We start from the raw sequence: 71,651 nt of genomic DNA, 5'->3' as shown, positions 1-71,651 counted from the left end.
TCACCCCTTGTACCTAAGGAAACGGAACTTAAAAACGTGAGATGCTAATCATCTCAATGAGTGACCCTAACTACTGAACACTGTTAATGATAATAATAATATGACAAATAAGGGAATTGAATTAATACCAACAATTAATAAATAAATAATAATAACAGTTGGAAATAATAATTTTCCCTCAAAACTCTCACTAATCACTCCGTTGGAAATGTTCCCTTTTTAAAACAATTTCACAAAACCTAATATTCGTACCTCCCAAAAACCAAGGGATCAAACCATTTGATAAACAATAAATAAATAAATACCCCAATATATAATTAAAATATAATAAATCATAATAATTAACTTTGAACACTTTTGGGGTTTGGAACTTTATCTGAAATTTTACACTTGACGCACCACACCATATACCGGTGATGCCCTCCGATACCCAGCGTCCTGAGCACCGACTGGCGGGGAGATTAAAGAGAGAAACTTGCAAACGGCACTTCGGCGTCCCGACAGTACCGTTGCTGAAACCGTCATCCCGGCCAAGGAGAGGGGCGGCTATGGCCAATATCAAACTTGCCTGCCCACGGTCCAATGGCAACTCACGGGAGACATAATAATATTGGCGCGCTGAACCACATATACATATACCAGAATACCAATACTGTATGAATGCGTCTAAAAATAATTATTAAATCAACTGTACCGTTTTCCAAAATTACCGTGGGAAATATATTAAATTTTCACACTTACCTTCCCACATATTTTCATTTAACAATTCAGTACGAAAACATCGATAATAAATAAACCATAATTTTTCTCGTAATACGAGGTTCAACAATTAACATACCGTGGGCATAATTATAAAATTAAACCACCATTTTAAACAAATATTTTCATAAGATATTTAAACCAATTATGCCCAGAAATAATACTTAAAACCACATACGACTATTACCGAAATATACTTTGCTCATGCGTAATAAATAAATTAAATCACAATAAAACCATAATTAAATTGTACCACATGAGCATAATTTAAATACCAATTAAACACCAATTAAACATAATTAATTACCCAAAATATTTTTAAAGGTGGGTCACTCACCTGGAGCATGCAAATCAGCTAAGATCCTCCGTAGGATCAACTCCACTACTCGCGCGTGCACCTAAAACATCCACAGTACATCAACCCAATAAATTAATATTTTATTCGGATAATTCCAAAATGGGTACCCGGGGAGCAAACGCAAACGACATCTAAAAGTTACGAGTTATATACCGAATCGAAGCTTGAGTGATGAGGATCACAGATTCGGTCTTACTTTCCAGTGATCGGACCCGAGGTGGCCGGAATCTCGCTGGAAAGCTTTCGGGATTCGACTCCTCAATTCTCCCAAACCATCACGAATTGGCAGAAAAGGATGCCAGATTTGGATTTAGGAGGTCGGAAACAGTGGACAAGGACCGGTGGTGCAATTGGGTACTCGCCGGAACAGTAACTTCCGGCGAGCCGCAGCGGTCACCGACAACCATTGCCGCCGCCGGCGCGTGTGGTGGCCGTTGGCTGAGATTTTTGGTGGTTTTGTAGATCGAGGGGAGAGGATTCCAACGGGATCGGCGGTGAGTCAAATAGAGGCCGGACGGCGGAGAAATCGGGGTTTGAAGATTTTCAGCCCCTCGCCGGAAAACTCTCCGATCCCGGGGTGTCGGAGGTCCGGTGGCCGTGAAATTTGGTGGGTAGGTCGGACTTGAGGAGGTGTTGAGGGGTGGCTGGCGCGTGTGGCCTAAAAATGGCAGGAAATAGGGCAAACGGTGGTGGCCGGCAGTGGAGGGAAAAATCACCGCCGAACTTCGCCGCCTCGATCCGGGCGCGTCCGGCGACCAACGGCCGCGAGATTTTGGGGTTTGGCCGGAAGTGGGGAGAGGCTTCCGTCTGGCCGGCGCGTGCAATGAGAATCGACCGAAAAATTTGTCGGAATCCGGCGGCTAGTCGTCTCTCTCTCTCTCTCTCTCTCTCTCTCTCCTCTCTCTTTCTCTCTCCTCCCCAAGATTTTTGTCAAATAAAAGACACCATGGTGACACTGTTCATCCACATGGACCAATCAGGTGATGACACGTGGCGTTACTGTGCACTTAAACCAGATATAATAAAATATTACGATATCCGGCGAATTTCAAACGTCCATAACTTTTTAACCAAATGTCCGATTTAAGCGTGCCGCTAGTCTATGAACTCATATCGATGAGTACTTTACAACCATACAAGAGTCAAAACAAAATTACACCACAAGAAAAAGTCAACTCCCGACACCTTTTGGAAAGTTTGCACCTCGACTTGTTTTGCCCATAACTTTCAAACCGTAGCTCCGTTTTCGACGTGCTACTAGTCTAAGAACTCAGGGCATCATGCACTTTGCCACGGTACCCTGGTCAACTAGAAATTCCAACTGGAACAAAAGTCAACTTTTGACCCCCTTCGGTCAACGTGCACGGATTCCGGTGTGATTTGGGACGGGGTGTTACAAAAGCCTTGTTGATGAGGCATTTGGTGATGTTGATGAGGCATTTGGTGAATTTGAAGTTGAAAAATGGAACTTCTGTAGCCAAGCAAACCAGTATATTTCAGAACTTCGTAAACCAATTATCTGTCGTGGAGTTACAACTAGAGAATGAAAAACAGACACTTTTACTTCTTAGCTCTCTTCCAAATAGCTGGGAGACACTAGTAGTGTCAGGATCCTCTCGGTCAACGTCAGTCAAACCCAATCAACCTCGATCAACGTATAAAAGTTCCGATATGATTTGGGACAGGGTGTAACATGTAGTCTCTCTCAGTAATTTGGCCCCCAACGGCAAACTTATCATGGCCATAGTAACTGATGCCCTATTTAATGAGGAAGCTAGGAGGAAGGACATTGGCAATGATTAAACACATGCCTTTGTCACAGGGAAACGGGGGAGACAACAAAAAGGTACTCATGACAGGGGGAGAGGTAAGAGCCAAAGTAGAAGTAGATCCACAGATGGAAGGAGGCCAACATACAAGTGTCATTATTGTGGCCGAGAAGGACACTTGAAGAAGTACTGTAAGAAGATGTTGCGAGAGCAGGGGTAGAAAAACATTCAGCCAAAGAAGGATGGTGAGACTTTAGTCACTGTCATTGGAGAAGTGGCATATTGTTCCACACATGAAGAATCATGCCTTCACACTTCAAGCGAAGAAGTCGAATGGGTAGTAGATATTGCAGCATCCTACCATGTTACTCCGCATATAGAGTTTTTCAAAACATATAAAGCAGAAGACTTTGGCACAGTGAAGATGGGAAACAACATGTAACAGCCTAAACCACCCGCATGCGATATTGTCCTCTTTGGGTCTAGGAAATCCTTTTACAACAGCCCTCAAGGTTTTAAAAGGCCTCGCAAGGGAAAGGTATCCACACCCTCTTTTAAGATATGCTTTATTCTTCTTTCCAACTGATGTGGGACTTCACATAACAGCTTCGCTAAGATCATTGGAACTGGTGATATTTAGATAAAGACCAACATCGGACATATAATTACTTTGAACAATGTTCGATATGTTCCAGACCTTCGGCTCAATCTGCTTTCAAGAATAGCCTTTAACAAGGCAATCTTCGGCAACCAATTTTACAATGGCACATGGAAAATGACAAAAGGTGTTATGGTTCTCGCTCCAGGACATGTTTGTGGAACACTTTATAAGACTCATATGAAGATTTGTGCAGATAGCCTCAATATTACAGAATGAGAGGTATCTCAAAATCTATGGCACCAGAGACTCGGTCACATGAGTGAGACAGGATTGTCTACCTTGACAAATAAGAAGCTTATCTCTATTTCCAAGGATGCCATACTAGATCCTTATAATCATTGTTTATATGGTAAGCAACATAGAGTCTCATTTAAGACCTTTTCAACGAGAAGATCAAAATTGCTTAGTCTAGTGCATTCTGATGTTTGTGGACATTTGGAAGAGAAATCTTTAGGTGGCAACAAATATTTCCTGACCTTTATAGATGATACTTCTCGGAAGGTGTGGGTTTATTTTCTAAAGACAAAGGATCAAGTTTTAGATCACTTCCAAGAGTTCCATACCATGGTAGAGCATGAGATAGGAAAGAAGCTTAAGTGTCTTCGCTCAGACAATGGAGGTGAGTATACCTCCCGAGAGTTTGATGCCTATTGTAGAGGACATGGCACTCGGCATGAGAAGATGGTCCCTTCCACTCCACAACATAATGGTGTGGCTGAGAGAATGAATCGGACTATTACAGAGAAGGTCAGAAGTATGATCAATATGGCTTAGTTAACAAAGTCATTCTGGGGAGAAGCTGTTTCGTGCCACCTGCTATCTAATTAACAGATTGCCATCAGTACCATTGAATTTTGAAATTCCAGAGAAAGTGTGGTCTAGTAAGAATCCCTCATAATCTCATTTAAGAGTATTTGGATGTTTAGCCTTTGCACATGTATCTCAGGCGCTTAGGCAAAAGCTTGACGCAAGAATTACTCCATGCATCTTTATCGGATATGGAGATGAAGAATTCGGATACAGATTATGGGATCCTAAGGTAAAGAAGGTTATCAGAAGCACGGATGTGGTATTCCAGCATATATGTTTACAAAGGTTGTTACACCAGAGATGTTGAAGCTATGTAGAGACATAGCTGATTTAGATGGTGGGTGACCATCAAGTTTTTGAAATGCGGCTGGAGGGGGAGAATTGTGGGGTCCAGTCTTTTTATCTCCTAAAGCCCAAGCCTATTAGGGTTTCAACTCTAGAAACCCTAGAGATAGCATTATAAATAGATGCTCATTTTCAGTCTTGTATAACACACAACACACAGTATAGAAAATACAGGTTTTCTGAGAGAGGCTAAGAGAAGTTTTTTGTTGTATAAATTTTATAGTTATAATACATATTGTTCTTCTCAATTTTCATGCCTTTTGTCGCTCTTTATTTTTCTGTATTAGTTTTGTGTGTCTTTCGTGATCAAAGGATCACAACATGGGGATCCTCTCATAAATTTGTTTTCTCTAAATTAGAGGAAATGGAGCTCAAAAGTTTTCTCAATCCAATTGTGCATTTCTATATCTCAGTATATGGATTTCCTTTAATAAAAAAAGGTTATATGTCTATATGAGGGTGATGATTTTTCTTTTTTTTTTTCCTTTTTTTTTTTTTGGGTCGGTTCTAAACTCTTGAGTCAAGGCAGCCACAGGTCATTATTAAAGAAGGCAGACTTAATTTCAACTATGGTTCTTAATTTATTTTTTTCATCCAATCTTCTCATACAAAGTACACAAATATGCATCATGCATATAAACAGAACCAGGCTCTTTGCCTGGGAATGAGTCGGGACTTTACAATTAGGCTGTTCCAAAGGAATGACATTTTATAGTTAGAAAAATAATTAGCTGAATAATTGGCTTGGATAGTTAGTTAGAAAATTCTTTTGCAGGTTACATTTGGTGAATATCGGGAATGTGCAGGAAGACATTCACATTCGAGCCCATTAGAAGTATGTGGACAGCAAAAACTTGATGCCGCATGTCTTTCCAAAATTTGATTATTGTATTTGTGCTAGAATATATGTTGACTATATTGAATAAACGATTGTTGTTTTGAAAGAGTTATACATGAATATGTCCAGAACTAATAATTTATTTGTTTATTTTTTATAAAATGCTTTGAATTCCAAAATATATAAACACTAATTTTCAATGTCAGTAAACTCTTTTCAATATTCGCAACCTCAGATCTGGATCCCTCATATCTATTGACAAATAGCCATTGCTTGAATATCCATATGCTCGAAAGTGTAGTGCCACGGTCTCTGCAGGTTTGGTTGCTTGCATGGATGATCCGGTCCTTGTTTGAAAGCCTTGTTTTCGAACAAGTATATAATTTTGTTGTTGTATCTCTGAGAAATTCAGAGTTTCTGTCTTTGATATGTTGAGTTTGCGTTGTATGTTCTCTATCATTGGAGATTAGACACTATTTTGATGTGGATTTTCAATTGAACAATTTGGGAACAGAGGAAAAATGGCTGTTTTATGGGGAGTATCTGTTTAAGTGCTGTGGTTTTATTTTTTTATTTATTTTATAGTAAAAGTAAAAGGAAAGGGACTGATTTAGAAGTGGAAGCAAGGTTCTTGTAATTATAGATCAAACGGTTTAACTTGATGGTGATATATCAATCAATCAATCCAATTCCATCCATCTGGTCATCTGTATTAGATTTGCGAAACAGAATGGCCATACTCTGTTTTGTTGTGTTTGGTTTATATTTGATTGCACTCTGTTTTGTTCTGTTAAGACTTTTGGATGGGTGCTGGAAATGCAAGTGTAAGAAAATAAGTGGCAGTTTATTTGCTGTCCTTTATAATCTAGCAAGTTTATTTGCAGGAAATTTAAATTTAATGTTGTTCTTTATAATCTAGCAAATTTATTTCCTGGAAATGTAAATCTAATTATGTAAGTCTTCAAATAATTCCTTTTGCTGTTTAATTTTCAACCTCCATGGGATTTGGAAATATGTAAGAAATTCATCATCCATTATTACAATTTAAAGGTTAATTGTTTTTCCCTTCTCAGCGGCTGAAAGCAACCTTTGAAATAAAACTTTGAATTTCTTTATGGAATATCAAAATACAAATATTATCCATAAATGAAAATTAGTACTGTCTTGCTGAGAGTTGCTATATACGTTCTGAATGAGCTAACATATGGCAAATTTGAGGATAATACCTACTAGGACCTCCACCAAGAAACCACTCCTTGCCCCATCCCGGGGTGCATGAAAGTGTGGTATGTCTAGGGGAATAGTATTACACTTAAATTTCCATCTTCCTAGTTTGGAAATCATATTTTGCTTGTCATGCTTTTATTTTCATGTTTATATCTAACATGGTCACCGTATAATTTATCAAATTACTACTTAATTGAGGTGTTATTAGCCGTTAACTTTTTTTTTTTTTTTTTTTTTTGCCCCGCACTGGTGTAGTGCTGCCTAATTTTGTCGTAGAACTTTCTATGGACTGTTGTGCTTCTCTCTTGACAACATATTAACTACCAACTTCTGAGATGCACTTTTGCTCGTCATAGATGCAGGTAACCCTTGTAAATATGGTGAATGAAGCTACTGCTAACATTCTATCGTGATTTGTACAACTGCCATCTTGTTTCTTTTTTGTCATTCTTTTTCATTTTTTCGGTTGGTGTTATATATAAATGGAAAATATGTTATATATGCGAATATTATGTACATGGTATATAGTACTATTGCTTGCCTGATAAGTATTTTTGGTGTAATAATATGTTTGGCATAATAATTTGAGTAAAAAAGGCACCATTAATGCTTAATTGCAAGTATTTTCAATACGAGAATGTTTCATATGTCTACTTTTGAATGATCTAAAGTGTTTGGAGTTGTAATATCACTTTGTTTCTTTGGATCTTAACTGTTGGATATTTCATATTTAGGCTGGATCTTAACTGTTGGATATTTCATATTTAGGCTGGATCTTAACTGTTGCATATTTCATATTTAGGCTGCTTTGACATTTGTGTGGTCGTTATGATTCATTTGATGATCTCTGTGATTAATACAAATTAAGGGGGATGTATTCAATTTAGAATTTGAAGGATTTTAAAAGTCTTTTAAAGTTTTGAGGTATTCGATTTAGATTTTAAAGGAGTCCATACAAATCTAATGATATTTGTCAGGACCCGTCCAAAATTCCTTCCCCGGAACCCTAGACAGCCCTGATCCCAGGGAAACCCTACCGAACCCTCCAACGGAAAATCCGGCAGAGCCTCCCCTAAGGGATTTACTTACCACAAATTACCTGCACTGAAAACACACTTCTAACAACATCCCCTTATTCCTCCCACAGTCTACAAATTGTTTCCACAAATTTCAGCACTTCAATATAAAAAAAAATACAGTAATCCAGTGCAAGATAAATACAACCAGAGTGAAAGAAATAGTACAACTGCAATAAAAGAATAAACGGGTACTGCCGAACTAAAGCAGCGAGGAAGATCAAGTTCGCTCCGAATGAACACCGACAACCTGGTACCTAGAGGAACGGAATTTAAGAGTGTGAGATGCTAATCATCTCAGTGAGTGATCCTATCTACTATACAATATAATATCACAGTAATAAGTATATAAATAATAATTAATTGGAAATAATAATTTCTCTCAAAACCCTTACAATTCTCTCAGTTGGAAAAGTTCCCCTTTTAAAATCTTTTCACAAAACCCTTTGTTCGTATTCCTCGAAAACCAAGACATCAAATAAATACCAGAACAGTAACAATTATAATTTTAATTCCAATACAGTTTCTAAACATTTTATTTTTAAAACACAGTTCTGAAAATCATTTGATGCACCCACTATATACCAGTGGCGCCAACAGTACCCAGCGTCCCAAGGTACCGCCAGACAGGAGGTTATAGAGAGAAACCGGCATACGGTCGCGTGGCGTCCCACTGCGCCGCTGCTAACCTGGTGTCCCGGCCAAGGGGGGTGGCCTACCCTCATCCGATGGCAACCACAGGACAACCTCATAATATCAACCGCGCACTAATCACACCCACATGCGCGCTAATCACATCACCTGCGCGCTAATCACACCCACCTGCGCGCTAATCATAACCGTGTGCACACTAACCATATCACATATAAACAGAACACCAGTACGTGCACGGTGCATCCAAAAATCATAAAATCCACATATTTAAATTATATAACAAATTTCACATTTTTCATAAACATAGCGGGCATAGTCCATCCGCTTGAACCCGGAAATTCTCCGTACTTTCTTTATAATCAACACCATAAATTCCATGATTTTCAAATCCACCAATTCAAATATCCACATTTTCTCAATAGCATAAATACTTCTCGAAATATAATAATCAAATCTCATAATATTCCATGGGCATATTTTATAAAAATTGAAATCACCAACATAACCAAATATTTTCCTTGAAATATTTGAAAATCAAATCGTGCCCAATTTAATATTAAAACCACACCAATTTCAAAATCCTCAAAACCATAAAATAATTTCACATGGCATAAATTTATATAATGCACATGTTCTTAAATCCAATAAATTCATAAACAATTCCACAATAAATCCAATAAATATTTGGCACATAGAAATTAAATTCCAAATATTTAAATCACACATAATATATTCACCAATTAAATTCCCCAAATAAATTGGAAGGTGGGTCACTCACCTTGTGCACGTATCTCAATCAAGATCCTCCGCAGGATCGACTCCGCTACTCGCACGTGCACCTAAAACATCCACAGTACCAAAACCACAAATATTAATATTTTATTCGGGTAATCCCCAAATGGGTACCCGGGGAGTGAACACCAAACGATAACTAAAATTTATGAATTATATACCGAATCGAAGCTCGAGTGATGCTAATCACAGATCCGGTCTTAATTTCCGATGATCGTACCCGACGGGGTCGGAATTTTATCGGGAAGCTTTTTGGGTTTCGGCTCCGCAATTCTCCCAAACCGTCGCGAATTGGCGGAAACGGAAGTCGGATTTGGGTTCCGGAGGTCGAACACTGTGGACTGGAGCTGGCCGGAATTTCGGGTACTCGCCGGAACAGTATTTTCCGGCGGGCCGCCGCGGTCACCGGCAACTGTCGCCGGCGGCGGCGCGTGCGGTGGCCGTTGGCTGTGAAATTTTGCAGACTTGTAGATCGTGAGGAGAGCAATCCAACGGGACAGGCGGTGAGCAAAACGGAGGTCGGACGGCGGAGAAATCACCGTTTGAAGATTTCCGACCCCTCGCCGGAAAACGCTCCGATCCCGGTGCGTCGGTGGTCCGATGGCCGTGATTTTTGGTGGGTAGGCCGGACTTGAGGAGAGGATCAAGGCTAGCTGGCGCATGTACTGTAGATCGGCCGGAACAGGGTCGATTCACGGTGGCCGGCGGTGGAGGGGAAAAACTCGCCGCCTAACTTCGGAGCTCCGATCCGGGCGCGTCCGGCGGCCGTTCGCCGTGAAATTTGGAGGTTTTGCCGGAAATGAGGTGGGCAATCTGGATGGCCGGTGCATGTACAGTAACTAGGCCGGAAAACATGAAAATGACCGGCGGCCGACGGGTCCTCTCTCTCTCTTTCTCTCTCCTCTCTCTCTTTCTCTCTCTTCTCTCCCTTTCTCTCTCTTCCCCGAGAGTTTTAACAAATAAAAACCCTGCGTGACATTGTTCATGCCACATGGACCAATCAGAAGCTGACACGTGGCGTTACTGTGCACTTAAGCCAAATATATTAAAATAATACGGTACCCGGCGAATTTCAAACGTCCGTAACTTTTTAACCACATGTCCGATTTAAGCGTACCGCTAGTCTATGAACTCGTATCGACGAGTACTTTACAACCATACAAGAGTCAGCTCAAAATTACATCACAAGAAAAAGTCAACTCCCGGCACCTTTTGGACAATTTACACTTCAACTTGTTTTGCCCATAACTTTCAAACCGTAGCTCCGTTTTTGACGTGCTACTAGTCTACGAACTCAGGGTGTCATGCACTTCGCCACGGTACCCTGGTCAACTCGAAATTCCCACCGAGTCAAAAAGTCAACTTTTGACCCCTTTGGTCAACGGTCAACCTTGGTCAACGTGCACGGATTCCAGTGCGATTCGGGACGGGGTGTTACAGCCTTCCCCCCTTAGAAAAATTTCATCCTCGAAATTTCCGCGTGTCACTGGAACAAACAAGGGTTCTGATCACGCACCTGCGCTTCGGGCTCCCATGTCGCTTCCTCGACTAAGTAGTTCCTTGCCAACCAATCCATGCCCAACACTACTTCAAGTCCGGATAGATCCAACAGGATCAGGTCTGCTTCCATCACTTGATCTGTGAAATCGTCGGGCGTAGTCCTGGCTCCCTGCTGCATCATAGCAAACACCCGGCCTTGACTTGTCTGCTGGGGTCTCCTTCCTCTACCTCGACTCGATCCTGAAGACGGCTGGACTGATCCCGAAGAAACTCCTACTGGCTGACTCCCCTGGGAACTCTGTCCTGGAAATATCCCCGTATGCTGTGTCCGTCGACCTGCTTCTAGCACACTGCTGCTACCATAAGGGCAATCCCTCCTTATGTGGCCTGGCTGCCCACACCGAAGGCATAAACCATCCATCTGACACTGCCCAGAATGATTCTCCCTACAAAGTGGACAAATCCGCGGAGAACCAATGCGTGACTACTGATACGAGCTTGCATCCACACTGATCGAATGGCGAGCTGGCTGGGGCATGCGATAACTATCTCTCCTCTGGAATCTGCCTCGTGGGCTTAACCCATCACTGTCTAAGCCTGAGCTATGGCTCTTCTTAGCTGCCCCCTGTCGAGGTACTCCGCTATACGAACCTTCGAATGATCTGCGCCTCGAGGGTCTGTGTATCTCCTCTTGTCTCTCTAGCTCGAGCGCTGCATCCCTGGCGGACTGATAGGTGGGATGTACTGATCCAGAAAGGGTGTAGCTGATGCTCTCTTTCAATCCGTCTATGAACCTCACCTTCTTCGTGTGATCGTCGGGAATTAGGTGCATGTAGAATTCTGATAGTTCTCGGAATCTCCTCTCGTACTCTGTCACCGTCATGTTCCCCTGTCGTAGTTCCTCGAACTCTCTCCTTCTTGCTTCACGGTAGGCAGGAGGACAAAACTCAGTAGAGAAGGCCATCTTGAACTGATCCCACGTATGCCTTGCACGAACAACTGGGCTAACTTCTCGGGTGAAAAACATTCTCGTACCGGTAGGAAGTGTGCCGACTTGGTGAGACGATCAATGATTACCCAAATGCCGTCATACCTTCTAGGTGTGGAAGGAAGCTTGAATACGAAGTCCATGTTGAGTTCTTCCCACTTCCACACGGGAATCGGTAAAGGTTGGAGTAGTCCCGAAGGCTTCTGTCTTTCTGCTTTCACTTGTTGACAAAGCAAACACTTTGATACGAAGTCTGCCACTTCTCTCTTCATACCAATCCACCAATAATGTCATCTTGGTCATAATCGAACGCTAACCATAAAGTGCTTCTGAAGCATGCATCCTTAAACCAACAACCAACTCTCGTAACTCGATCAGCAATTCAAAAGGTAAGATTAGAACTTAAGTCTAATTTCCTCAAATACTGGTATCACCAAGTTAAGGTTGAGATTAATTCACTTGTCTTCAATTACCCTCCTAGTACTTACAATTATAAAACCCTTGCTCCTCATTGATTAACCAATAGTCTTAACCTCGACAAACATCAATCTTTCTTTTAACTAAATTCATCAAGGTCATGAATAAAATTCTCAAGATCCAAATACCATTCTTGAAAACCCTAAGTTTTCCCCATTTCAAATAAATTCCATGAATCCACACCTCAAGCAATAAAGAATTTAAATCTTAATTCTAGCATCACCACCAATACTATGAACAAATCACTAGATCCTTAACCCATAAAAGTATTCCACACTTCTTAAATTCTAACTACGTCCCAAAAATCATACTCCTTATCATTGTAAATTATCACCAACAATATCAACCACCTTGAATCGATAAAGCACCACCAATACGAACCTTAAATCTCCAGGGAAATAAGATATCAAGATCTTAGCTTCTAGAATGAAAATAACCCTGCTTAAACATCCAACCATGCCTAAGGAATCATCCTCATCTCATTAACCTCATCAACCACCAAGTAGAACTTTAGTCGCTATCCGGAGCTTGCTTGATTCTCTAAACGCTGTCGTACCTTCTCTTTGTGAACGATAGTTTAAGCACGAAATCCATATTTACATCTCCCTACTTTACTTGTCGGTGACTTAAGTACCTTTATTCGGATCTTGCAACTTCCTTTATCGTGCCAAACCACCATGTCATCCAGTGAGCATTCCATACGTCTTTATACCCTTGGGGTGTATCGCATACATTGAATCACGTGCTTCCTTTAGGATCTCCTTTTTGAGTCCTGCTTTTGATTCTCGACTGGCGATACTTAACCCTTAAGTCGCTCTTGGAAAAACCATAACATAAAACAAATGATAAAATATATTTTTCAAATATACCTAACTTGCATAGGCAATTGTTAAAACTCCACATTGAAATTCATATCTTAAAATCCATAGCATAAAATAAAATATGCACGCTTGTAATGGAGGTACGTACGACACCTTCTACATGTTACGTAATCCATGATTCCAACTGTCGCCGACACTCTGCTACCAATACAAACCAGGGTGGTTGCCTATATTGGCCGTCCAATTCCCCGGGTTCGTAGGCAACATGATCATGGGGCTAGCTCTACATGGACCACATTGGTTCGCCGCCTCCATATGGTGCAGTACAATATCAACAATATAACATACAGATACATGTACGAGCACAAACCAAAAATACTTGAATAAAACACCTTTAATTTCAAATACCACTTTGAAAAGCATTTAATTTTTTGATAAACGATCGAAAAAATATTTTGACGCCTTGAAATTGATCGACACACATCCTTAGCCAATCATCCTTCTTCTCCATGAACGAAATGGATACCATTCACGATGATAAACTTGACCTTCAACAAGAAAAGGCATCCTCGACCATCGACTAAGCCATAGGAATTTCCCGTTAGGCTAGATGATCCTAATTGACACCCTCGAAGATTAGAGTTATTCAAACTCGGGCAACGAATTTACTTCGAGACAAACAGAAAGAACGCTTTCACACGGGTAAAACGAGAGATTAGATATGGATGGGACACACAACAATGCACAGTCCCTTAGGAATACTAGAACCTAGAGCTCTGATACCAACTGTCAGGACCCGTCCAAAATTCCTTCCCCGGAACCCTAGACAGCCCTGATCCCAGGGAAATCCTACCGAACCCTCCAACGGAAAATCCGGCAGAGCCTCCCCTAAGGGATTTACTTACCACAAATTACCTGCACTGAAAACACACTTCTAACAACATCCTCTTATTCCTCCCACAGTCTACAAATTGTTTCCACAAATTTCAGCACTTCAATATAAAAAAAAAATACAGTAATCCAGTGCAAGATAAATACAACCAGAGTGAAAGAAATAGTACAACTGCAATAAAAGAATAAACGGGTACTGCCGAACTAAAACAGCGAGGAAGATCAAGTCCGCTCCGAATGAACACCGACAACCTGGTACCTAGAGGAACGGAATTTAAGAGTGTGAGATGCTAATCATCTCAGTGAGTGACCCTATCTACTATACAATATAATATCACAGTAATAAGTATATAAATAATAATTAATTGGAAATAATAATTTCTCTCAAAACCCTTACAATTCTCTCAGTTGGAAAAGTTCCCCTTTTAAAATCTTTTCACAAAACCCTTTGTTCGTATTCCTCGAAAACCAAGACATCAAATAAATACCAGAACAGTAACAATTATAATTTTAATTCCAATACATTTTCTAAACATTTTATTTTTAAAACACAGTTCTGAAAATCATTTGATACACCCACTATATACCAGTGGCGCCAACAGTACCCAGCATCCCAAGGTACCGCCAGACAGGAGGTTATAGAGAGAAACCGGCATACGGTCGCGTGGCGTCCCACTGCGCCGCTGCTAACCTGGTGTCCCGGCCAAGGGGGGTGGCCTACCCTCATCCGATGGCAACCACAGGACAACCTCATAATATCAACCGCGCGCTAATCACACCCACCTGCGCGCTAATCACATCACCTGCGCGCTAATCACACCCACCTGCGCGCTAATCATAACCGTGTGCACACTAACCATATCACATATAAACAGAACACCAGTACGTGCACGGTGCATCCAAAAATCATAAAATCCACATATTTAAATTATATAACAAATTTCACATTTTTCATAAACATAGTGGGCATAGTCCATCCGCTTGAACCCGGAAATTCTCCGTAATTTCTTTATAATCAACACCATAAATTCCATGATTTTCAAATCCACCAATTCAAATATCCACATTTTCTCAATAGCATAAATACTTCTCGAAATATAATAATCAAATCTCATAATATTCCATGGGCATATTTTATAAAAATTGAAATCACCAACATAACCAAATATTTTCCTTGAAATATTTGAAAATCAAATCGTGCCCAATTTAATATTAAAACCACACCAATTTCAAAATCCTCAAAACCATAAAATAATTTCACATGGCATAAATTTATATAATGCACATGTTCTTAAATCCAATAAATTCATAAACAATTCCACAATAAATCCAATAAATATTTGGCACATAGAAATTAAATTCCAAATATTTAAATCACACATAATATATTCACCAATTAAATTCCCCAAATAAATTTGAAGGTGGGTCACTCACCTTGTGCATGTATCTCAATCAAGATCCTCCGCAGGATCGACTCCGCTACTCGCACGTGCACCTAAAACATCCACAGTACCAAAACCACAAATATTAATATTTTATTCGGGTAATCCCCAAATGGGTACCCGGGGAGCGAACACCAAACGATAACTAAAATTTACGAATTATATACCGAATCGAAGCTCGAGTGATGCTAATCACAGATCCGGTCTTAATTTCCGATTATCGTACCCGACGGGGTCGGAATTTTATCGGGAAGCTTTTTGGGTTTCGGCTCTGCAATTCTCCCAAACCGTCGCGAATTGGCGGAAACGGAAGTCGGATTTGGGTTTAGGAGGTCGAACACTGCGGACTGGAGCTGGCCGGAATTTCGGGTACTCGCCGGAACAGTATTTTCCGGCGGGCCGCCGCGGTCACCGGCAACCGTCGCCGGCGGCAGCGCGTGCGGTGGCCGTTGGCTGTGAAATTTTGCAGACTTGTAGATCGTGAGGAGAGCAATCCAACGGGACCGGCGGTGAGCAAAACGGAGGTCGGACGGCGGAGAAATCACCGTTTGAAGATTTCCGACCCCTCGCCGGAAAACGCTCCGATCCCGGCGTGTCGGTGGTCCGATGGCCGTGATTTTTGGTGGGTAGGCCGGACTTGAGGAGAGGATCAAGGTTAGCTGGCGCGTGTACTGTATATCGGCCGGAACAGGGTCGATTCGCGGTGGCCGGCGGTGGAGGGGAAAAACTCGCCGCAGAACTTCGGAGCTCCGATCCGGGCGCGTCCGGCGGCCGTTCGCCGTGAAATTTGGAGGTTTTGCCGGAAATGAGGTGGGCAATCTGGATGGCCGGCACATGTACAGTAACTAGGCCGGAAAACGTGAAAATGACCGGCGGCCGGTGGGTCCTCTCTCTCCTCTCTCTCTTTCTCTCTCTTCTCTCCCTTTCTCTCTCTTCCCCGAGAGTTTTAACAAATAAAAACCCTGCGTGACATTGTTCATGCCATGTGGACCAATCAGAAGCTGACACGTGGCGTTACTGTGCACTTAAGCCAAATATATTAAAATAATACGGTACCCGGCGAATTTCAAATGTCCGTAACTTTTTAACCACATGTCCGATTTAAGCGTGCCGCTAGTCTATGAACTCGTATCGACGAGTACTTTACAACCATACAAGAGTCAACTCAAAATTACATCACAAGAAAAAGTCAACTCGCGGCACCTTTTAGACAGTTTACACTTCAACTTGTTTTGCCCATAACTTTCAAACCGTAGCTCCGTTTTTGACGTGCTACTAGCCTACGAACTCAGGGCGTCATGCACTTCGCCACGGTACCCTGGTCAACTCGAAATTCCCACCGAGTCAAAAAGTCAACTTTTGACCCCTTTGGTCAACGGTCAACGGTCAACCTTGGTCAACGTGCACGGATTCCGGTGCGATTCGGGACGGGGTGTTACATATTCAATTCAGATTTTGATGGATTTTATAAAAGTCCATTAAAATCTAGATGTATTCAATTAGGACTTTATAGAATTCTTTTAAAATCTGGTGGTATTCAAAAAGTCATTGATTTTAAAAGACTTTAAAAAATGATGGATTTTAATGGATTTGAAAGGATTTTAACAGGGAAATTGTGAAGAAAATTATAGATATGAAATCCACCTTTAAATCCAAAGATTTCATTGGATTCTTACAAAATCTTTATGGAGTCTGTAGAATTCCATAACAATCCATCAAATCCTTTAAAGTCTATAATTCATTTTAAATCCATCAAACTCTAAATTGAATACATCCCTCTAAGATTTTTTTGTCAAAATTATATATTCCTTAATCTTGTCCATTATAGCGCATTGTGGAAATTCCACTAGCTTTTAGGAAATATCCTGGATTAAATAAGGAAGAATATTGGAGAAAAAAGACAACCATTCATATTAATCTATTTGCGAACTAATCACTTTGTCTTTGACTTGTTTCATTTTTTATTTTGTTGGTAAATGGGAATTAAATGTATACCTACTCGAATTTGCTGGGAAAGTAAACCAAAAATAAGTAATTAAGTTGTATCTCAAGGAAGCTTATTAGATGCAGTACTAACTAGTACTGTGTCTCATTGTCCTACTTCATAATACCCAAAGTTTAAATGTTTGAGGGTGATTTACCTGATATCATAACATGATTTTCTAACTTGTATCCTGTTTAAATCCTGCTAACTACTCTTATTTATGTTAAATTGTTGTTTTGTACATGTAAGACCCGATATTTATGCTTCACGCTCAGTAGTTTCTGACATTTTATTTTCACAAATTGTGCTAAAACTTCCTATATATATGGACTATGTTCTGTTTCTCCTAAGACAGCATATGACTCTCAAAATTTGTTTATATAATAGAGTTTACCCTTTTAATTGAAAGATAGTGAATGAAGCTATTGCTAACATTCCCAATTGGGTCACACGCTAGAACTGCCTGTATTCTTGTGCTCCTCTGTTCACCTTATAACTTGGCAGGTTCACAAAAAAATCTGGGAAAGCTAAAAAATCCACCCTAAGAATTATGACATGGCTCACTAATCTGAAGGTTTGTACGATAAGATTCTAAGATGGAGATATTTTAGGATAGGAATCACTAGTACCGGACAGAGACAGATTCATATATTTTTCAAAGCATTGGAATTAATGTGTTCAACTACCTAAAATTATTGAGTTTCTGATGTTGATTGACTTTGAGAGCAAATAAATAAATAAACAAAAACAAAAAACAAAAAAATAAAACTGTATATAGGAAATTCACTAACAATATACTAAATAAGTTTTCTTGGTATTATCTCAATTTGTTCTTCAAACTTAAGCTATGGAACTATATATTTGTACTTATATTATTTATATGTATAGTTTTCAAGTTCAAATCCTGTTTTTTAAGGAAACCAGAGTGTTAATATTTCACTTTGATTTAATTATATTTGCTATTGAATTATTTATATGGTTTTTATTCTTTTTTTCCTTTTTTCCCCCTTTTTGATAACTTTTTTGGGGACGTACTGTTTACTACACGCATGTAGTATTTGCATCCTCTATCATCGTCATATGTACAATTTTTTATTCATAATTTTTTTTGGATAAATCGGGGAGGGATATTTCTTGATAATTTTTTTTTTTTAGTAGGTTCAAATTTTAAGTTGGAGTTTGGAAATCCAAAACAAAATGACAAAAGGTGAAAAGTAAATGTAGTCAAGGCTAATGACCATGTACTTGCTTGGTAGTTAGGAATGGGTTGTTTTCCTTTTGGAGGACCATCATTTGAACTTTGAAACCACAAGTTCTATGTTTCCTACAATTTAGAACTCCTAGTTTGCCCATCTGAGATGTGAAGCCTCATTTTTATTCAAATTAATGTTCATTTGAAGGTGGACTAGTTATTAGAAAATATAACATTGTAATTCATCGGCTGTGAGGTCACCGTTTCTATTGATGCAACAAGCTGTGATGGTCACTGTTTATAGTGACAATTTATATTAATATGGTGGTCACTGTTTATAGTGACTTAACAAGCTGTGATGGTCACTGTTTATAGTTACCCAAAAATTTCATATTGATATGGTGGTCATCGTTTATAGTGACGACACAAGCTGTGATGGTCACCGTTTATAGTGACCCAGCAATTTATATTAATTTGGTCATCGATGATTCATTTATAAAAATTTAAGACTAATTCCTGAACCATAATATGACTACCTTACCCAAAAAAATAAAATAAAAAAATAGCTTAAGTAACCCACATCACTAATAACCAGTAATTATTAGTAGTGATGAATAGTAATTTTGGTTAAAAATTCTGAATGATTGTTGTCACTACTTAAAGAAAATTGAATTTTATTTTCTTCTGCTACCACATGGGTCATGAATGTTCACAATTTGTGATAGCTATTGGTGTTTTCAACGATAAGAATACCCATGAAGAGCAAAATGACTTTAGGACCCCTGGCAGACGCATCCTTTTTGTTTGTGTTTAATTTTTAGGATTGCACCGCAAAATCGTTGAGAATGTGGGTCCAAATGTGCCCAGCTATCTAGTTTGCCATCAGTAGAAGACTTGGAATTGGAACTCATTGATAATGCAAAGGTTTTATAAGCTTTTTTATATTGTCTGCATTGGCTTTGTGGAAATTCTCGTTTCTCTGTTCCTCTGCTCTTTTTTTTTTTGCGATTATCGTTTGTTTTTATTTTGCTGCTGTATCGTTTTTCATTTCTTTGTGTTTACTTTTGTATGGGTTCTAATACCGACAACAGTATATCGGACTTTATTAACAATAAAATTCAACTTAGCAAAATGACTTGTAAAAAATAAAATTAGAACAGATTGAAATATAAGTACTAATTAAATGAAAGCTAGAAATGAATTCATAGAAAACTAGGATGCTAGAATGTTAGAATTAAAAAGAATTAATAAATAAATGAACTAGAACATGTTGAAAAGAAGAAGTTTATTGGAATTTTGGTGTTTCAAACGGTGGACCTGGCACAATTAAGGATGGAAAAAACAAGAGGATCCTAACTGTCAAAGGGTGCCCTCCACCTAAAGCTTGTTAATGATGATAAAAGCCATGATATTATAAGTCCTATCTTGATCAAGTTTTATTTTCATCCCATCAAATCTCCATCAAAGGTATAGTTTTACTCCATCACATTATTAAATTATAAATCCAATTTAATCTTGATAATATATTTATCTCTACCTCCTAAACCTTTTGTTTTCTGGTTTAGATAATTCATAAACTTCATCTTTGTCTTCTAAGTTTGTTAATTTTCTGATACAAATAACTTCACGACAATTAAAAAAAAAAAAAAAAATAGAGAGAAGGGTTTACATACTCTGCTCTTGAAGCTGCTTAGCTACATATTCCACTCCACTCAATTTATACTGCAAAAGATTTTTCCACTAGGTACATGGTTAAAGCTTTGTGATTGTCTGTTGCATTTTGTGATCCAATTGAGTTTTATCAGTGTATATATAAAAAAATTTTCAAGTAGGCGAGGAAGCTCATTAAGTGGTGGGTGTGCAGCATATTAGTAGACACGCAACAGCCAATTTTTCACTGTTGCACATCCTGCAACATTTTATGAGAGGTGTGTCACCCACCACTCAGTGGACTACCTCACCCTTAGTGGGCTACCTTTCCCACTGTAACATTTCTTTATATCTATATATATATATATATATATTAATACAGTTTATTGTTTGAGTTGAATCTGGATTATTGCTCCCTAATTAAGGCAAATACAGTTGCAGCTGTTGGTCGTCATCGGGGTTTTATCTTCCTTTGCAGATCTGTAGATGCAATATAGACAATCTTTAAGCAAATCTTAAGAAGGCAACGGTGGAGAATTGGTGAGTGCAGCTAAAGATAGCGGTGGTGAAATTTATGACATTACTCACTAATTCCAAGGTCGTTGATATTTTAATTAAGGTGGGGCAGTTTTTGGACGAAGGATCACTAGAAGGTGGCAGAGACATGTTCCTATATTTTTTAAAGCATTGAAATTAATGTGTTCAACTACTTAAAATATATTATTGAGCATGCGATGTTAATTGACTTTTAGACCCAATACACAAAAAATAGAAAATAAATTTAAAAAAAAAAAAAAAAGTGAGCGGCATATAGTAAATTAACTAAAAATATGCTAAAAAAAAAGTTTTCTATTGAAAAATGAAAAAATCATTAAAAAAAAAATACTACTGTATTTTGGGTGTTTCTCATGAATTTGTTCTTCAAACTTAAGCTATGGAACTATACATATTTAAGGTGGAAATACATTCTCTTTATAAATAGTTTTCAAGCTTAAATCCTGCTTTTTAGGAAACCAGTGTGTAAAATTTTCCTTTTGATTTTATTATATTTGCTGTTTAAGTCTTTGAATGGTTCTAATTTTAACTTTTTTTTCTTTTTGGTTGATGATTTGGGACCTACTTTGCTACACGTAGTATGTGCATCCTCTATCATTGTTATTGTAGCATGTACAAATTCAAAATTGGAGTTTTGTGCAACCAAATAGAAAATGATCAAGGTGAAAAGGAAAGGCAGTTATGGCTCATGACCTTGCGTTTGGTAGTTAGGAATGGGTTGTTTTCCTTCTGGAGGTCCACATGAGCTGTGAAATCACAAATTCTATGTTTCCTACAACTTATGGCTCCTATAATTTCAGGTGTGAACCCACATTATTATTCAAATTAAGGTTCATTGAAGGTGGACTAGTTTTTAAAAAATAACATTGTTATTCATCACTATATATATGTATATATAGTAAAAGGCTGTAATATTGGTTGCCGATTATAGCAACCTTACAATTTATGGTAGTGGATAATTGATTTATAAAAATTCACTACACCAAAAAGACCAGGGTTCTAATGACACCTAATAGACGACACTAGAAACAAAAAAATTATACGACACATCATACAAAAAATTAAACGATGCAACAAGCTTGTCTATTTTAATGTGGACAAATAATGGGTGACTTTTTTTAAACAAAAAAGGTCACCTGAAATATTTTTAAACTATAAGTAAGCCATATTACTAATCAGTAATCCGTAATCACCAGTATTTGTAAGTAAGCCACATCACTAATCAATAATCACCACTAATTATACAAGGAGTGATGAATAGTAAATTTTGTTTAAATAAAATGAACAAATAAAAGAAAAGGAATAATCACCTCTAATTTTACAAGTAGTGATGAATTAAATAAAAGAAAAAGAACAAATAAAATGATCACTAATCAATAATCACCACTAATTATACAAGTAGTGGTGAATTAAGTAAAATGAGTAAATAAAAGAAAAAGAATAATCACCACTAATTATACAAGTAGTGAAGATTAAAATAAAATGAATAATAATTAAAAAAAAAACAGATAAAATAATGACCACCTTGACCCGAAATTTTATGCTATCAAACTTGTTAAGGCTTAAGTTCCACTTAAAAGGTTAATGTTATATAGGAAATAATCTAATTCTCTTATATACCTTTAGAATACCAATGTTTGATTAATATGAGATTGATTAATATGAGATTTATATTTGCACACCCTACAGACGCATCCTTTTTGTGTTTAATTTTTAGGATTGGAATGGGCCTACCAACTTAGAATTATTGAGGGTGTGGGTCTGAATGTGCTGCACTGTCTTTTGCCATTGGTAGAAGACTTTTCTTTCTTTCTTTTTTTTTTTTTTTTGGTGAATATTAGTAGAAATCAATAGTAGGAGGCTTGGAAGTCAATAATAATGCTAAGGTATTATAAAGCTTTTCATAATATTAATTTCTGCCATTGGTTTTCTAGAAATTCCTCTCTCCTTGCACACTACCCTCGCACTTCATTTGCTGTAACCTTCTTCGGATACGCAATTCTGTCCCTAATTGTTTTATTTATCTTTTTGTTCTTGTTTATTTGCTTTTAAATTCAGAATATTCATATACTCAATACCTAACGTAACATTAATATGGATGGCACATCATCAAATATATATATTTATTTAAATATCAGACTGCACAAATTAAATGCTAAAGAAATTGAAATGGGAATCGTGAAGATGTAGTTATAAGAAAAGTATTTATTGTTTATATACAAGTTATTTGTGTGTGAAAATTACAAGAATATTTTTAATTACAACTACTAAAGTTTAGGACGAATTCAAGTAATAATCCTTTTGGGCTTTTTGAACAATCAAATATTAACAAAGATGAAACAGTTTTTGTATTTAATTTTTTAGGAAATCTTTATGAAAAAAATTACTACTTAATCGTCATGTGTTTGGTTTTCTTAAATGCAAATTTAATTTATTTGTTTTTTCTTAATCCATATTTAGATAGCAATCGTTTTTTTCTTTATGTATAAATGAGTACTCTGTATATTGCTAAAAAAATTATTTATTCGTAATTTTCTTTAATAAAACTCAATTGTTAATATAAAACATTATTATATGGTGGTTTTCCGTTAAGTTCTCCAAATTTTTTATTAGGCTATAAACCACCATAGCAAAAAAATCCAATGTAGTTTCTGTGTTTATAGTTCCGTACGTATGACTGACGCTCCGATCTCGACGATGATAAAATCTGAACCTCTATCTATTTGGTTAGATTCCAAGTTTCTCGCCAAAAATTTTCTGTTTATTTCAATGCTTGCTTTTGCCACTTTATATATCTATATCTATATATATATATATATATATGTTTTTTCCATTTATTTTATTTATTATTTGATCTAATAGAAAATATTAATGTCAAATCATTATATCTAATTAAAAACTTTTAATTTGACAATGTATATTATTAATTTAAAAATGAAATTAGATAGATTTCTAATTTTTTTTTTTTTTAATAATATTGTGGTGAGGGGGATTTGAACTCAAATTATTGCTTGAGGAAACAATGGTTTTTACCATTTGATTGTCTTGTAGGGGCTATATTTCTAAATTTTTTTTAACAAAGTTTTCTCTCCATGTTATAAGGCTGGTTTTGTCTCTCCATGTATAATTTTTCTTTGACCTTTTTATTGATTGTATTTCCATTATATTGAATTACGATAATTTTACAAATTTAAAACAAAAAAGAAAAAAGAAAACCATAAAAAAAAAAATGTACACAATAAAGGAAGTGATAAATTGCAACAAAAAATGAAATGTGGTTAGAATATTTATGTAATTTGTAAAACTATAAAGGCTTATATGCAAAACTAATACGTGCTTCTTTATTTAGTTTTGTCATTGTTAGAAGACTAGAAGTCAATGTCGAGTACAATGATAGTGGTTGAATGTTAGGTAAAATAATATGGCCTGGTTTTATAGGAAATCCTCTTAACCTTCCACACTCTTAACGCTCCATTTGGTGTAAGCTTCAGTAAGGAACGCAATTCTATCCATTACATTTTCCCATTTTCATTTCATTTATTCTTGGTGTTTGATATCATCTCCTGATTTTGTTTTTGTAGTTTTATTTTATTTCAATGAGATTTTTTTTTATCGTGGTTTAGTAAATCTACACTTAAAACAGACCGGGAAGGTTCTGAAATTATTTATAATCAAGTACATCTTTTTTTTTTTAAATAATAAAAATTATAATAATTCTTGCTTTCTGTCGTTGTTTTCTTTAACTGAATCTTTTTTTTTTTTTTTTTTGTATCTTATTCTTCTTATTTTTGTTTTATATATAGTTTGCTTCTATTCCACTTTACATTTTTTTACCATTGTTTGTATTTTTTTTTTTGGGGACAAAATCTCTTTTAATGTTGGTAAGCTTTTTCTCGAAGAACACGTAAGTAACGCATATTATATTACTATAGCGAATAAAAGTCTAAATCATAATGTACAAAATAATATCTATAGAAAAAAATATATATCGTAATGTAAATATATGTAATTTTCTTTCTTTTAGCTAAACTACACGAAATTAAAATATCTTATTTTGTATGCAGTCTACAAGCCCACCTTCAGAAAACAAAGCTACGCACTTCTTGGTTTGCGCTTGTCCCCTTATTTTGTTTCTGTCGCCGACTCGCCATCTTTCTGCTTCTAAATCCTATCATTCACTTTGCAAAATTTAAACCAAAAAAAAAATTTTAAAAAATATTATTCAGCAGTTCTTTTGTCAGTGTGAAAAATCAGTTCCTCTGTCCCTTCGTTTTATGGTCCTTTTTTTTTTGGGTGGATTTTCTATTTTTCCCCTCTCACTTTGCATAATTAAAGAAAAAACAGAATTATAAAGCAGCTCCAATTAGAGGGGGAAAAAAAAAAAGGCAGCTGTTGATGTGGAAAGTCTGTTGCTTCGTTTTCTGGGTTTTTGTTTGTTTTCTTTATCATATATTTACCGGTTTGCTCTCCTTGTTTGTTTTGATTTCTCTGTTGTAGCTGTTTTTCATTCTTACAAACCTTGCGTTTTACTTCGCCAAAAAAGAAAAAGAAGCGTACTTCTCTTGAAGCTCCACACAGTCGGCATCGCAAAAGATATTACCACTCTAAAATAATATACAGGTACATGGTTTACTTCCCCTAGCTTCCTGCAAATTGACATTTTGTTTTATTGTAATTCAATTTTAGAACCTCACTTTGACCATTATGTATGCAATTTTATCCATTTCATTTTCCTACTTTCATTTTCGTTTCTCAGTGGTTTCATGAGTAAGTAGTTAAATGGTTATTTTATTTATTTATTTTTTTCCTTTCTTGGGATCTTGTTATTTTCAATGTTACTCTAAATATATTTTGTTTTTAATCTATGCCTTTCATTTCTTTATCATTTTTTTTTTTTGGGAAATTCTGTCTATAATGTACATTTAATTTATAAACTATTATAATGTGCATAATTTGAATTTTTGTTTCCCAAATATGAAATTAAAATATTTCATTTTCCATGCAGTCTTCATTTTCCATAAAACCCTTTACAAATAACATAGCAACCGACTTAAATTATTAAAATAACAAATAAAGCCCTCGACTATGATTTTTTAATTTGACGAAAATACCCGTTTGGCATACCCATAATACCATTTTCCAAAAAATTTAATCCAAAATTTTTTTATTATCTAAATATCAAAAATATTATTTTCATTAAAAATATTTTAAAAATAACATTTTCATCAAAACAATATTTTTACAATGATATTTTCTTAAAAAATGATTAAAAATAATACTTTCTTCAAAGAAGTATTAATATTAATTAAATAAATTTTTCATTGTGGAATTTAAGTAACATTACATTTTGAAATCTTTATATATTTTTTATAAGGCCAGTTTGTCTTAATGTATAATTTTCCTATGACTTGTTAACAGTTTAAGGTTTTTTTTTTTTTTTTTTTTATAACATCGAGAATCATTTGTAAGTGTCAAATAATTCATGAGAGGGCTTTTAAAAGCATAATTTTGTAAAAACATGTCATATAAGTTGATTGTATATAAATATTTAAATCTCAGTTTTATATATATATATATATGACATTTAAAGAAAGAAAATACTTTAATAAGATTTCCAAATTTAGACAACCTAGATAATTTGAGCCACAAAATTTTAATTGTTTTAAACAGTTTAGAAAATTGTTTCTTTGTTATCCAATTATTTATGAAGTGATAAAATATTCCCGACAACATATATCGATATATATACACATATCACTAATAAAGCAACAAGCTTCATCGAGTTTCTTTTAATAGTTAATTAGTCAAAAGCATGAAAAGATAATATTACAAACATTTTAAAGAAATTCAACCCGTGTTATAAGTGACTTTAGTTTAATGACCTGATAAAAGACTGGTTGAGATGCATAATTTTGATCTAATGAGAACCGTACTGATATTATATTAACATTTTTGCACCTCCTTCCACTCAATTCCCCGTACTCATACATTCTATTCTAAGTGCTATTTTTTTATATTCATGCTTGCATTTCATTTTTCTGGTTTCTATTTGTCATTCTGATTTGTAGCGAGTCAATCCTCCTTTCAACTTGATACTTTCTGCTTCTCTTTTGTTTCTCTATCTGACATAATTTTGTTTACTTTCATCTTCTACTTTGCAATATATTCCAAACTACCAAAAAAAAAAAAAAAAAAAGCAGGAATAGACTGCACCTGAAGGTACAGCTTGAGCTCATTTATATCCACTACCAATCAACTCTGCAGGTACTTAATTCCCTTCATTGAACATGTTTTCAATTGTTGTCAAATATGCTTTGGCAATTTTGTTTTGTACAATTTTATTGGGTTTTACAGGAAATCAGCATGGGTTTACTTATAGCGGTTGGTTCAAAAATTTGCGAGTATACATTTGGTACAGTTGCCCGTAAATTGGGCTATATCTATCACTACAAAAGAAATGTGGACAACGTCAAGTCTAAAATTCAGCGTTTGAAAGGTGAAAAAGCCAGGATGCAGCACTCTATTGAGGAGGCTGGACGAAATGGCGAAGAAATCGAAGGTGCTGTGGAGGAGTGGATAAATGAAGTAACTGGGATCATTGAAAAGGCTAATGATGAATTTTTTAAGGATGAAGATTATGCAATGCCTCTGTGTTCAAGCAAGTTGTTTCCGAATCTGGTATCACGAAGGCGGCTCAGCAAGATAGCAAACTCCTTGGCAGAAACTGCTGGTGATGAAATGCAACCAGCAAACACATTATTCCAAAAGGTTTCTTACCGCCTTCCACCACAGTCGGCTGCCATTGATATGACCAAAGGAGGCTACATGATTTTCCAATCAAGAACCTCCACCTTCAACAGAATTATGGAGGCATTAAGGAATCCTGGTGTCAAGATGATTGGAGTTTATGGTATGGGCGGTGTTGGCAAAACCATGCTTGCTAAAGAAGTTGCCAGAAAAGCTGTTGACGATGACAGGCTATTCAAAAAGGCAGTTATAGTCACTGTATCTCAAACTCCGGACCCCCACAAGATCCAAAAAGAAATTGCAGATCAGCTAGGTCTAAAGTTTGGTGATAATGAGAACGACAAAAATGTAAGAGCAAAACGACTACGTCAGCAACTGGGGCGAGAAGAGAAGATGTTACATGTCATAGATGACATCTGGGAGAAATTGGAGTTGTATGAAGTTGGGATAGCCTTTGGGAATGACAAGAATGATTGTAAAATTCTTCTCACCTCTAGATCTCAGGATGTGGTATGTAATGATATGGATGCCAACCTGAATTTCGTCCTTGATGATTTACGCTTTGATGAAGCAAAAGATTTGTTTGACAAAATAGTGGGTGATCAATTAATCAGAAATCCAGAAATACAAGCTTTGGCAATTGAGATTGTCAAAGAATGTGCGGGCTTACCAATTGCGCTCGAGACAGTTGCAAGTGCATTGAAAAAGAAAGACTATCCTATTTGGAGTAATGCCTTGCGAGAGCTACGAAGATCTGCCCCAACCAACATCAAAGGCATGAACAAAAATGTGTATTCCAGCATAAAGTTGAGTTATGACTTTTTGGAAAGTACTGAAGCAAAGTCATTACTCTTGATTTGTAGTTTATTTCCTGAAGATGCAGTGATTGGGACCGAGGTATGGTTGAAGTATGTTATGGGTCTGCCGGAACTATTTCAAAGCATCAAAAACTTAGAAGAGGCAAGAGAGAAAGTGCTTGCACTGGTTGATATTCTCAAGGCTTCTTCTTTATTGTTGAATGTTGGTTCCAACATGGACGAAATAAAAATGCATGACGTAGTTCGTGATGTTGTCATCTTAATTGGATCTGAAGAATACAATATGTTTTGTCTTAGAAATGTTGATGAGCTGGAAGACAATAAAAAACTCAAAGTTGCAACTGCAATTTCACTACCAAATTTTGAGGGTGATGCTCATCAACTTCCAAAAAGCTTAGAGTGTCCGCAGCTTGTGTTTTTTCATATCTGCAATCTGTCTTTCCAGAAGAATCGAAACTTCCAAATCCCAAACCATTTTTTTGAAGCAATGAAGGAGCTTAAAGTTTTAGATTTGACTTCTGTATGTCTAAAACCGCTACCTTCATCCTTTGAATTCCTTAAAAATCTCCATACTCTGTTTTTGAATAACTGTGAGATAGAAGATGTGGCTTTAATTGGAGAGTTAAGGAATCTAAAAATTCTTGACCTTTCATATTCCAAAATTAGGAATTTGCCAGGACAAATAGGACAATTGACTCGTCTGCAATCATTAGGTTTGAGCTATTGTTCCAAACTTGAAGTGATTGAATGCAATGTCATATCAAATTTAGTACATTTAGAAGAACTGTATATGTTCGAGAGCTTTACAAGATGGGATATTGAAGTAGGCTCTGGAAGAAGAAATGCTAGTCTTATGGAGTTAAAGAATTTATCTAGACTGACCACTTTATATTTAGACATACCGGATGTCAATGTTATGCCAAAAGACTTGTTTAGTATGAACTTGAAGAGATACGGCATATTAATAGCCGGAGGACCAAGATACTTGGACAAGTCCTTTGCTCCAAGAAATCCATCTTCGAGAAAATTGGAACTAATTGAGCTTAATATAAGCAGATTTCAGGAATTTCATGGTCTTGAAATGTTAGTGAAAAGGTCAGAAGTTTTGAATCTGTATGGATCTACTGGTCTGAACAATGTTATACATGAATTAGACAGAGAGGGTTTTCCAGAGTTGAAGCATCTAAAAATTGTGAATAATGATGAAATGCAATACATCATTGGTTCCATGGATCAGAGATATCATTCTCAGAATGCTTTCTTTCAAAGTTTGGAGTCATTACGTCTTGAAAATCTAAAGAAATTGGAAAAGATATGGCATGATGAACTCTTAACAAATTCTTTTGGCCAATTGAGAGTTGTAGAAGTGAAAGATTGTGAAAGATTGAAGAATCTCTTGTCATCCTCCCGTGTCAGAGAGATTGAGAAAATCAAAGTTATTAACTGTAAGATGATGAGTGAGATAGTTACTTATGGAAGGAAAGAGGGTCATCCCCACTTAATCTTTGCGAAGATTGAGTTTCCTCATTTACGTTCCTTGATCTTAAAATCTTCTCCGAATCTTGCTCATTTCCCTTTTTCCGAATTGGAAGCTGCCTTCACTGGTCACAGGAAAGAGGAGGAGCCGTTAGATGTGAATCGCCCCCTGCCCTTTTTTTATCCTATGGTACGTTTGATTCTCTAAATTTCTGACTTCTTGTCGTTAGTTTTAAAGTTAATTAAAATTCTGAATTTTTGGTTATTCAATTTTGAAGCAGGTTAACGTACACTAGCCAGTACTATATATTTATTTTCACATGCATGATATATGTTTGTTTTTGTTGTTCAAAAACTTAATTAGAAAGATAATTAGCCATTTGTTTTTAGACATTAACTGAAATTATATTAGATCTAGCGATATAAAAAGGTAGAATAAAAGGTAGAATTGACGAATAAATCATAATATAGTGATAAACACTGGTGATTATTATGAGAAAAGCACCTCATATATAGCACTTCTACGGGTTCCACCACCACATCAGCTGCCACATTGTTGGTGATGAATATTGAATAGCATTTTTACTAGCTAGTCGAGATCTTGATGAATGATTATTCTCTACAGGTTGCATTGCCTAGCTTGAAGGATTTGGAGTTGTCCACCCTGAACTCCGAAAAGTTATTGCCAGACCATCCTCCAGAAAACTTTAACATGCAGAATCTAACAAACTTGAAGATTCATGGTTGCAATAGTTTGAAGTATCTCTTGTCTTTTGCTATGGCCAGAAAGATTGCGCAGCTTGAGCATCTAGAGGTACGTGGATGCAGTGTTATGGAAGATGTACTAGTCATAAATGACAAAGAAAGGATGGAAAAAGAGAAACTGCTTCCCAATCTTAAGTTATTAGTGCTCGACGATCTCCCAAACTTGGAAAGATTTTGCTCCAAAAGTTGGGCGGAGTTTTCATCCTTGGATAGATTGAGGATAACAAATTGTCCAAAACTGGAAATTGAAGATTCTATTTTGAAGCTGCCTCGGTTGAAAGGATTGATATTGAAGCAGATTAATGTTGCCCAGAAAGCATTGTGGAACTATCAATATGAAATTGATCATGAAGGTCTAAATGTGGATGATCAAGAACATGCCGCAATATTTCTCTCTTTGAAATTCCTAATTCTAGATGAGGTGACTGATCGTTTGATGGATTCATGGAAGAAGCATTACCATCCTGCAGGAAGAGCCTTCCAGAATTTGAAATGTTTATTGGTATTCCAATGCCATACGTTAAAGAATCTAATCCGAGCCTCAATATCTTTCCAAGCTTTGAGGATTCTGGAAGTGTCAAAATGCCATGGAATGGAATATCTGTTAACACCATCAGCAGCTAGAAGTCTGACTCAACTTAGAAAAATGTTGATAGAAAAATGCGAAAAGATGATTCAAATAATAGCAGATTATAATGGAAGTGAAGCAGAGGAGGGTACTGAAATTGTTTTTCATCGGCTGGAAGAGTTGGTACTTGGTAATCTACAAAACCTCAGGAGTTTCTATTCAGGGAATTGTGTAATGAGATTTCCAAATTTGAAACGGTTAATTTTCAAATATTGCCCTCAGATGGTGAGTTTTTGTGATGGAAATATTAGCACCCCAAAACTGAAGAAATTAATACTATCTATAGACGAAGATGGAGATGAAGGTGAAGATGTAGATGTAATTTTTGATACAGTTATGGAGTTTGACTTTGACTTTGATGAAGTAGTGCGTTCTGACAATTACGAATCCAGTTCTTTCCAAACGCAACAGTTAGAAGAGGGTGACATTAATGCTGCCACAAGAAAGCTATTGCTGAACAACCAAGGTTGAATCTCATTTACCGAGGTCGAATCTCATCTACTACAGTCAAAACTAACCAAAGGTATGAGTATGACAAACTTTTTAGTCAATTCTTTGGTATAACTTTGTAAATTTGGAAAATGATCGTGAAAGCCTTTAATCTTTTATCTGTCACAAATTTTTGAATTTTATTGTTTCTAGTGTACACACTGGGGATTATATTTCATAAAACTTTATTATCATTGTTATTCTTGTTATTGTTTGTTGAGGGTAAAATAAATCACTTTTATTATATTAATGACTTATACAAAACAACTATGTGAACACAACATAAAACAATCATACATGCAGTGGGACCCACACACATAATAACCCCTGGGACACTAACACATAAACACCTAGCATTATTTACTAACTCTAACATGAGAGCTCTCTCTCTAGGAGCCTGCTCTACTCAATTGAGTAGCTCACATTGTATGGCAGCTCATCTTCTCTTTATGTAGCTTGCCCATGTTGGTTGCTGAACTTACTCAAAGCTTCTGGATTTTTATTCAGAGTTGGTGCTCCACATTGCAAGCTTGGATATCTTCTTTACCAATTCCAAAGCTTTACTTGCTGTCCATGTATATCAAACATAATAGATCATTCTAAAAACCCAAGTCAATGTTGAATATTCTTCATTGTTACTAGGACCAAGTACACTTTACTTCTTACCTTGGATCACATAATTAACTAATAAAGATTAATGGAAGTATGCGGATATATCATATTAAGTTCAATACCAAGAAAAGGTTCAGAGATTATGAACAACTACATTGTAATTAAATGCAGGTAGGATATTCCTCGACTGCTGAATCTGGAATCATTCAAGACTTGGACCTTAATTTCTGTTGCGCCCATAAGTATCAAACTAGTGGCTAGCCTTTTCTTTCTTTCTTTCTTTATTTATTTATTTTTGGTAAAGAAACTAATGGTTGGCTTTTATTATCAGGAAAATTAATTTGGTTGACCATTCTGAATATCGACAGCGAGGAGCTCTGGCAGGTGGAATAGTAAAGGATATGAGAAAACAAGGTCATAGAAGTTCCAAGTTTTTGCGTTACCCCTTTCTACCTCTGATGCAAAACTTTGTTGTCAAATAAGAAGCACCATGTGGGTAATTTTCCTGTTAGATATTTTGAGACAAAAATGTGGTTCTCTGAAACATTACCTATATTTGTCATCCATTTAATGTGAGGTAGCTCAATTTATTTCCATATTTCATTTGCAAAAATTTAAACTGGAGCATATGAGTTACTGAGGAACTTTTTACTACATATTATAGTTTTTGAGATCGTAGCAGATTTCTCTCTTATAAACAGAAGCAGGTTTCTTTCATATACCTTGCAGATATAAATAAATAAGGTAAAGTTCGTAGTAAATTTTTATACCAAGTGCCAACGCTAATCCACTTCAAGTAAAGGTTTTTTGGATTATAGAGAAAGAGGAAAGGTTTTCTTTTCCTTGCTTTTATAACTTAAAGTGGTACATCTACTATGAAGTTATGGCTAAACTGTCAAGTCCAACGATTAAATAAAAAGCAAAAAAGATTGCGAAAAAGGTATAAAGATTTCTGAACTGTCAATAAAAATTAAACCTATGAAGCCTATTTCATTGAACTATCAATAAAAAATAGAAATACATAATTGTGGTAACAAATACAAAATGCAAAACCCCTCATGAATACTTCCATAACTCACTCAACTACTTTTAGGATTCTCATTTTACGTAGTGGCTCTATGGTAGTACTACCCGGGGTGCTGTGTTTTTCCTCCTTTCTTCTTTTCTTCTCTGAGCTTCAGTCATGGTTAGTCTGAGAGCAGCCACCTTGAATATTGATTTTGGTAAATGCCTCTGACTGCAATCATCATTCATTTTTTTTACAGAAGATGCAAAAATGGACAGGATCATTGTAACTGATTATGCTAGAAACAAGTGAAGCTGTTTAGGAAGCATAGTTGCTTGCTCTATCTTGCCTTCGAATGCGCTTGACTTCAGGAAGGTGATTGTATCGATTCTTGACAGCCCTGCTGGCTGAATGACAAGATTGTCCAGAAACATCAAACTAATACTTGCAAGCATAAAAAAGGGAAGAGAGAGATACACACAAACAATATTCGGGAAATACTTTCAAAGTGAACACTTTTAGAAAAGTTTAACTATTTTATGTTTTTCATGATGGAATATGTTGGTTTGCTATTACCCTTAATTGTAAAATCTTGGAAGCACTTACAAACTCAGGGAAAAAAAAAAAAAAAAAACACTAGAGTGGAGAAGCAGTAGAGGAACCATCAATTATGATTACAGAACACTGGTACCTTGATTGGCCCAAGTAAACTATTCAAGCTTCCAAGAAGAAACGCTTGTAATAATGGTCATCCAAAAGTTTACACTAGGGCCAAAAAGAATGTTGAAAATTACCCTGAGAGATGAACAACCAAGATTGTTTCAGAAATGTATAGTTCTAAATTGTAAATAATCCACAGTAAGTTTCACATTATGAACTGCATCTGAATGGCAAAATAGTATACACTAACATATAGTCCCTGTTTGTCACAGGTTTTTGACCATGGCGAATCAGCCACTAGTCCCCCAGTAAACAGAAGCCAAAGCTCTGCCAAGCACAAATGAAGAGCCTTCAAAGTTTGTAAGAAACAATAAAGGTAATTATGAAAAGAAAATCTTACCTACAAAACTACCATAGAAGCTGATATCTTCCACTCTTTCTGCGATTTAAAAATCCCTAATAGGCAAAACAGTAATTAAAGAAAATAGTTCATTTTTAAGGATACTATAGATTAACTGTTAAGAGTTCAATGGGTTGCAAAAGGTAAAAGAATAAAGCAGAACAAAAGGCAAAAAAGTATAATATGATCATCTTCTGAAATCTTAATTGAATGCAAAAAAGAATTTCCATATATCCATCCCAAAGTTGCACTGTACAGAGAACCAGAAAAAACAAAAAGGGAATGTACTTACATTAAATATATTTAACACAAAAATAGCAAGGAAAATAATACTGCTTAAATATTTCTGTACATGGGATTGATTTTCTGGGAAAACACTTTTGGCTAAGCAGAGTTGATTTAGAAAAACACTTTGAACCGAGTTGGTTCACAGACGAAGCGAAGCTAGTGCATTCTTTCATTTTTGCATATAGATCAGGTCAAGAAATAAAACTAAAACGAAGTGATTTTGAGACCGTCGTGTTTTTTTTTTTTTTTTTTTTCTTTTGGATACCAAAAAAAAAAAACAAAATGAGCTGTAGTGTTATATATATATATATATATATTGAAAACTATTATATTGGAATCTTAATAATATTATTTTTAATATATTATTATTATTATTTTGATAGATTATTTTTTAATTATTCAGTTAGGATTATCAACACCTAAAAAAATTTGCTTTGTTAAGACTCGTGTGAGAGCTCAGTGGTTAGCATACCACCGCCGGTCAATGGATGCTGGGTTCGAGTCTTGGGGGAAAGGGGATGCCTGGGGGAGCCTAGCAAAATATATATATATATATATATATATATATATATATATATTTGCTTTGTTGACATAAAATAATTGAATTCATTAATAAAAAAACAATTAAAATATAAGATTGATAAATTGTAGTTATTTAAAAAAAAAAAAAAAAGTTTTGTGTGTGTGTGTGTGTGAATGCAAGTTAAATTAGCCTAATCTATGCACACAATCTTTTATCTGTCCAAAAATTTTGAATTATGTTGTATCTCTTATAATATATACATAGGAAATTTTATGTCGGTAAAACTTTACTTTGTTGTTATTGTTATTGTTATTATTATCAAAACCAAATACACTTTATTTTAGTGACCTTTCACACTTTTAGCATTTTGGCCCCTACATTTTAAAAATCATCACATTGCCCCATAAAATATGTTTTTTTTTTTTTTTTTTTCATCACTTCAGTCCAAATAGGTAACAATATACAAGGGGAATACAAACACCCAATGGTTAAGGAGGCAAAATTAACATTATTGTAAAGAACATGTGACACTATCCTTTAACTTGGTTATCAATACATTATTGTAAAGGACATGTGACACTATCCTTTAACTTGGTTATCAATTGGACTTTTTGTTTTTTTTTCCTCTGGATCATAGGTTATAAATTGGATTTAAGGTGACACAAAATATAATATTTCAAGGGACAAATATTGCAATTTTAGAAGTGATTTTGAGTAGGTGGGTCCCCTTTATTTGTAGGTAAACCATTATCTTGGATGCCATACTAATTGATGAATGCATATATAGTATAACATAATAAAAACAGATTTCCTGTTCAATACCAAGGAAAAGATTCAAAGATTACGAACAAGCACATTGTGATTGCGTTAAATGCAGGTGGAATATTTATCAACTGCTGAATCTGGAACCATTCAAGACTTGTACATTAATTTCTGTTGCCGCTGTAAGTACTAAACTAATGGCTATCCATTTTTTTCTTTTTTGGGTAAAGAAACTAGTGGTTAGCTTTTATTACCTGGAAATTTCATTTACTTCCTGAATATTGACAGTTGGGAAGACTGGCAGGTCATAGAAGTTTTTCAGTGTTTTGCATTACACGTCATTCTACTCCCAATGTAAAAACTCTATTTTGAAATAAAGAAACAGAGAGATGTGGTACTCTGAAACATTCACCATAGTTGTAATCCATTTATATGAAATTGTTCAATTTATATCCATTTTTTGATTTGTAAAAGTTTAAATTGGAGCTTTCAAAGTATGCCTTCCGATTGATGGGAACTTCCTTCTTACATACTGCCAATTTTGTAGTTTTAGATGATAGCATATTTCTCTCCTATGTATCAATAGAAGCAGATTTCTGTCATAGTACCTTGGACATAAAAATAAATCTGGTAAAGTTCATAGTAAAATTTTTTATGCCATTCGCCAACACTAATTCACTCTTTAAAATTTTTATGCCATGTGCCAACACTAATTTACTCTTAGTAAAGGAGGTTTTTCTGGGAACAAAGAGAGGAAAGGTTTTCTTTCTTTTCTGTTATAACTCAAAACATAGTACATCTGCTGTGAAATTATGGCTAAACTCGTAAGTGTTAAGGTCAAGTAAAATGAAAATCAAGATTACAAAAATGGTACAAGACTTTCCGAACTATCAATAAAAATTAAACCTTTGATGCCTATTTCCGTTGAACTATCGATAAAAATTAGAAATACATAATTGTGGTTAACGAAAACAAAACACACAACCCTTCCCCAAAAAGAATCTGTCTATAACTCACTCAACTACTTTTAGGATTCTCCTTTTACGTAGTGGCTCAGTAGTAGTACTACCTGGGGCGCTGTGTTTTTTCCTCCTTTCTTCTTTTCTTCTCTGAGCTTCAGTCATGGTTCGTCTGAGAGCAGCTGCCTTGAATATTGGTTTTGGTAGATGCCTATGCCTGCAATCACCATTCATTTTTTACAGAATATACAAATATGAATTAGATCTCCATAACTGATTATATATATATATATATACTAGAAACAAGTAAAGTCGTTTAGGAAGCACAATTGCTTGCTCTATCTTACCTGACAATGCGCTTGACTTCAGGAAGGTGCTTGTACCGATTCTTAACAGCTTCATGATACTCATGTCTCTTCTGTTCTCTTGGAAGAAGCTGTAGTGCAAGCAACAAATGGTTCAAGTTTTGAAAAGCAAAAAGGACTTTGAACTAAAGAAATCAATGACTAAAATTTAGCCTCTTCCAAAAACTATTATCTAGTTTTTGAAACCTATAATGATTATGCTTGCTGTCTACTGTAAACTATATAAATGACAAACCTAAACACTCATAAAAGAAAAAGAAAAAGTAGTTATCAGGTCATATCAAAGTTAGGTAGACTCGGCAGTAACAGATGAGGAAGTCATATTAAAACAGGCCAACAATGGAAACATGAAGAGTGAAAGAGAATCTTACAACTCCCAATTGTTCTGATGCTTTGGCCTTCCAAAGTCTAAGGTTAGTGTCGTCGCTCCCAGAAATAACATAGCTTGCATCACAGCTGAACTTGACACAAAATACCCTGTATTCAAAGGAGGGTAATCAAGGTAGCAAAAGTAAGAAACAAAAACTTCTCAGGCTATAAGGCACAATTTTATTTCCGTTTTCTTCTGTCTGAAAATTCGAATATAAAATTCAAGGTATTAATTGTACAAGAAATGGGGAAGAATTTGATACTTCTTTTATATTAGTTTTCAATAAATCCACAACCAAAAAGTGAAAACATGGCTCATCAGAAAGGGAAAATGGTAAAAACCTTTGCATTCTCTTTGTATGATAAATTTCTCGGCTATGACCTCCATTATACTGGAAAATTCTTACCTGCAGTGAAAGAAAATTTTAATAAAAGACTACAATTCAATGATGAAAGGGAATATATTCATTAGCAACAGGGTACTCACAGTTCTATCATAAGACCCAGTCACAAATTCACGACCAGTTGGTGAATAATCAATATCCATCCTGAAAATGAAGGAAATTTGTTGCAGTAAGTTTCCATATTAATTCCAAACAGATGGACATTACAGGATGTGAAAAAAAAAAAAAAAAAAATCACTTGATTAATAATGGTTTCCCAACTTACACTGCAGAAACATGATCCTTATGCACACACTTAGCTTCATCCATCTTTCTAGCATCATAACTATAGCAGTTGCAGTCCTCATTAGCCTGCTTCGGCAGAGCATGATTAGAATCTTATTGTATAGAGGAGAAAAAACAGAATATATATTTATGGCGCACAAGAAACCAAAATAACAATCAATCATTCTATCAAAATAATTGTAAGGTCATATTAATATCGTAAAAGCTTTAAAATGATGCATGTTTGCAAAAGCAAATAACACTGCTAGCAGTGAATTAGCTACCAAAGTAAAACAATTCAAAAAGTGATCCGAGTGTCCAATATCAAGATATTTCATCCAAGATTATTCTAGATAAGACCTATTCCAATAACCTGTCCAACTCTCATAATAAAATTTGATAGTTAAACATCTCAAAACTTAACATGATGCATGAGATGATATAAAACAAATCCATTAATGGACACAACTGCCATAAATATACAACTTTTACTGAACAAGATTTAATACTGTTCTTACAGCAGTGAAGTTTATAGGCTCCATCGGGTTCCACGAAATGGAATTGTTTCTTGTCTGCCACAAGAAAAATACAAGTAAGAATAGCTACAGAAAGTTGCAAGAGTTGAGAACAAAATATTTGAGTTAAATGAACCCATAAGTCAAAAAATAAAAATCACAAACTGAAGACCAGTGAATATAATAATGTGCCATTAATACCCTCATTATAAGCTTTGTTACTTCTGATGACATTCGCAAATCATACAGGGTTATGCTGCGGTCGCTACAAAAGAAAACATAAAGAAAGTTAATTTAAAGTACAACTATACAAGATTAGAAATGAAACATATAATGATAAACAAACAAATGAAACATGTTTTCATGGCAATCAACTTCCTAAATAGCAGAACTCATTGTCAATTTGAAACCTCACTACATGTTTTCAAGTACTTTTGATTTGCATTTATAAGATCATAATTCATGGGATTGTTGAGCTTGCTTGATGATAATTTGATACTTAAAACAATGTAATATTTTGCCTAAAAAGTAGACATATAAGATTATGGATGACCCTTTCTACAATTAGTAATCTCTGATTTTCATGATATTGACGAGTAGGACTCCTTAATCATTCCCATTTCCTGTTGAACCAAAATAACTGAACAGAAAACATAAGCTGGCATAGTACTTAAATTCTAGAACATATAAAGAGCAATGACATAATTATGGATATCCCATACGTTGCTGTTGTGGCCAAGACATTTGGCTCTCCAGGATTGAACCGTACAGAGATAACTGTGTCTGTTCCCCATTCAAAACTCCTTTCTGGAGCAGACCTATACATCAAAGATACATTGTCAAGGGAAGGGAGAATAAAGGAACTCTTTACTGGATAAGAAGAATACAAGGTTAGGTCACAACTTATTATGATTCCATATATGCACTCCAGCTCCAGCTGTGGCAAAACGATCACCATCCCACTGGTGATCAACAGCCCTGAAAATCAAAAAGTAAAAACTTTAAAATGCGATACTTAAAGACACACCCATATTGCATTTCACTTGTAAAAGTATGCAACATCTTCACTGGAATTATGTTTAAACGCTTACCAAAATGCATTCTTCCAAACATATTCCCCCAGTGGCTGGATGTATGATTTATAGCTAGTTAGAAGGCAAAACAGAAAACCCATCTAATGAAAACATATTACATTACTAAGTAGGCACTACCTCAATAGATTTATCAGATGAATCATATGATTCCGTGAGGGAAGAAACAGGTACATTCCAGAGCCTTACACTGAACAAAAATGGGGGGGAAAAAAAAAAAGTTCAAGCAAAATGTATAGTGGATAAAATCTTCAAGAGTAGATCTATGACCTTAAGTTCCAGCTTACGAATGATAATAGTGATATACAGATACACCCAAGAGATAGTTACTCACATGCAATCAGTTCCACAAGAAACAAGGATGCGTCCATCTGTAGATGCTGCTAGACCTCGGACAGCACCTCGGTGACCAGGAAATTGACAAACTGTCTTCCTTTTTTCCCATAAAGAAGTACATATATAAATTTCAAATAATGTCTAAAATAGCAATATAACCACCAATAAATCCAGAAATAATAGAAAATGACAAATTAAAGAGAAGAACCATGGATATCTAGTTCATTTCTCTATCTCTTCATCAATCTTTCATAAGTAAAAACAAAAGCTGATGGCAAAAGACAAGATTCAGGAAAAACCAAGAAGATGCTTCGCAGTTTTCCAGACCCAAGCCTGTCCCACATTTATCTTTACCGACCAAAGTCTATTTACAGTAGATATTGATGAAGCAAGAAGCCTTCGTCTTAGAGGATATGATAATATGTTAAAACACATATAATAAGCATGTACATGCAACTTTTACAGCTGAATATACATGTCCACACCCATAAGCATATAATGCACCTAAAACTACTCCATGTAAAGTAAAATGCATAAAACCAAGAATCTAAATTGTCCTATAAAAGAGGAAAACTCAAGTCAGCGGTACATGTAATTACCTGGAAGCTATGTCCCATAGACGAATATCTGCAAACACAAATACACAAGCATTTTCGCAGTCAGGGAAATTCAACTTTTTGAAGTACGATTTTCAACCCAAAAAAAAAAAAAAAAAAAAAAAGTTGCCGTAATAGCAAATATGTAATGGGGATGAAACCAAAAAGGCAACAAATTGGTCCAGAATAAAGGCGCAATTGTACAATGCAAACTTAAGACTACATTTTTGGTACAAAGTAAACCAAAAAAAGTAAGCCACCCAGCGTTCATCATGGCAAATGATAGAACCACAAGAAATTAAATTAGATTATTGGATAGCATGACACTATATATTTGCGCACTTCATTTTTATCGTACTAAAAAGCAAAACAAAATCTCTCCATTACGCATCTTAAACAACTACTTGGCATCACTAAACAGAGAGGAGGCGAAAAAAAAAAGCATCGATTTTTTTGTTAAAAAAAAAGAAAAAAAGAAAAAAGAAAAATCAAAATACCTCCATCCATTGAACCCGAAAATATTCCTTTTAAGTGGTTCGGATTCTTTGCCATGCAGGAAACAGCATCTACATGCCCATCCATAGCTCCAATAAACGGCCTTGCAAAAATCTACATTACCCATAAACCAAAAAAAAAAAAAAAAAAAAAGAAAAAAAAAAAGCGAAAGCCATCAATCAAAGAAGCAAAAAAAGTAGAAGCCCAAATCTCCAAATATTGAATGTAATCCAAATCAAAGCCCAAAAATCACCTTCTCCAATTTGGCAGCGTTTAGAGCCCTGACATACTCGACGGCTTTCTCTTGGGTCCGGATGTTGGGGTCGTAATTACGGAACACCCTCTAATCAAATTGAATGGGAAAAACAAAAAGAAAATCTGAGATATAATGAAAAGAAAAAGTAGATTTTGGGTTGAAGAGGGAGTGAGAAATAATGGGTAACCTGTAAATCTCCACTTCGTTCTCGAGTAAAGTCTTCGGTGGAGCGAGAGATTACTTTGACCTTCATTGTTGCTGTTTCTGCAGATTCTCTGCTCTGCCTTTGGGATTCTTCGATAAGAGAAGAGAAAGGCTGGTACTTCGTTAGGTGCCTAAAACCCTTACACAGAAAAATAAACCCTGCCCAAGAACTATAAGAAAGAAAGAGTGTAAAACATGAAAGAAACGGAGTCAAACTTTTTACCCCAAAAAAAAAAAAAAAACAGAGTCAAAATTTTAAATTCATTATTTTTTTTTTTTTTATATTGAATCAATAATTAAAAAGAAAAATATTTTTGTTGGTGAATAAATAGCAATTTACTTAAAAGGGCTCCAATTTGAGCTTTTTACAAATAAATAAGTAAATGGGATAACTATATTTTTACCCCACCGAATTATGCAACTTTATACCGCGACACCAAAAAATCCTTCAAATTGCCTTCCTTTTTTTTTTTTTTTTAAGAATTTAAATAGCCTTTTAAATTATTTTTTTTTTTTAACAATAATGTTTGATAATATATGTTGATAGATAAATTTGATAAAAAAATTTAATTAAAAATTAAACATGACGGCCAATGTAATTATTTAGAATTTGCTAGATAATGTTACAAGTATTAAATTTGTTTACCATATTTTAATTGGATAACACAATAATAATTCTTAAAAATCATAAAAAATAAAATTAATAAAATAATACTAAATTATTTTGATATCAAACATTTATTTAATAAATTTTGATGAATCTAAAATTATAATGTCAAAAATATTAATAATTTTGGGATAATGTTAAAAGGGTTTTACAATTTAAGGGGCTAAATGGAAAAAAGTAGAACAGTTTAGGAGGTGAAATGTAATTATACAAAGAGGAGGCACGTGAGAACTCATATCCTCCTCGGCCTCTCTCTCTCTCTCTCTCTCTCAGCCACTACCCACAGAGAAGAAGAATACTTGGTTCCCACGAAATCCAACGAACTTTCTCTCCGTCTGTCTACTCTGTATTTGTCGAAGAATGCTCCAAAAATAAAAAAATTAAAAAAAAAAATCTCAAACCCTAAAACCCATTCAATGCCCCAATTCATAATCCTAATTCAATTCCCAAAACCCTAATTCCCTAACCAATTTTCTAACATTCTTCAATTTAAAAAAAAAAAAAAATTGAATCTTTCCCAAACGGGTCCAAATGGACGACAATTCGTCGTCTTTTCCGGACCACAAGCTCTGCGGTTTCCTTTGTGCTGTTCTCACTCTTAATTCCCCAATCCACTCCGATACGTTACGTTTCGGCACTCGCTTTCGAATCTCCCGAGAGAACTCCGAGCTCGGATTCAGGTCCCATTGTGGCGTCGTTTTAACACCCGTTGGTTCAGTACCGAAATCAGTACTACAGGAAGTTCATGATTCGGAGCAATGCGAGGCTGTGGAAAGCGAAATGGTGAAGAATTCCAATGGGAATCGCAGAAATTCCATGCGCAAACTGGGGATTAAGAGGAAGAGGAGCATAGGGTTGGTGAATGGAAGTATAAGCGTGGTGCACCAGCTTCATGCTTTGGTGATGAACAAGTGCTTAGCAATCGATGCGAGGATGGTTTGGGCCGAAGTCGTTGATGGCGGCTCGGAGACCAGGGCAGTGTTGCTGGTTGATGTGTATCTTCCTGTTGCATTGTTGGCTGGATGGCAGTTTCCGAAATCCGGTTCGGTTGCCGGTGCCTTATTCAGACACTTGAGGTTCATTCCAATTTTTCTCTAGCATTCCTTTTTTGCTTAATCTGTAGAATATATTTGCTTTTTAACATAAATTTGTTAGATTAATGAGTAAAAACCTTTATGTGCAATGGTAAATTTGGTAGCTTTAGTCTATACCGGGTAGAATCATTGGCTGGCAATCTTCTATTGAGAGAACCTGGTGCTATTACAGCAATTGGGTTTATGCCCAATATGTGGTCACTTGGTTATGCTGGTCTACGTTATCACTTGGACCCATGTCATTAAACCTGAGTTGACCTATTGATTTTGTGGATATAAACTGGAATTTTTTATTATTTTTTTTTTTTTGGGGTTATTTTTTTATTTGTGAAACTGCAGTTGGTTGATTCAGGTTCAATGAAAAAGATTCGACATTCACCTAAATGTGGGAAACCACCTATACTTTCGGTTTCATCCTAATCATTTCAAGAACGTTTCTCTCTGCAGTTGTGACTGGGGCGAAAGAAGCTCAATGCTTGCCAGTGAAGATTATTGTAAAGCTTGTCTCGGAGCTAACAGGGCCTTATGGGATCTCTCTGATTGTCATGTTCTGAGATGTAAGCTGCATCATAGTGTTACTGATTCTTCAAAGAAAAGGCTGTTTGAACTTCATGAAATTTTTAAGAGCATACCTAGTGTGACCAATAACAGACATCCTGATTATTCTTCTAGAATACAACCAGAAGATGACTGTTCTACAACTGGCATTTGGGAAGTATCTGATGACATTCTGATGAATATTCTAGCTACACTTGGCCCAATGGAGCTTGTTAGGGTTGCTGCAACCTGTCGCCATCTAAGGCTCCTGGCTGTATCTATCATGCCATGTATGAAACTAACGTTATTTCCTCATCAGCAGGCAGCAGTGCGGTGGATGTTACACAGGGAGAGGCATGCTGAAATCTTGCCGCATCCTCTATACAAGGCCTTGTCAACTGAGGATGGATTTTCTTTCTATGTAAATACTATTTCTGGTGAAATAGTCAGTGGTTTAGCTCCCACCATCAATGATTTCCGTGGGGGAATGTTCTGTGATGAACCTGGCTTAGGCAAGACTATAACTGCTCTTTCCCTTATTTTGAAGACACAGGGAACACTGGCCGGCCCACCTGATGGTGTACAAGTCACCTGGTGTACACATAATGGTAAGAGTTGTGGATATTATGAGCTAGAGGGTGATCATCTTTCCAGTGGTAATATGGTCCCAAGAATGAGGGCCGTAGGCCAGAAAGCTCAAAGAGGTATAGAGGAATTCAGCAATTACTCATCCAAAAGAGGCAGGCTAATTGTCCTTGATGCAAAAACTGCAGGATTTGATCTTCCATGTTCTGGTAAACGGGTCAAAACACCAACAGCTGCATGCTCTAACCCATCAATGCATGTGTTGCGAAGCACTAGGAGTTTGAATCACATCAAGAAAAATCTTCTTTTCACATTTGAAGGAGCATCTGACTCATCCAGGAAAACAAAGGGAGGGCAAAACTCTAGAAAAATAAAGAATTCTTCAGATGGTCAAGAAGTTGAGAGGTCGAAAGGACTTTCAAACAATTGCAATGAACCTGGAAAGGTTACCATGAATTACAAGCATGATGACACTTGGGTTCAGTGTGATGCCTGTCACAAGTGGCGGCAGCTACATGAAAGTAGTGTAGCTGATGCTAGTAGAGCATGGTTTTGTAGCATGAACACTGATCCTTTATTTAACAGTTGCAATGTTCCAGAAGAATCATGGGACAGTTGCCAGCCGATTACGTATTTACTAGGATTTCACACCAAAGGAACATCTGGAGGAGAGGAGCAAAATGTTTCATTCTTCACTAGTGTGCTTAAGGAACATTATGCCTTGATTAATCGTGTAACAAAAAAAGCTTTAACTTGGTTAGCTAGACTTTCTCCAGAAAAGCTTTCGCAAATGGAAGTGATTGGTTTGCGAAGTCCTTTCATTAGTACTTGTGTGGTGCCTGGTGAAGTTGATCATGGGTTTCACAAGATATTTCAAGCATTTGGTCTCAGAAAAAGAGTAGAAAAGGGTATTGTGAGGTGGTTTTACCCGCAAAATCTTGACAACTTGTGCTTTGATGTAGCTGCTCTGGAAATTGCTCTCTCTGTGCCATTGGATTCAATCAGATTATATCTGTCGAGAGCAACCCTCATAGTTGTTCCATCAAATCTAGTTGACCATTGGAAAACCCAAATCCAGAAACATGTGAGAGTTGGTCAGTTGCGAGTTTATTTCTGGACTGATCATAGAAAGCCTTCTGCACACAGTCTGGCTTGGGACTATGATGTTGTCATAACTACTTTCAACCGCTTAAGTGCAGAGTGGGGCCCTCGTAAGAAAAGTGTAATGATGCAAGTGCATTGGCTTAGGGTCATGTTGGACGAGGGGCATACCCTTGGATCAAGTGTTAGCTTGACAAACAAATTGCAAATGGCTGTCTCATTGATGGCTTCAAATCGTTGGATATTGACAGGCACCCCTACTCCTAATACACCCAACAGCCAACTGTCACATCTTCAGCCATTGCTTAAATTCCTTCATGAGGAGGCTTATGGACAGAATCAAAAGTCATGGGAAGCTGGGATTCTTAGGCCTTTTGAGGCCGAGATGGAAGAAGGACGATCAAGATTGTTGCATTTACTACAAAGGTGCATGATTAGTGCCAGAAAGACAGATTTGCAGACTATTCCACCCTGCATCAAGAAAGCCACTTTTCTCGATTTTACTGAGGAACATGCAAGAACTTACAATGAATTAGTAGTTACAGTGCGGCGTAATATATTAATGGCTGACTGGAATGATCCTTCTCATGTTGAGAGTCTGCTGAATCAAAGGCAGTGGAAGTTTCGGAGTACAACTATTAGAAATGTCAGGCTATCTTGCTGTGTTGCTGGTCATATAAAAGTGACAGATGCTGGTGAAGATATTCAGGAGACTATGGATATTTTAGTTGAAAAAGGTCTTGATCCCAGTTCCGAGGAATATGCTTTTATAAAGTATAACCTCCTATATGGTGGCAATTGTGCAAGGTAATATTTGGATTTGAGGTTCTTCATTCTTTTTTTTCTTTTCTTTTTTTTCTTTTAATTTTTTTCTGGAAAATATTTGTTTTAGTAATCATGGATTGGATTATCCTTTTAGATGTGAAGAATGGTGCCGTTTGCCTGTTGTTACACCATGTAGGCATCTTTTATGCCTTGATTGTGTTGCCCTGGACAGTGAAAGATGTACATATCCTGGCTGTGGTAACTTATATGAGATGGAAACTCCTGATTCACTAACTCGTCCAGAAAACCCTAACCCAAAGTGGCCTGTACCTAAAGATCTTATTGAGCTACAACCATCATATAAACAGGTAGGCATAGCTAACAACTGGTGTTTTTAATTCTATATTGCAAATAATGTTACTGATAAATACTATTTGTTGTTTTATGCAGGATAACTGGGATCCTGATTGGCAATCAACATCTAGCAGTAAAGTTACTTATCTTGTACAAAAGTTGAAAGCATTGCAGGAAGAAAATAGGGAGCTCTGTCGTCGTAAGGATGATAATAATGATGCTAATCACATTGAGGAGTCGCTTTCTCACTCTCAGATGAGCAACTTCGAAGTATTGGTACAAGAGGTTGATATGCCCACATTGAACTGCAAGACTCATAAAATAAGTGCGGACAAAGTTTTGATATTTTCTCAGTTTCTGGAGCATATCCATGTCATTGAACAGCAGGTAGAATGCTAAATATTGAATCTGTTTTTGTGATCTTTGTTGTGAAAGTGATAGATTTTTTACTTTATTTTCTTTTGCCAGTTAACCATTGCCAGTATTAAATTTGCTGGTATGTATAGCCCAATGCACTCTAGCAACAAGGTAATCATTTGTTTTTTGGCACCCTTCTGTAATACCTTTTGGTATGTTTTAATATCTTGGTTAAGTTGCTTTCATTTTTCCAGATGAAGTCACTGGCCATGTTCCAGCATGATGCAAGTTGCATGGTGCTCTTGATGGATGGAAGTGCTGCACTGGGTCTGGATTTGAGCTTTGTGACACATGTATTTTTAATGGAACCAATATGGGATAGAAGGTAGTCTTAACATCATGCGCATTTTTATATCATTTTATTCTGTTATACAGTTATACCATTCCACAAAAGTTTTTTTTTTTTTTTTTGTTTCTAATATTGGAAAGGAAATATTTTCACCTTCTGCCTTGTGGTTGTATTGGTTGGAACCTTATCAGCATGGAGGAACAAGTTATTAGTCGTGCTCATCGGATGGGTGCTACTCGTCCTATTCAAGTGGAGACTTTAGCAATGCGTGGTACAATTGAGGAACAAATGTTGGAGTTCTTACATGTATGCACCTCCTTTATTGATTTTTTTTTTTTTTTTTTTTCCTTCCCCCAAACATCATCCCACCTTTTTGAATTTTAGCTGCATTTGTAATAAATTATCTTGCTTTTCATATGGGGTAAGGTTTATTCTTTTTGTAAATAAATATTCACTAGCCTGTAATTTGTATTACTTTTTATTTCATTATATGAGCTAATTTGATTAACCTCTTGTGCCATATTTACATTGCCTAGTCCTTACTGCCTTTATCGCTGAGAGAGGGAGAGAATTATTTTGAATCAAGGATTATCTCTTACTTAGATATTGATAAAAATAAAAATAAAAAATCAATTCAAAATTGATAACAGAGGAAGGTTCTTTTTTCTTCATTTTTGTTCTCGTACCTCAGTTTCTTGATTGATTATCCCATCACCTTTTTCTCCTAAATGTTTCTGGGAATATTATTTGTTTGTTTTAAATCATTAATGTATTAAAATTTCCTCTTCATGTTCCTTAGGATGATGATGGGTGCAGAAGATTTTTGAGGGAAGAATTTGGAAATGTGGACAGCGAAGGGTCAAGAACGCATCGTTCACTGCATGATTTTGCTGAGAGTAATTACCTCTCTCGGCTTGGCTTTGTGCGAACAAATCATAAGATGCAATAAGGTTTGTGCATTATATGTTTAATTGTTTATTACATATTGCTAACATAATGCTATCACATCTTGATCAACAATTTCGCAGATTGAAATATCATCCCTTCATCATGCATCTGTTATTATTATATTTTGCGGTCATATAAATGTATAGGACCATACATGCTGTGCTTGTTAAGACATTTAATTAGGATTTGCGTATGTAGAACCTAATTAAATGTCTGAACTTGTAATTTCCACTAAGTAGTCCTTGGATTTTAGTTCAATTGGACAGCAGAAAAGGAATTTGGGTTTGCAAAGGAACTGATTGCTTATGAATAGTGGCTGTAATCTGCAAGAATACTAAAAGATGGAACAAAACTCTAATGTGGCTGACTAACTGTAGCTGTTTTATGTCTTTTTAGAAAACCTATCGAATGGATTAATTGCCCCTGGTTCTCTAAACTGCTATTTAGCATGTATTGATTTTGTTAACTCATCATAATCTATCATTGTTTTTTCACTTGGGTCACAGGAATTTGGTAGCTTGTTGGATGGTTACCGAGAATCACCACTTTTGTTACTTAGACCTGCTGTTTAACCCGCCGCGGTATAAAGATTTAATTGATCCAGAAGTATGGACATGATTTTTAGTATATGATTATTTTGGAAACAATTAGTGTCCTAGAGACGATACCAAGGAGATGGAAATCATGCATGTACATTTGGTAGCTTGCATTTTGAGAGCATCTTCTGGTAAATTTGTTGATTGAGATTGGTGTTAAATGTGCCAATTTCAAAATCTTATTGCTGATGAAGAGTTGAAAAATAGTTTATTTTTGGGATTTTAAGGAAAAGGTGTTGTAATTGTATTGGATGGAGGAGAGGATCATGTATAGAATTCTTTTCAACTATGGACGAATTTCAAGAAATAATTTGTAAGATGTCTAATGCAAGTATTTGTGGACTGAATGTCTTATTTCGTCCATTGATTACATAATGCTTAAAATTGAGTGAATCGAATACTTTTAACAAATAAAGATTGTTTTTGCAGGATAATTCACGGGTAAAAACTACTGTTTGTTTTCTCTTTGGAATCCCTAAACCTGAATAAAAAATAAAAAATATATACATAAAAATACAACAACAAACAAAGTGGATTAATAAACATAAAAGGGAAAAAAGAATAGGAGTGTATTTTTGCAGTTGAGACTTGAAAATGTAATTGACATTATTACATTAATTATATCATAACGTGTTAAAAGAAATACCAAATTGGACAAATGAATTGTCAATTTTAATTGTTAAACAAATTTCAAAATGGATTAAATAGAAAATGAAACAAAACTTAAAAGTATATGTAAAAATAATTAATAATTATGAACAGGCAGATCCGAGGAAATAGAATCTGATACTTTTATAGCCAAATGCACTTTGGAAACACCGAAAAGATTGAAAATAAAAAATAGCAATAAATAAATAAATGATCAGCAAATCGAAAATTTAACTTGTGGTATTGAATAGTTGAAAAAATGGTAGGAAATGAGAAAATCTTAGCGCGTTACTCACATATGGATGGCAAAATTTTATTTTAGGAAAATAATTGTGAGGGTTGCTTTCTGAACGATAATACACTTTTTCAAGTGACTTTTCAAAGTCAGTGTCTGATTTTGTACGGTGTTACCTCTATTTGTCGCAACACAAAAAAATAAAAAATAAAAAATAAAAAAATAGAAAAGAGGTTCTGAGAGCTGCACTTGGTAAGTTCTGTATTGAATCTCGTTCGAGATGAAGCTCTATGTAGCACATAATCCGGTATCAAAACCTTCAACAGATGAAAATGAATTTACAACACCCTTCTTGAATTCAATCCAGGCTATCAACCTACTTACAAAGAATTTACACATCCCTTTCTTCTACTCTTTTACCACTTCCCTCCGGAGGGAATTTCCAACAAGAAAAAATTGTGGGTACATTTACCAGAAAATGAAAAAAGAATCAGAAAGGGTGGAGAAATAAAACTCAAGCCCAGACGAATTTACCACCATGCCTACAAATATATAGAAATAAAAACCAAAAAAAAAAAAAAAAGGGCAAAGACCGAAGTAGTTTTATCCTGCCCTTGCTTCCTTCAACAGCAGACAACAAAAAGAACATCAGATTTTTCTTAAGCCTGGGGTATAGGAATTGCCTTGTCATTAGTATCTTTGACAATGGCAGTTGGGGTCAATGGACTAAAAGGCAACATTTGACTTGTCTGTTGCATGAACGTTGTACTGCTGGTACACTCTGGACCTATTTGCTGCCCACCACTGTTCTGCTTGTTTCTCACTGAATTGCTTCCGACTGACAATAATAGAATTCCAGGCACAAAGGTTAGTATTCTCTATTACATTACTAATAGTAGAATTCTAGAAAGCTTATGGCATCTGTAAGAACCACATATTTGGTGCTACCACTTCTCATATATAGACAAACTGCAATATTTAGATTTATTTCTGTCAAAGGCAAATGGAACGAAAGCTGATTAATAACATACCTGAAGCGGACACGCTTGAGATCTTTGAGTCCTCCAGGCAAGGAGACAAGAGTAATATATACACCAGGCTCAGCTTTCTCAACACATTCATCCATGTTTGTGGTTTCTGTCTTCAATGCTCTATTCTTATTCCTGGCTGTTGCTTCAGAATGCATCATGTCAGTGTGACCTGAAGTATTGTTACTGCCATTGCTTGACACATCACACATCGTAAAGCTGTTTGATTGAATGGGATCTGTTTCACGGTAAGCCACTGGACTGCTTGCTTGCTCATTGGCTACACTAGACGCATCCTGAGAAATAGGACTAGAAAAACCTTTTGGGGGTGAATTGCCGTTTCTTGCAGTTCCAATGGGTAACCTTTCAGCCATGTCCTTCAACTTCAATAATAAAACAGAAACAATTAGTTCAAATATACATATAATAAATTAATTTCAGCTGTACGAGGAAGAGGCAGTTGAAGATCCCAAACAAACTAGATATAAGAACTAAGAAGCACTTGGCAGAGTAAGCAATGAAAGTATAAGCAAATAATATTCAGTTCCATCCAAAACACCAGTGCATTCTACATAACCACATACTTGGGTTTGAGTTAACCCAAGTACTATAGATACTTTTCTCGAACTTATAATTGTAAGTTAGATTTGCCACTACCAAGTTCTACTTTTTCAACATTATAGGTCGTTCAAGCTGATATTTTGCATCATCTTTAAATTCCTGTTCTTTGTAAACTACAGGCACTCAGTCCATAAAATCATTTAACTGTTACATGCAAGAAAAACAATTGAACTGGTACTAGAAACTGAATGAAATGTGACAAACATAAAATTTTGTTGTCCAGGACAAGTTTAAAACATCAATCCACATCTACAGACTATTATTGTACTTCTAGAAAAGATGGGAGTCACAGTTCTTTACAACAATACTCACTTCATCACCTGAGTGATAAATTTTACTTTGGTGACCACCTGTGCCGCACCAAAAATTCCTGGTAAGATGTACTGGCCTCTAACTATCTTAAGTCTGCATTATCATTCCCATACTATCAATTATTTCACAACATCATTGAGACAAATAATTGATCATATGGACCTTGCACCATCAAAGTGCCAAATATAATTTAATCACATAGACCTTGCAAAACTGGTCATGATATAACCAAGCACTGCAGTACAAGAAAGCCAGTGCCTCTAATTTAATGAGAATTGTTTTCTTCCTCAAAGGTTTTCTTTCCTAGCAATAAAGCATCCTTTATATATATAATACAAACATACGCATGAAACTTACTTGAGCAGTAAGTGACTTAATTACTTCCTTTGCCGCTTTGCATTTTGCAGTTTCTTCTCCTGCTATTGCAATAGCCTCTTTTAGCTGTTTGGCACATTTTTCCAGTTCAATTTCTTGAAGCTGAGATTTACAAGTGAGATCTTCAACCTACAGCATCATAAGGTTAATTAGGTGAAAAGAATATGCTTAGTAGATCAATGGTGCTTTTACATAGTCAAACCACAAATTGGCATAAACTCTATTCAAGTAGTAACATCATATTATATAATGCCAGATACCCCATGAGAAGTGACAAGAATTTGGATGACACAATATGAATACCAGAAAATGCAAAGATACTGAAAGAGGCATAGAATCAATGGTTCCAATCAAAATTTAGAATCAAAATGCAATTCAAACTTGGAGTATGCCTCCTAAACTTGAAAGCAGTTGATATTATGGAATGCTGTTAAAATGAATGAATAAGAAAAGAAAATTAAACAGACACTTGATGTAGATTCAAAATTTTGTTTACTCCTAAACCACAACTTGGTCCTAAAATTAGATCCATCTAACTAACTAAATCTACTGCCAAAAGCATCCCATAAATATGTGCTAGCCGGAGCATTCAATGTTTGAATTAAAATTACAGTTCGAATACAGTACAGTCATAGAAAACAAATGAAGTAGTGAAGTTACGCTTCCAACAATTTTTCAAGCCAAGACAAACACATTTAACACTCCATGTCAAGTCTAATTCAGTCGATTATCACAAAAAAAGTGGGCCTAACATGTGCAGAATAGTAAACTAACAGAATCAAGAAGATCAAAGAAGCAACATGAGCACTAATACCATACTAAGTTACCATCAATTCAAAAACAACATACACTTTCGAGTATTATGTTTAAGTTAAAAAAAAAAAAAAAAAAATTGAAAAAAGAAGAAGAAGAAGAAGAAAGAAGATTAACATACCTGAGCTCTTAATCTAAGAACTTCTTCACTTAGACTCTCATTTGTCCTTTTAGCATCATTTACAACTTTTGATGAGGTATGCCCTGAGAGAATTGGAGTTGGTGTTGTGGCACGAGGTGGGCTAGATCGTCTTGATGTTGGTGAGGTTGCTCTAGATACAATTCTTGATCCAGGAAGAGAAGCTGAGAAGAATTTTTTGGATGACCCAAACAATGGGTTAAAAGACTTAGATCCATTAAGTGTACCACCCCCAGGAACTGCATTTGAAATGGGCGAAACACGATTACTATTAAAACCCAGTTTCTTGTTCTTTTTGAGAGATCCACTTTCCTGTTCTTTAACAGTAGATTTTAAATCCAAATTCTCATTCTTTTCAATGAGTTCGTTGAGTCCTTGATTCACACTTCCTCTTCTACTCAAAGCAGAGTGAGATGAAGAGTTGGTTTCAGTGGCTTTTCTTAGCTTTCCAAAACAATTATCACAAACACGATAAGATTTGTTTGGGTTTGGAGCCATGGAAGCCTTGAGAGATTTTCTGCTGCTACAAGAATGGCAGAATAAAAGTCCACAATTATAACAATTGTGTCTTTTTCTTTTGAAATTAAATGGAAGTCGACACCCAGAGCATGTTGAGTGATCAAAACCAGAAAGCCATTTATGAAGACAGATAGCTGCAGTAAAGTTTGGGCCACACACAATACTTTTTACTTGTTTGTCTTTCAAAGCTTCAACTAGTGTCGGTGAAGTTTTATCTTCTGTATCCCCATGGCCTAAACGACCATTTGCACCCTTCCCCCAAGTGTAGACTTCAGTTCTTGAAGTTAAAACAGCAACATGATATGCACCGCAAGCAATTTCTTCAACAAAATTCTTTGTTAGCTTTCCCTCAACACGGCTTGGAAGCCTTCCATCAGCTTTTGGGTCCCCTAGTTGACCATAAACAGGATTTCCCATTGTGTAAACATGGCCCATAGTTGTAAGTGCAGCAGTAAGACTGTGTCCACAGGCAACTTGACAAAAGTTAGGTTCAACAAGAGCAGCAACACAGGTAGGTACAAGTCTTGCTTCCTTATCGCCATGCCCAAGACGACCTTTATCACCATCTCCCCATGTAAAAAGCTTTCCTGATGAACAGTTGCTAGAACTAGATGAACCAACCATAACTTCAACAACAGCAGCAGTGTGCCATACACCACAAGCTGCTCGCACAGTGCGAAGCCCTTTAAGGGACTCCACTTCCCTGGGCATTGAAATACTTCTTCTATCCCCATGACCTAGAGCACCAAAAGTTCCATCACCAAAGGTAAATAACTGCCCAGCAGAGGTCACAACAGCAGTATGCCATGGTCCACATGAAACTGATGAGACATGAATTCCCTCTAAAGGTCCATTTAGCTTTTTCGGAACCCATTGACTTGCTTCATTCCCATGTCCAAGCTGCCCAAGTTTGCAAGTTCTACCACCCCATATGTACATATCACCAGAAAGTGTTACAGCACAGCAATGGTAATCACTGCATGCAACAAATTCAACATTGATATTTTTGAGACCATCTATCAGCTTAGGATGGGAGACGTCAGAATCTACACCATGTCCAAGTCTGCCACCTAGTTCCTCACCCCAAGAAAATACCTCACCTTGCTTGGTTACCAAAGCAGCATATCGCCCACCACAAGCTATACTCTGAACATCGAGTACTACGGCAGATTCCAAGGCTTTGGGAACATAGGAGTCCATCTTAATACTAGATGAACTTCCAACTCTATGCTGACCTCCTCCCAAAATGCCATCACCTACACCTTCCCCCCAAATGAAAACATCACCTAAAGCATCACCATCATCATGACCAGAACCTTGACTTGATGAGCTAACAGCACTTGATAAACTAACTCTAACACCATCCAGAGTTGCACCCTTTAAGCGCCCAGTTATTCCATCTGAACCTCCTGATGACAGAGAAATTACTGAAGCAGAAGCAGAATCCGAAGGAAAGGAAACTTTTGGAGGCACGGAATATAACATTGCATCTGATAATGCCTTCTCCAAACCAATTCTATGAGGGATTTCGTATGTAGTATGAAGACAAAGGGGATCAATGCCATCCTGCATAACCAGTGAGAAGATTTAACTTGTTTGCCAAAAATACAAGATTATCTTACTTGCAGATGATAGATAAGCATGGTATGAAAACCAGAGACAAAAATAGAATACCTTCTGTGAACTATCACCGCTACTAATTTGAGAGCTCAAAGGAGAACTTCTCTGGGTGTGTGCTCTGGGACTACTTGCTTCAGATGGAGCTCCATCACTTTTTAATTCTGTTCTCCCCTTCTGGCGATGGCAGCGTGATATCAACGCCTTTAGTCCAGTAAACCATACTTCAGCTTCATCTTTATCTTTGCATATCTGGTATATTTAAGAGAAAAACAATTAAATGTGAAAATAGTATATTTAAACATCGGAAACAGCAGAAAAATCATGTGAAGAAATAGAAAAGGAATGGCCACAACAGAATTTATGCTTACTAAATCTAAGGACCTCTCATTGTATAGAAGAGAAAATGACTGATATTCCTTCTCGGGACGAGGATATCTCTGAAAAATTGGCTGTAGAAAACAAATCAAGAATTATCAGTTTTTCTAGAATGTAGCATTGGGTAGACCTCATACAGTAATTGTCCTTGGCCTACAGCATTTTTTATTTAATTGCTTCATTAGTAATTACAAAGACTTTTCTTTCATTATGGATCTACTAACAGAAATTCCATGCACAATCTTAGTGTTTAATATGAATTCCTGAATAATCTCTTACTTCCAATGTTTTCCAAATTTGATAAATGTTGGTTGATCATGTATATACATTTTTTTTTTTTAATTTTTTTAATTTTTTTAATTTTAATTTTTTTTTTTTTTTGTGAAAGAGGTTGATCATATATTTCATCACAGTTCAACAATTCAGAGTATATGCACTGGTTTAAACAATAATGTTAAGAAGTAAATGCTTCACATTCAAGAATAAAGTACAATATTTTCAGACTAAAATTTGGGAAAGGAATATGCAGCAAACATTTATGAATCAATCTTCTACTTTTAAAAGGTTTGTTGGATATAGGTAGATTCAATGATTGCAACTTCACATTCAGAAAACACAAAAATTCCATATAACTTCTTTTCTTTTATTCTTATGGGAATTAGGAACAGCTAAGACACTGGTATATAATCTTGTATGTTCTGCCTTAAGCCATGATAAGTAGAAAAGCTTAAGAAATATAAAGGGATCAACAAAGATCAATTATTATTACATTATCCCCATATACGAATATTAAAATTTAAAAGAATTAAAGCGATAATGATATTAAACAGTATAAATATAAATTTATCGGCTCAAAAGTGACCTATACAACTGATAATTTCTTCGGATCTCTAGCATAGTCACTGCAGTAGGGACCATGAAAGAAGTGTAGAAGATCTCAAAATGGAGAAACTTACAGTGCGCTGACCAGATATAATTCTGGATACATGGCTTAATTTTATATGTTTCTCCTCTTTCCCTGAGTACCATATTAGAACAGTTTCATCCTGAAAGAAGAAACATTACAAAAATAAAACTTATAAGAGTTATGTTAAAATTACAGTAGGTTACATTAATCTATATCAGAAGCAACAAAGCAACTTAATTACATGGCTCATTAACTGAAAGAACTAACAAAGGCATACATCAGAAGGTTTCATAATTCAAAAAGGACTGCTACAACAAACAATAAATCCAACATCAAGCTCACTCGATACATACGTAAACCATTTAGGCTGCATACTTGAATTCAAAAGCAGCTAATGGATTAATGAAAATGTAACTTCAGAATTAATAGGTCCTTGAGAAAGCAAGCAAATTGTTAAAAAAAAATATACCATATTAATAACCCTATATCTACTGGTTAAAAATCAAATTGAGAGAACGTGCACATAGTCCTAATAAATTAACCTATGTGACTTTGGTGATATATTCAGACTTACACTGGACAGCCTGAAGGGACAAAATTTGGGCTTTCCTCTGCGTCCATACTTGAGCAAATGTGCCCCTTTTTTCAGAGCAGTGATAGCCTGCTCAAAAGATCAAACAGAGATCATGAATTAGAACAAACCAACAAGGTAATCAAGATGAGATTGTGTTAACCAAAACCATGCTCAATCATTCCATAGCTTTACCAAATGAAGCGTCTTAAACTTTGCAAGCACAATGGCTTATGTATGGAGGAACAGGTGCAAAAACATACCATAAAGAAGCATATGCAGGAAAGATTTTACGAGAAGAAAATTTTGCACGAGGCAGAAATCAAGTCCTTAAGTAACTAAAATCAAAGTAATTCAGCTACATAAAAATACAGTAAGATATTATTTATTACATTAAATCCACTATAATCAACAACTTTGGCAGCTGAAATTCCAAAATATAAATCATAAATCGCTACATGAAAGGAAAAATATAGGCATCGGAAGCATCACCAATCAACATCACATGCTCAAGACGCATCATAACCATACCACATTTCAAATTTTAGCAATAAAAACCATCAGAAACTATTAAATGAAGCTTTTTTACATCCAAAGCACAGAAAAATATTCTAAACATTTTAAGTAAAAAAAAAAAAAAAAAGTTTCTAAAAATAAATATTAAAAAAAAAAAATCTACCAACTCAATGTCCCTTTCCACAGGGCCCGCCTTCGACTGATCTAAGTTCATCCTCTTCACACTCAACAACATCTAAGACCTGAATTTCCTCAACGAAGCCCTAAGCTCCATCTCTACTCCACATTTCCACCTACTCCATTTCATCAAAAAAAAAAAAAAAAAAGCTAAGCCACCATCACTGCTTGATCCAAACCTTCTTTCACATTGATCACAGCCAAATGGGGATATGAAAATTTTGCAGATGGCTAATAGAAACTCGGAATTCGAAAAAAAAAAAAAGAAAAAAAGAAAAAGAATTAAAATCGAAGAAATCGAAAAGCCGAAATGGAGGTGGAAAAATAGCTTTGGAGAGGGGATTTAAGGAAAACGACGAAAAATGCTGTTTGGATATTTCGAGGGTGGGTTAGTGTCTCTGTGTGTGTATGTGTGAGGGAAGAGAAAGAATGTAGGGCTGGAAAAGGAAAGGAAAGAAAAGAAAAAGAAAGGGCGAGAAAGCGACAGAAAGCGAGGGAAAATAGCAAAAAAGCGTTTTAGAGAGAGAAAGTGAAAGAGAGAGAGAGAGAATCTAGAGAGTGAAGTGAGAGAGTGTGACGGTGGTGGTGGTGGTGTTGTTGTTGAAAAGGATTGACTGATACAGTCGACCCAAATCGCAGGAAGCCGTAAGCTCCTTCACAGCACCATTGACTTTCTTCTGGTCAATTAACCAATTGCTTCCTGCCACGTCTAGGAATGCAATTTTGGATCCGTTTTGGAATTTTTCTTTTTTTTTTTTTTTTTTGGATCCTTATGTTCACCATTTTGCTGTTTTTTTCTTTTTTCAATTATCAAAATATTTCGGCAAATTTGCAGGAGTTTGGAACCAAATTAAATGTTTTTTTTATGGTAATTTTATAAGCAACTTCATCTTTTAAATGTATTTCCAAAACAAACAAAAATAAAAGTCCTTTTTTATTAATTAATTGTTATAAAAAGTATGAAAATTATACCCAAAAAATAAAAAATAAAATTTTTCTTGTTCACTCCATTAAAATTTTAACACCATCCATAGGAAATCTCTGGCATGTTAAAAAACCAATGTTTGGATCTAAACTTATTGGGTTGGATCTCCAATGAATTGACCCTAATAGTGGATTCACCCACAAAGCCCATTATGACCCAGGACCACTTAAAAATGCTTTTTATTTCTTTTAAAAAAAAAAAAAAAAAGCATTTTTATTTATGGTTTAATTTTATATGGCCAAGTGAAAGTTCCAGGAAAACGAGAACAAAACTTGTAGAAAGAGTCAAATATTTTATCGATCAGCCATCAAAATTGAATGAATTACTTTTCTTTTTCTTGCATTTACATCCAAAAAAAAAAAAAAAGGAAAAAAAAAATCTCTCAATTTCCCTTCACTGAATCTAATCTAAGCACCCAATAAGCCTGTATTTTCCAAAAGCTTTAAAGGGACAAAAATTAAAAGGAAAAAGAGAAGGAAAAAAAAGAAAAGTATCTACAGGATTTAAATACTATTTAGAAAGATGAACAATTGAGACAACTTTCTTCTAAATCATTATATTTTGTTCTTGTTCTCTGATCAGATAACTGGTTTTCTTCCATGCCTTTTCTCTTGTTGATGTTTGGTTGGTATTCTTTAGCTTTACTCTTCATCAAATGGGGCTTAAGCTTGCTTACATCTTCCATCTGAACTGGTTTCAAAAAGAATTCGTCTGCTCCTTCTTCCAAACATCTGATCAATTACCCAAAACAATATTTAAAACCATGTCAGAAAAACAAAATTTTGAAAATTTTCTTCTTGAAAACAGAGGAATTAATTAACTAGAAAAAAAAAATACATATATAAATGTTTCAGTTTTATTTTCTCACCTGTTGATTCTTGAAGGAACATTCTCTGAAGACATTATAACAACTGGTATATCTCTCAGAGATTTAGATTCTTTGATCTTTCTTAGTAGATCATAACCAGTCATTCCAGGCATACAGTAATCTGTGATAATCAGATTTACTTCCAAATCCGGCTGATGATTTATATTTTTCGGGGAAACAGAGGGGCTATCTGGATCACCTAGCAGTTGATCATCTTCTTCAAACAAACCCAGAAACTCTAAAGCTTTGCTTCCTGAATCAACTGCAGTAACTGAAAAAAAGACCCAGAAAAAATTAACACCCAGAAGATTTAGAACTCAAAAACTTAAACTTTCCATGAGAAAAACTGAATCTACAATTCAAAAACTAATGGAAAACCATGAATATCAATTTACCTTGATATGAAGAAGTTTTGAGGAGTCTTTCAATGAGCTTTCTGTCAACAAGGCTATCATCAACAGCCAAGACATGGAATTGAGCTTCAGCAGCAGCCATACCCATATCAGAAAATCTCTATGGAAACCAGAAGATGAAGAAAGTGATGGTGGTGATGAAAATTGTGAAGAGGGTGTGGGAGTTATAAATGGGGAAGCCATCAAAATCATGGAGGGTACAAAATCCTTTTGGAAAATCTGACAGTTTGGAAAGCAAGATCCGACAGATTTCGTTCAGAATCTCACGGATCTTCTAGGTTGATTTTTTAATTTGTGAACAAGCAAAGAAAGTGCTTTTTTTTTTCTTTTTTTTTTTTTTCCTTACTTATTATACAAATTAATTAAACAAGTACATTATTATTAAATTTTTGACCTTTGGATTAGGATTAAGACAACTATTATATTATCCGATTGGCCTTTTCGTTGAAGTTAAAGGCTGCACAATCCCATGCACGTGCATAAACAGCTTCCCATTTCTCATTACCAACTAATTATCCATCTTTTCATTTATTTATTTTTAATGTCTTGGCCAATTTTTCAAAGGGCACCCACCTAAATAATGTTATTTGCAAACCACTGCCTAATTGAAATTGACCATTTTGTGATTTTTAAAGTCATATAAACAAATGGAAAAATAAACAAATAGGTTGTAACTAACATTTTCTTTGACCTTTTGATGATGATGAAATTTTACCCCTTGTTTTTTAAGTCACGAGTCATAAGACTTCTAGGGTCAAATACTAATTAATTGAGTTTTTAATTCTCATTCTATAGTATTGAAATTATTTTATGTGGCTTTCAAAGGAATTTTAGACTTGGCGTATTTTATATATAGTTTTTTAGTCCGGCTTGGTATAATTATAATTGCATGCAATGGATATGGTCTTATACATATAAGTGCATGGTATACCATTAAAATTTAACAAATGAGGTATTTGGTCAAAATTGAATAAAAATTGTATATAATTAAGTTTCCACATTTCTTTTTTTTCTGGAAGTTGGAGTTTTAATTCATAAAATATACAAACGGAATTGAAGTTTTTTGTCTTAAGAATTATCCTTTATTGATAGACTAATCATATCAACACGACCCAATTCATGAACCCAATACACATATGAGGAATAGCTAAGTATATGTGCTTGGCTCACAATTTAGTTTATATATTCTACCAAATTAATATATTATACAATAATTCATCTTATCTTTTTTGAAACACTCATTATTTTCTGGTATAATAATAACGAATTTGAATTTCCATATTCTAGAAAAAAAAGAGGGAAAAAAATTGCAGCATCTTCTAAAAATGTCTTTATCACCTATGATAATATAACGGGCAAATCTCATATTTGTACATGTACATATATAATGGTAATTATATTATATTAATAGTGGGTTGCCATTGAGAGAGGAGTAGAATGTATGGATATAATATGGATATATGTTTAGGCTTCCTAGCACTGTGGAGGTGATAGGAATCTGAGGAGAAGCAAGAGATTTGATAAGGAAAAAGAAATTAGGTTTAATTTGGGAAACAAAGGAGGAGGTGATACACCAAATCTCATTCGGTGATATGGTGAGTCAGGTGCCACCTTTCCTTTCGTGGGAAATCACTTGTTCTCTACTATACGTATTGTTTTCTTTTTTAAATTAATTCTTCTATATTAAAATTATTAATCTTCTAAAATATATATTAATGATTATAGAATGGATTATATTCCACCAATATTGATTAATTTTTTATAAATTTACGACTACTTTATTATATATGTAGTTGCAGTATTATATTTCATGTGAAGCCAATAGTACTCTTGGGCTCAGTAATTAATTAAGTATTAACATTATATAATGTACTAGCATATCTTGTTACATCCAAGAAAACCATAATAAATAATTCCATAAATTAAGGCTATCAATATTCTCTCTATCGTCAAAAAATTGCATATCTTTATTGGACTTTCTTTATTCTTTCTCGATCTTTAATGGAGTTGATGATGTTTTACAATAGAATTAGTCGAAAATGTTTTTTTTTTTTTTTTCAAAGAAAATGAGAACTTATCTTTTTTGGTGTGATCTCAAAGTGATAGATTCAAGTAAGTAATTTGTTTTATTATTATTATTTTTTTATATCTTCAAGTTGGAAATTTGAATGAAGATTCTAACTCGGGATCCTTTTTTAGGAAACTCTAATACGCATATTCATAAACTGATACACCAACTTTGGAAATCAATTCACCTTTTCAAAACTTAATTAATTGCAATAATTATTCAATTTATATAGTCATGACTCAGTGATTGACTTTGAAGGATTAAGAGAATCAATCCATGATCATCTGGAAGAGTCAACAAAATTGTTCCTACATTTTTGTTTTTTGGGTGAATTTTCTTATTTGTTTATTTTTTATTTATTAAAAAATATTTTTAAAATCAACTAAATCTATCCCTATTGACTTTAATGAAAATGCTATACATCCAGCAACTGCTAGTAGTTACCTTAATTTCAATAAATCCAATGACGATCGAAATTGAGTTGTATACTCGAATATCTTCTTTACATGTAGGTTAGAATATGGATGAAAGATGAAACCGATAAATGAATGGAGGACTGAAATAAAAATAAAAATAAAAATAAAAAGGGTCCAACATGTAAATGATAACGTAATTTTTGAAAACTTGCAGTAATTGGTATTGAACCCCTGTTCTGATAACATATTAAACCACAACCCAGTGTCACTGTTTTCAAAAGTGCTCAAATCTGTAAGAATTAGATCGGAATTAGGTTATTATGCTCTAAAAGTAACAATAAACTAGTTAAACACAAAAAAGTTATACATAAGAAAACAAAGAAATTGTCCCAGAAGTACCCTCATGGGATTAAATACAAGGTTCAAAAGGACAGAATTGCTTCCTACTTAGGAGGTAATCTTCATTAGGGATACTCAACCGGCATACAAACTGATCAAAAAATACTTTATGCTCTGTAGTATTTTTGGAGGATTTTTGTTACTTTTCCATTTGAATGAGAGACAATTATCTTCCAAAGTTTTGACACTGTCCATGGAATTGATCTCTACAACAAAGCTTTGCATCCTTCACTTCATCGATCTATTCGCTTCCTGAAATGCTTGCAGTCTGAAATTGATCTTTTTCTTATGAGCAAAGCTATCCGACCATTTTTTTTTTTTTTTTTTTATATTTGCTTGGTAATGAATTATGAGCTGCTTTTCAAATGAATATCTTGAATATATATATATATATATATATTGACATTTTCAACAGCTAAACTTTCAATGAGATTTGAAGAAAATTGGCCAACCGTTGATTGTCGTTCTCCAAAAATCTTTCTTTCAATGGAGTCATCAAAGATTAAAACCAATGAAACTACTGGTTTTCCAAGGCTTTGTTTGTTTCATCATCTATGAATTCATCGACCAAAAGCGATTTCCTTTAGCTTTTTACCCCCTCATTGTAACACCCCGACCCAAACCACATCGGAATTCGTGCACATTGACCGAGGTTGATCGTTGACCGAGTGGGTCAAAAGTTGACTTTTTGTTCCAGTTGAAATTTCTAGTTGACCATGGTACCATGGCGAAGTGCATGATACCCCGAGTTTGTAGGCCAGTAGCACGTCGAAAATGGAGCTACGGTTTCAAAGTTATTGGCAAAACAAATCGAGGTGCAAACTGTCCAAAAGGTGCCGGGAGTTGACTTTTTATTGTTGTGTAATTTTGTTTTGACTTTTGTATGGTTGTAAAGTACTCGTCGATACGAGTTCATAGACTAGCGGCACGCTTAAATTGGACGTCTGGTTAAAAAGTTATGGATGTGTGAAGTTCGCCGGATACTGTAATATTTTATTATATCTGGCTTAAGTGCACAGTAACGCCACGTGTCGTCACCTGATTGGTCCACGTGGGTGAACAGTGTCACCCACAGTGGCTTTTATTTGGCAAAAACGTTGGGGAAGAGAGAGAAAGAGAGAGAGGAGAGAGAGAGAGGGAGAGAGAGAAACGACCGGCCGCTGGACTCGACAAATTTTCCGGTCGATCCTTACTACACGCGCTGGCCAGACGGGAGCGCCTCCCCATTTCTGGCCAAACCCCGAAATTTCACGACCGCCGGTTGCCGGACGCGCCCAGACCGAGCCGGCGAAGCTCGGCGGCGATTTTTCCCCTCCACCGCCGGCCACTGCCGTTGACCCATTTCTGGCCACTTTCAAGCCACACGCGCCTGACCGGTCTCTCACCTGTGGCAATTCCGGCCTACCCACCAAATTTCACTGCCACTGGACCTCCGACACACTAGGATCGGAGCATTTTCCGGCGAGGCACTGAAAACCTTCAAACCTCGATCTCTTCGCCGTCCGGCCTCCGTTTGTCTCACCACCAGTCCCGTTGGAATCCTCTCCCGTAGATCTACAAAACCCCCAAAAATCTCAGCCATCGGCCACCGGACGCGCCGCCGCCGGCGACAGTTGCCAGTGACCGCGGCGGCTCGCCGGAAGTCACTGTTTCGGCGAGTACCTAGTTGCACCGCCGGTCCCTGTTCACTAATTCTGACCTCCTGAATCCAAATGCAGCGTCTTTTTCCTCCAATTCGCGACGGTTTAGGAGAATTGAGGAGTTGAATCTCGAAAGCTTTCCGGCGAGATTCCGGCCACGTCGGGTCCGATCTCCGGGAAGTAAGACCGAATCCGTGATCCTCATCACTCAAGCTTCGATTCGGTATATTATTCGTAATTTTTAGTTGTCGTTTGTGTTCGCTCCCCGGATACCCATTTGGGAGTTACCCGATTAAAATATTAATATATTTGGTTGGTGTACTATGGATGTTTTAGGTGCGCGTGTGAGTAGTGGAGTTAATCCTGCAGAGGATCTTAGCTGATATACGCGCTTAAGGTGAGTGACCCACCTTTAAACCTATTTTGGGGTAATTAATTATATTTAATTGGTGTTTAATTGATATTTGAAATTATGCTCATGTGGTGCAATTTAATTATTATTTATTGTGATTTAATTTTATTTATTATGCATGAGCAAGGTATTTTCAATAATAAATCGTATGTGGTTTTAATATTATTATCTTTGGGCATAGTTGGTTTAAATATTTTGTGAAAATATTTGTTTACATTGGTGGTTTAATTTTTATAATTATACCCGTGGTATATTATTTGTTGAACCTCGTGTTACAAGAAAAATTATTGTTTTATTGTTATCGATGTTTTCGTACTGGGTTTGTTAAAGGAAAATATGTGGGATGGTAAATGTGAAAATTTGTATATTTCCCACGGTGATTTTGGAAAAACGTTACGGTTATAATTAATTTAATAATTATTTTAGACGCACTCATACAGTATTGGTGTTCTGGTGTATATGTGGTTAGCGCGCAAGTTATTATGTCTCCTGTGAGTTGCCATTGGACTGTGGACAGGCAAGTTTGATATTGGCCACAGCCGCCCCCCTCCTTGGCCGGGATGACGGTTTCAGCAGCGGTACTGTTGGGACGCCGAAGTGCCGTTTGCAAGTTTCTCTCTTTAACTCCCCACCAGTCGGTGCTCGGGACGCTGGGTATCGGAGGGCATCATTGGTATATGGTGTGGTGCGTCAAGTGTAAATTTTCAAATAAAATTTCAAACCCCAAAGTGTTCAAAAATTATTTATTATATTTATTTACATTTTAATTACATTTGGGTATTTATTTATTTATTGTTTATTAAGTTGTTTGATCCATTGGTTTTCGGGAATTACAAATATCGGGTTTTGTGAAAATGTTTTAAAAAGGAAACATTTCCAACAGAGTGATTAGTGAGAGTTTTGAGAGAAATTATTATTTTCAACTGTTATTATTTATTTACCTATTTAATTGCCGGTATTAATTAAATTCCCTTATTCGTTATAGTATTATTATTAAAAGTGTTCAGTAGATAGGGTCGCTCACTGAGATGATTAGCATCTCACGTTTTTAAATTCCGTTCCCTTAGGTGCAAGGGGTGGTAGGCGTTCTTCCGGAGCGAACCAAATCTCCGCCGCTATCGTAGTTCGAGAAGTATTTTTGTACTCATTCAATTCAGTTGTAATATTTCTTTCATCTTTGTTGTATTTTCTATTAAATAGCACTTCATGAAGCTATGTATACTATTCTGAACACTTATATTTTATTTATGCACTGGATTACTGTTATTCCTGTGAAGTGCTGTAAAATTGTGGAATCAATTTGTAGTATTGTGGGAGGAATAAGGGGATGAATATAGAAGTGTGTTTTCAGTGCAGGTAATTTGTGGTAAGTCCAACCCTTAAGGGAGGTTCTGCGGGATTTTCCATTGGACGGTCCGGTAGGGTTTCCCTGGGATCAGGGCTTGTTTAGGGTTCCGGTGAGGAATTTTGAACGGGTCCTGACACTCATCATGTGGGATCTAAGCTTGCTCAAATCTACCATCTGAACCGGTTTCAAAAAGAACTCTTCTGCACCTACCTCCAAACATCTGATGATCAATATCTAAACCATGCCAGAAACAGAAAATAGATTAGAGAACAAAAATACTAATAAATAAATAAAATGAACTTCCACAAGAAAAACTTGAGGAAGTAGACAAGATTTTATGTTTTTGCTCTTTCTCACCTGTTGATGCTTGAAGGAATATTCTCTGATGACATTATAACGACTGGTATGTCTTTGAGAGATTTAGATCCCTTGATCTTTCTCAGGAGATCATAGCCTGTCATTCCAGGCATTGAATAATCTTAACTATCAGATTTATTTCTCTACCCTGCAAAAAATTGATAACAAAATAAATTAGAGAGCTATACAAGTACTTCACATAGGACAGAATTGAAACATATACAAGAAAAATCGATGGAGAAACTAGTATACCTTATGAAGATCAGTTGAGGGAACAGAGGGAATATCTGCATTTCTCTGTTCATCTTCATATAAACCCAGAATTTCCAAAGCTTTACATCCAGAATCTACAACAGTAACTGCAAAAACTCCAGCAATGGATATTTAGGATTCAAAAACCTGAAATTTTCAAATGAATCAACAAGCAAAAGACCAAAACTTTGTTTGTTGAGACATGAAACTGAGATTCTACAGCCACACCCATAGTTGCAGTCCAAATGATGCAGTATAAATCAGAATCTAGATTGAGACCATGCAGACCAAGAAGAAGAACATGACGATGATGAATGTAGTGGAAAACAAACAAAGCGTGTGTCACTTTTAAATGGGGAAGACATCAGAGTCAAAGGAGATACCAAATCCTCTAGGGAATATGACAGTTTAGAGAACATGATCCAACAGACTTAGGATATTCCAATACTGATTTTTACCTTGTATTACAAGTTTTGTACAATTTGCCTTTGTATTTTCAGAAATTACATTAACACTTCCTGACATTTTATTTTTGGTGCAATATCCCTTCTGTTACTTTCTACATAGTTTAAAGGTTTAGCACCTATGCCCCTCAATTATTAAGGCTTTACACTTTGATCCCTACTTTTTTTTTTCTTACCACTTTGCACCATAAATTTCAATTTTTAGTGAATTTTGATCCTTAAACTATTTTTAGCAGTGTTGAGGTGGACACTCGATTTGATGCAGCGTGCTGGGGGTCTCATGAAATTGTTTAATTTTTCTAATTTTATTGTTTTACTACTGCAGCAAGTATACTACATGCTTCAAAATTGCTAAAGGTTGACATAAATCAGTTTAAGGAAGAATTAGTGTCTCAAAAACCTATGTTTATTTTTAACTCAAGGACTAAAGTGAAACAGCCTAACAAATAAAGGGCATAGGTGTTAAAAGCCCATGATTTAATGAAAATTTCACTTATAAATTGGGCATAAAATGTTCAAATGCCAATTACAGTTTAATTAAACACATTTACAAAAAAGGAAGAAAGGAAAAAAAAAATAATAATAATAAAGAAGAAGAAAGAATGAAACGGTTTTATAGGATGTACATTAAAATATGTGACACTGTAACAAAACTTAAAAATGAGGAGGTATTCCTTTCGAAAATTTTAAAAAAAAAAAAAATCAAAGGGCATTTATGTAATTTTATATATCCCATGCAAAAACCCTTTTTTTGGAAGGACCTTATGATTAGTGTTGGGGCAACGGAATGGGGGTCCAGTGCCTCTTCATTGAAGATAAAGGGTAGACAATCCAATAATAGGAAACAATGCTTGTCTCCAATACGATTTTAATTTGGTTTTAATAAAAGTAAATTCAACCAAACCAAAAAGGTGTTTATTTTATTTTATTTTTTCATTTTATGTGTTTAAAAATAATGTTGAAAAAATAAATTTCTAAGACTCTGTAAGGTACATCTAGATATTAGAAATTTTGTAATTCCATGACTTTCCAAAACAAGAGCCAGACCAACATATAATCATTTTGGAATCTCAAATTCTTTTGAGCAATACTAGCTAGCTTACAGTTGTCAATATAAAATGATATGTTCTATTAATTATAGTGTATAAACTCATCAACTCCCATAAAGATATGCTTTGAAAAAAAAAAATCCCATAAAGATATGAACAAAAATTCTCAAAGATAAAAACAAATTCAAAGAAATTATTGATAACCTCAACTTATGCAACTACTTGATTTTTTTTTTTAAGGCAATTATTAAATATGGTTCTTTTGCAAGCAACACGATTGATATTTTAGTGTATAGTTACTTGTTTTGAAAAGCCTTTCTTTTAGTTGGTACAATTCAATTTCTATGCAAAAAGTAATATGCCGCATATGAAATAATATATAGTATTTGCGCAAATCAAAATTCTCTCCCTATAAATATTCTATTAGACAACAAAGGGCTGTTATGTTATTCAACAGCTCATTGATCGCTTGCAATTTAACCTTGGATTATATTAGGTACCATAACGTGCCCAACATCATCAAGTAGAAAATGAATTACATAATAATTTTCTGCCAAGCAATATTGCAGATTATATATAGTTCATATGATATTTTATCCAAATTACATTTAATCTATGCCAAATATCCACCATAATCTAAGCAAAGACGTCTAGTAAACTAAAATTATATATATATATATATATTATAGACATTAATGATTGTTGTTGTTCAACTCTAGAAGCTTCAGTTTCATCAAATGACTCCAGCAAAAAAACAAAAAAAACAAAAATGTTCTTTCTCCAATTCAGTTAACATATACGTGCTCAACCCACAAAAAAAAAAAAAAAAAAAAAAAAAAGGAAAAAAGGAAAAAAAGAAAAAAAAGAAAGGGAGAAATTCAAAGAACCTCAGTTTATTAGAGTAGAACAAATTTAATTTTTCCGATCATAGAAAAGTTACAATAGCTAGGTCTTTTTGGGTTGAGTAGCCCAAAATAACCAAAATTGATAAGATAAAATAAGAAGAAGATGGACAAGTACCAATAAGTGACTAATACATCATCAAATGGAGGAAGTTCTATACGTATACATAAATATTATAAATAAATAAATATACATATATATAGGATTTTGTTATAAAAAGCATTTATTGTGGGCATCTAAAATATTTATATACACATCTTTCTAAAAAAATATGTATCTAAATTATTTACACACCTATTTTTTGAAAGATACACGTAAATAATTGTATATATGTAAATGATGTCTTAGGGGATTGGATTTCCTTGAACAGATGGTGATTCAAGGGTTCCGCAGCAATTTGGATTGTACCTACAGCAAGGAGGTACTAATGATAGTGCTTGGCTGCTTCCAATGAAGATGGCTATCGCCATGAGAACCATCGTCACAAACTTCACCATAATCAACCTCATTGAACCTTCCATTGTTGATGTTTTTGTTATTGGAATTAGAGCAACTTAATTTACTAAGGAGAGGTTCACTACGATTGGATATTTATACTGCCAAGGAGATGGATTCTACAATATGGAAGTAACATTTAAATATATAGACGTTACCGCTTACATAACATGTTTAGAACCGAATTACAACAAAATTATATCATAAAAAGTTTGAGATTTAACTAATTTCCTTTTTTTTTTTTTTAAGAACAAATATAAACAAAAAATGCTATAAAAAGTTTGAGATTTAACGATGTTGACCAAAAAGGAAAAAAAATAAATATTCCAATATTATATGTGTTGTTATATCTAGATAAGGATAACTTCATTTTGTCGGGTTTGGTCACCTCCAAGAGCTGGACAGTTTAAAATTAACGTTGATGGAGATCTTTCTAATATTAATGAAGTTGTGGAGATTGGAGTTGCTATACGTGATGATACAGGGAATTTGGTAGCAGCTCTTGCTAAACCTTTTAATGTTTTTACGCAGCCCTTTAACAGTGGAGTTAATGGCTATTCAAGAAGCTATAGGGGTTTTGTAAGCAAATTGGTATAGATGGGATGAAATAGTTAGTGATTCTCAGATGGCTGTTTCTATTATTGCAGGTTCTGATGAGTATTTAGGTTTTTAATTGTTTTTTAGTTAAAGACATTAAGTCTTTGTTGAGTACTCATTTTGATTTTCGGTGTTCTTTTGCTCCTAGAAGTACTAATAATTTCGCACATAGTTTAGCTAAGGTATGCTCTGTCTCTACATTCAGTTGAATCATTGTTAGATGAAAGTAAAGGATACTGACTGGTTGTCTCCGGACATCCATAATGATGTATCAAATTCTTCTTAATAAATATTTTCTTTTATTTCGAAAAAAAAAAAAAATATATATATATATATATCTAGATAAGGATAACAATTTGGATTAACTGTATTCTTAGTTTTCCAATTTAAAAATGATGGCATGAGACAAATCTAACCACCGGATTTAATAATTGATTTATTCGCATATCATAATGTGGTTAATCAAATTTCATGTCTAATGTTTTTCCAAAATTGAATATGTCCGTGCAATACACGTTTTGGTACAGTATTTTCAGAAATTACGTAAAACACTCTCCTATGTTTTTTTTTGTCATAATGTTATACCTTCTCTACATAGTTTTATGATACTTGTCAATTGAACTTATACAAACTGTGCAAATATATATACTATCAGTTACAATTCAGTTAACCATATTTACATAAAAATATGAAAGTTTCACATGTAAAAGATAAGGAGTAAGTTGCAGGCATTTTTCATTTTTTTTTCTCTTTAAAAAAAAAAAAAAAAGTTTACATGGGGACCTTTTGACTATATTTAGGTCAACTTATATTTATCAAAAAAATAAAAAATAAAAAAATAGGGATTTAAATTAAAATGCCTCTTCATTATTTGAAGATAAAGGATAGACAATCAATCAATGGAGGCATTCATCCATTATATACAATTCCATGTCTAATCCTTTTTCCAAATTGAATGT

At 35.3% G+C, this 71,651-nt stretch overlaps 5 protein-coding genes across 11 annotated transcripts; 2 read left to right on the top strand and 3 right to left on the bottom strand.

Moving 5' to 3' along the window:
- The first annotated feature begins 22,663 nt into the window (after positions 1-22,663).
- LOC107404730 (disease resistance protein At4g27190) lies at positions 22,664-36,419 on the top strand. 7 transcript variants are annotated; one of them, XM_060819414.1, is made up of 10 exons: positions 22,664-22,780; positions 24,854-24,895; positions 25,287-25,409; positions 26,987-27,053; positions 27,144-30,020; positions 30,456-31,746; positions 32,496-32,816; positions 33,590-33,705; positions 34,263-34,366; positions 36,079-36,419. In XM_060819414.1, the coding sequence occupies exons 1-6, from the start codon at positions 22,668-22,670 to the stop codon at positions 31,692-31,694; spliced, it is 4,461 nt and encodes a 1,486-aa protein (XP_060675397.1). In that variant the 5' UTR covers positions 22,664-22,667; the 3' UTR covers positions 31,695-31,746; positions 32,496-32,816; positions 33,590-33,705; positions 34,263-34,366; positions 36,079-36,419. The 7 variants fall into 7 exon arrangements, with proteins under 7 accessions (XP_060675397.1, XP_060675396.1, XP_060675395.1 ...); XM_060819413.1 differs by having other exon boundaries at positions 33,590-34,366; XM_060819412.1 differs by lacking the exons at positions 33,590-33,705; positions 34,263-34,366; positions 36,079-36,419 and having other exon boundaries at positions 32,496-32,566; positions 32,656-33,005.
- A 438-nt stretch (positions 36,420-36,857) lies between these two features.
- Positions 36,858-42,011, bottom strand: LOC107404734 (uncharacterized). The gene is made up of 17 exons (XM_016011726.4): positions 41,801-42,011; positions 41,611-41,700; positions 41,360-41,471; positions 40,866-40,893; positions 40,265-40,363; positions 40,051-40,120; positions 39,931-39,965; positions 39,743-39,817; positions 39,562-39,657; positions 39,041-39,104; positions 38,843-38,896; positions 38,326-38,411; positions 38,144-38,204; positions 37,999-38,063; positions 37,659-37,764; positions 37,270-37,358; positions 36,858-37,139 (listed from the first exon to the last, which is right to left on the bottom strand). The coding sequence occupies exons 1-17, from the start codon at positions 41,864-41,866 to the stop codon at positions 36,977-36,979; spliced, it is 1,359 nt and encodes a 452-aa protein (XP_015867212.1). The 5' UTR covers positions 41,867-42,011; the 3' UTR covers positions 36,858-36,976.
- A 735-nt stretch (positions 42,012-42,746) lies between these two features.
- On the top strand, positions 42,747-49,517 carry LOC107404731 (F-box protein At3g54460). Its single transcript, XM_016011724.4, has 9 exons — positions 42,747-43,560; positions 44,026-46,608; positions 46,721-46,934; positions 47,017-47,307; positions 47,389-47,448; positions 47,532-47,662; positions 47,818-47,932; positions 48,426-48,576; positions 49,081-49,517. The coding sequence occupies exons 1-8, from the start codon at positions 43,016-43,018 to the stop codon at positions 48,573-48,575; spliced, it is 4,089 nt and encodes a 1,362-aa protein (XP_015867210.2). The 5' UTR covers positions 42,747-43,015; the 3' UTR covers position 48,576; positions 49,081-49,517.
- Positions 49,518-50,295: 778 nt separating this feature from the next.
- LOC107404733 (PH, RCC1 and FYVE domains-containing protein 1) lies at positions 50,296-58,621 on the bottom strand. Its single transcript, XM_016011725.4, has 9 exons — positions 58,013-58,621; positions 57,337-57,423; positions 56,812-56,901; positions 55,849-55,929; positions 55,535-55,729; positions 53,324-55,426; positions 52,372-52,518; positions 51,085-51,464; positions 50,296-50,891 (listed from the first exon to the last, which is right to left on the bottom strand). Exons 1-9 carry the CDS (start codon positions 58,082-58,084, stop codon positions 50,780-50,782), a joined length of 3,267 nt encoding a protein of 1,088 aa, XP_015867211.2. The 5' UTR covers positions 58,085-58,621; the 3' UTR covers positions 50,296-50,779.
- Positions 58,622-58,766: 145 nt separating this feature from the next.
- Positions 58,767-60,636, bottom strand: LOC107404735 (two-component response regulator ORR9). Its single transcript, XM_016011727.4, has 3 exons — positions 60,275-60,636; positions 59,880-60,150; positions 58,767-59,742 (listed from the first exon to the last, which is right to left on the bottom strand). Exons 1-3 carry the CDS (start codon positions 60,378-60,380, stop codon positions 59,526-59,528), a joined length of 594 nt encoding a protein of 197 aa, XP_015867213.2. The 5' UTR covers positions 60,381-60,636; the 3' UTR covers positions 58,767-59,525.
- Between the last annotated feature and the right edge of the window lie 11,015 nt (positions 60,637-71,651).

The sequence above is a fragment of the Ziziphus jujuba genome, chromosome 8 (genome assembly GCF_031755915.1).
Source record: "Ziziphus jujuba cultivar Dongzao chromosome 8, ASM3175591v1".
NCBI classification, from domain to species: domain Eukaryota; kingdom Viridiplantae; phylum Streptophyta; class Magnoliopsida; order Rosales; family Rhamnaceae; genus Ziziphus; species Ziziphus jujuba.
This window is presented reverse-complemented; position numbering and strand designations above follow the sequence as displayed.

Bases quoted from the DNA above. Each gene is read 5' to 3' on its own strand.
- LOC107404730 (XM_060819414.1), top strand. From the start codon at position 22,668: ATGCTAAGGTATTATAAAGCTTTTCATAATATTAATTTCTGCCATTGG. The intron at 22,781-24,853 runs ATACGCAATTCT...TTTTGTATGCAG, and splicing joins TTTGCTGTAACCTTCTTCGG to TCTACAAGCCCACCTTCAGA. The intron at 27,054-27,143 runs GTACTTAATTCC...TGGGTTTTACAG, and splicing joins ACTACCAATCAACTCTGCAG to GAAATCAGCATGGGTTTACT.
- LOC107404734 (XM_016011726.4), bottom strand. From the start codon at position 41,866: ATGAAGGTCAAAGTAATCTCTCGCTCCACCGAAGACTTTACTCGAGAA. The intron at 40,364-40,865 runs GTAATTACATGT...ATGGGAAAAAAG, and splicing joins CTATGGGACATAGCTTCCAG to GAAGACAGTTTGTCAATTTC. The intron at 39,818-39,930 runs GTAAGCGTTTAA...TTTGATTTTCAG, and splicing joins GTTTGGAAGAATGCATTTTG to GGCTGTTGATCACCAGTGGG.
- LOC107404731 (XM_016011724.4), top strand. From the start codon at position 43,016: ATGGACGACAATTCGTCGTCTTTTCCGGACCACAAGCTCTGCGGTTTC. The intron at 46,935-47,016 runs GTAGGCATAGCT...TGTTTTATGCAG, and splicing joins TACAACCATCATATAAACAG to GATAACTGGGATCCTGATTG. The intron at 47,308-47,388 runs GTAGAATGCTAA...TTCTTTTGCCAG, and splicing joins TCCATGTCATTGAACAGCAG to TTAACCATTGCCAGTATTAA.
- LOC107404733 (XM_016011725.4), bottom strand. From the start codon at position 58,084: ATGTTGTTGAGTGTGAAGAGGATGAACTTAGATCAGTCGAAGGCGGGC. The intron at 55,730-55,848 runs GTAAGCATAAAT...TAAATATACCAG, and splicing joins ATGAGAGGTCCTTAGATTTA to ATATGCAAAGATAAAGATGA. The intron at 51,465-52,371 runs GTAAGTTTCATG...TTATTATTGAAG, and splicing joins TTAAGTCACTTACTGCTCAA to TTGAAGGACATGGCTGAAAG.
- LOC107404735 (XM_016011727.4), bottom strand. From the start codon at position 60,380: ATGGGTATGGCTGCTGCTGAAGCTCAATTCCATGTCTTGGCTGTTGAT. The intron at 60,151-60,274 runs GTAAATTGATAT...TCTTTTTTTCAG, and splicing joins CAAAACTTCTTCATATCAAG to TTACTGCAGTTGATTCAGGA. The intron at 59,743-59,879 runs GTGAGAAAATAA...GTAATTGATCAG, and splicing joins GTTCCTTCAAGAATCAACAG to ATGTTTGGAAGAAGGAGCAG.